General features: G+C 45.3%; 1 protein-coding gene across 1 annotated transcript; it reads left to right on the forward strand.

Annotated features, from left to right (window-relative positions):
• The first annotated feature begins 25,704 nt into the window (after positions 1-25,704).
• Positions 25,705-51,639, forward strand: OPRL1 (opioid related nociceptin receptor 1). The gene is made up of 4 exons (XM_081196579.1): positions 25,705-26,013; positions 26,577-26,829; positions 41,611-41,966; positions 48,613-51,639. Exons 2-4 carry the CDS (start codon positions 26,609-26,611, stop codon positions 49,134-49,136), a joined length of 1,101 nt encoding a protein of 366 aa, XP_081052705.1. The 5' UTR covers positions 25,705-26,013; positions 26,577-26,608; the 3' UTR covers positions 49,137-51,639.
• The last annotated feature ends 20,450 nt before the right edge of the window (positions 51,640-72,089 follow it).

Raw genomic sequence — 72,089 nt, forward strand, 5'->3', positions numbered from 1 at the left:
AAAATTTAAGATATTAACAGATGCAAAGGAAAGAGGGGGGTTTGCCCTGCCAGACTTAAGATTGTATTATGAAGCTGCATCTCTCTGCTGGATGAAAGACTGGTTTCTGTTGGAAAACACTGATGTCCTAGATCTAGAAGGGCACAGTAATGTGTATGGGTGGCATGCATATCTGTGGTACGACAAGGCAAAGTCTCATAAATTGTTTAAAAACCATATTGTCAGGAAAGCTTTACTTATTGTCTGGACTAAATACAAGGACTTACTTGAAAGCAAGACCCCGAGGTGGTTATCACCGACGGAGGCCAAGGCCATAAAACTACGTAATATGGGGAGTGGCTGGTTGAGATATTGTGATATAATTGAGAGAGATGGTGATACTTGGAGGTTGCAGAGTTTTGAAAAATTGAAAGGAAAGGTGCGAGACTGGTTTCATTATGCCCAAATTTTAGAGATTTTCAAAAAGGACAAAAAAATTGGTTTCCAGGTGGAGAAATCAAAATTAGAGACAGAACTACTTGAACCTAAGACGAAAGTGCTTTCAAGAATGTATAACTTGTTGCTTAAATGGAATACCCAAGACGAGATAGTTAAATCAGCAATGATAAAATGGGCACAAGACATTGGGTATAACATTATGTCTGAAGACTGGGAAAGGTTGTGGACCACCGGTATGAAATTTACGGCATGTAGTGCCTTAAAGGAAAACATTATGAAAATGGTATACAGGTGGTACATGACCCCAGTCAAACTTGCAAAGATATATCATTTGTCTGATAATAAATGTTGGAAATGCAAGGAGGCTGAAGGAACTTTTTTCACCTCTGGTGGACATGCCCGAGGGTGAAGGCTTTTTGGGAAATGATTTATAATGAGTTGAAAAAGGTGTTTAAATACACCTTTTGCAAGAAACCAGAGGCCTTCCTCCTGGGCATTGTGGGCCAGAGAGTGTTAAAAAAAGATAGAACTTTCTTCTTATATGCAACCACAGCAGCAAGGATTCTTATAGCTAAATACTGGAAGGCACAGGAACTACCTACGCTGGAAGAATGGCATTCGCAGCTGATTGACTATATGGAATTAGCCGAAATGACAGGCAGAATCCGAGATCTGGGAGAAGATGCAGTGGAAGAGGACTGGAAAAAATTTAAGGACTATTTACAAAAACATTATAAGCTATATGAATGTTGAGAGTTTGCTAAGTGCTTTGGAAAAACACGCCTCAGTATTGAAATTGGTAAATGATAGAAACTAAGTTTTAAGATTTTGAAACGTATAAATTATGGATTATATAACTAAATGAAAACACAAAAACAACTGAAATAAGGTATTAATTTGCTGTTTATTTTTTATTGTAAAGAAAGCAGGGGATGGAGGACGTGGGGAAGTCTGCTTGATTATGAAAATTGATCTGAAAAAGTGAATTTCTTTTTTCTCTCTATAACTTCTTTTCTTTTCTGTAAAACCGCTTTTGTTGTGTTACTGATGTTGTATTTTTACCCTGGAAAAAAGCAAATAAAAAAACTATTATAAAAAAAAGGAAGTTCTTCCTAATGTTTAGGTGGAATCTTCTTTCTTGTAGTTTGGATCCATTGCTCCGTGTCGGCTTCTCTGGAGCAGCAGAAAACAACCTTTCTCCCTCCTCTATGTGACATCCTTTTATATATTTGAACATGGCTATCATATCACCCCTTAACCTCCTCTTCTCCAGGCTAAACATGCCCAGCTCCCTTGTGTTTATTACATGTGTTTACTCATGTAATAAACGTATGCCCTTATTCCCTTATGGGGGACACAATCCCTAATAGAGTCCTTTGCAGGTTCTCCATCAGTTGGAGAAAAGAACAGAGGCCCACCAGAGAATATTGAGAAGCAAAGCAGCTCGTAAGCCTGATCTTTATTGAACTGTTGAAACAGGGTGCTCCCCTCACACGCAGGAGAAGGAGGAGGACCCAGAACCAAGGTGTGCCTGCCCTTATATAGACATTTTAAATTGCCTGCCCTGGAGTCCAAGGCCACCCCCAGACACATCATACCTACAACACAGAAAGGGCGGTCTACAACAGAAATCTGAGTGCGTTGTTTATCTCCTGTCTGGCAGGTTACCTGTTAATGTTTACTGACTGGATACCCTGGGGAGCCTGGCCAGTCTTTTGTAATGACAAATACTTAGTTCCTGAGCCAGGTCACAGGCTCACCCTATTCATACACAGACATACCCTTAATACAGGATTTATGAATGAAAAGACAATGGGAAGCTCCCGCACCTCCTCCCTCCTTGCAGATAAAACATTTGATCAGTTTGGAAGTGAAAATGGTTTCAGGGCGGTCTTCCTGTCCTGCTCCAGACATGTGGTCCACACATCTATGTATGCGCTTGGTTGGTACATTTATGAACATTTATTTTATATATATATATAAAAGACCTTTATTTTTATTTTTTTCACTCAGAAGCAGGTATGTATGTTTTGCGGATGTAGTTAATGCAAAAGTACCCATGGTGCCTTTCCCTCAACCATATGCTAACCACAATTCTGTTGCCCTTCAGAATTTCCACGTTTCTGAAACTTGCAGTTCCCTAGCTGAAATATTTGTACAGAAATGCATGTATTAGTCAAAGATAACAGATGAAAAATTGCATTAGTTTGGGGGGAAATTGCAAAGAAGGTAGAACATAGCCACTGCGGCTAGCAGTCGTGGATAGCTTTGTTCTCCTTGAATTTTTCTAATCCTCTTTCAAAGCCATCCGTGTTTGGTAGCCAACACTGCCTCCTTTGCCATGACATCATCAGTAAATAAACTGAAAGCTAAGAAGAGTCTTGCTGGATCAAGGGCCATCATGCTCTTACAGTGGTTAACCAGATGTCCACAAAGCCTCCTGTGATAGCTCAATTGGTAGAGCATGAGATCCTTAAGATCAGGGTTGTGGGTTCGAACCCCACCTTGCGCAAAAGATTCCTGCATCACCTGGTGTTTCTGTGGACTAGGTGGGCCTAGTAGCACCCGCCCTGTGGAACTCCCTCCCACCAGATGTCAAAGAGAAAAACAACTACCAGACTTTTAGAAGACATCTGAAGGCAGCCCTGTTTAGGGAAGCTTTTGATGTTTAACAGACTATTGTATTGTAATATTTTGTTGGAAGCCACCCAGAGTGGCTGGGGGAACCCAGCCAGATGGGCAGGGTATAAATAAATTATTATTATTATTATTATTATTATTATTATTATTATTATTATTATTATTATTATTCCTTTCCACTCTACATTTCTACGATTCTATTATTCTCAGCAGGACCCGAGCGTAACAGCACTCTCCCTGCTTTTGATTCTTCAAAATGTTATTCAGCAAATTGCTGCTCTGAAGGTGGAACATATTTGGTTATATCAGTTGGCAAAGGAAGCCAACTGGGAATAAGGGCAACTGAGACCATTTTAAAGGCATAATTCCACTTCTTCTGAAAACTCACTCACTAAGGGATATATTTTTCAGTGCTGCCAAAGAAAGATCCATAGCTTCCAGTCAGCCTCAGTATGACTCATAGCCATGACCTGATATGTAAAAATAGTTTTGTTTTTTTTAAAAAAGCAGCTGATTGGTGTTTTGCTATGTCCCCATTGTTTCAACTATTTGCTCAGCTATTGTTCCCCTCTCTCCGCCTTCAGTGCCTGCCAAGAGAGAGTTTTGCTTCTCCTAACAATCAAAGCCGATGGAGATTGTGAGTTTGGAGGGATCTGTAGGTAATTTTGCCAGCAGCAAAGGATTGCCAGGAAAATTTCCCTCTCTCTCAAGCAAACTCTGGAGTACCGGAACAATGAGGAAGGAACAAAGGGATGATTGGTAGATAATTGTTGTGGCCAGGATTAATGATATGCAAATGAAGCCAGCTATTCCTCCTCTGGTTATGATGTACCCAAGCTTCACACCTGTGGAAGAGCTACAAGGTGACATGGAATTTCACCAGCAGCAAGGCCAGTGTTATGTATGTGACCTGACCACAAAACTGTTACAGTGGTACCTCGGGTTAAGAACTTAATTCATTCTGGAGGTCCGTTCTTAACCTGAAACTGTTCTTAACCTGAGGTACCACTTTAGCTAATGGGGCCTCCCGCTGCCACTGTGCCACCGCTGCTCGATTTCTGTTCTCAACCTGAAGCAAAGTTCTTAACCTGAGGTACTATTTCTGGGTTAGCAGAGTCTGTAACCTGAAACATCTGTAACCCGAGGTACCACTGTATATGGAGCTGTTATGGGGGAACCAAACAGCTAAATGTTAAAGTGAAAAACAGCTCCATATAGGGTAGAAGTAGGGCTCCAACACACAAAGTAAAGCTAGGTTGGATGAGAGATGATGGGATGGCAGAAGGTGATTGGGTGAGATGATGTCTCTTTTAGGGTTACCAGACGTACCCGGTTCCCGGGGACAATTCCTGGATTTGCAAATCTGTCCCCGGACAAATTCCATCCCCGGAATGTCCCCAGATTTGCAAATCTGTCCCTGGAAAATGTGGCAGTGGCAGCCTTAGCAGCCCGGAACCAGCCTGGTAGCGCAGTTGGCTCTGGTTGGCTTCAGGGGTTGCTCGCTGCCATGGTACCTGCCATTTTTCCTTGCTGGAAGTCCCCATATGATGTGTCTTGTGCAATCTCCTGCTCCCTTCCCCCTTTGTTTTGACAGATCGGGAGAGGCTCGGGAGTCGGGTGGGCAGCCATTGCCCAGTTAAAAAAACCCCTGTGCATTTATGTTTCACAGGGCGCGAATGGACTTTGCACCTTTATACAATATGCATGTATGCTTGGGCTCGGGGTCATTTGCCTCACCATCCCTACTACTGACTCCCTGTTGCTACTCAGCTTTAAAAAAAAAAAAGTGTCCCCCGATTCATTGAAAAAAATCTGGTAACCATAGTATGTTTGCGTTGTAATGGAAATGCTCTTGCAGACTCTATCCTGTAATCATAGGACTGAAGAGCTGGAAAGGACCCAAGGCTCATCTATTCCAACCCCCAGCAATGAAGGAACCTCAGTTAAAGCATTGATGACAGATGACCATCCAACCTCTGCTTAAAAACCTCGGAGGAAGGAGAGTCCACAACCTCCCGAGGCAGACAACAAGCAACTCTCCACTCGTGTGAGTTCGAGTTGGGCACAATCGTGCATGCGTGCGCCATTTTCAGGGTGCTGCAGGAACAAAGAAATATCTAAGCAGTTTGCAACTTGCTTTGAATAACTGAGGTGGGATTACTGTCAGGCCCATTAGAATCATAGAATCATAGAATCATAGAGTTGGAAGAGACCACAAGGGCCATCGAGTCCAACCCCCTGCCAAGCAGGAAACACCATCAGAGCACTCCTGACATATGGTTGTCAAGCCTCTGCTTAAAGACCTCCAAAGTAGGAGACTCCACCACACTCCTTGGCAGCAAATTCCACTGTCGAACAGCTCTTACTGTCAGGAAGTTCTTCCTAATGTTTAGGTGGAATCTTCTTTCTTGTAGTTTGGCTCCATTGCTCCGTGTCCGCTTCTCTGGAGCAGCAGAAAACAACCTTTCTCCCTCCTCTATGTGACATCCTTTTATATATTTGAACATGGCTATCATATCACCCCTTAACCTCCTCTTCTCCAGGCTAAACATGCCCAGCTCCCTTAGCCATTCCTCATAAGGCATCGTTTCCAGGCCTTTGACCATTTTGGTTGCCCTCCTCTGGACACGTTCCAGTTTGTCAGTGTCCTTCTTGAATTGTGGTGCCCAGAACTGGACACAGTACTCCAGGTGAGGTCTGACCAGAGCAGAATACAGTGGCACTATTACTTCCCTTGATCTAGATGCTATACTCCTATTGATGAGGCCCAGAATTGCATTGGCTTTTTTAGCTGCCGCGTCACACTGTTGGCTCATGTCAAGTTTGTGGTCAACCAAGACTCCTAGATCCTTTTCACATGTACTGCTCTCAAGCCAGGTGTCACCCATCTTGTATTTGTGCCTCTCATTTTTTTTGCCCAAGTGCAATACTTTACATTTCTCCCTGTTAAAATTCATCTTGTTTGTTTTGGCCCAGTTTTCTAATCTGTCAAGGTCGTTTTGAAGTGTGATCCTGTCCTCTGGGGTGTTAGCCATCCCTCCCAGTTTGGTGTCATCTGCAAATTTGATCAGGATGCCCTTGAGTCCATCATCCAAGTCGTTGATAAAGATGTTGAATAAGACCGGGCCCAAGACAGAACCCTGTGGCACCCCACTAGTCACTCTTCTCCAGGATGAAGAGGAACCATTGATGAGACCCTTTGGGTTCGGTCAGTCAGCCAGTTACAAATCCACTGAGTGGTAGCATAGTCAAGACCGCATTTTACCAGCTTCTTTACAAGAATATCATGGGGCACCTTGTCAAATGCCTTACTGAAATCAAGGTAAGCTATATCCACTGAGTTCCCTTCATCTACCAGGCTTGTAATTCTGTCAAAAAACGAGATCAGGTTAGTCTGACATGACTTATTTTTCAGAAATCCATGCTGACTATTGGTGATCACAGCATTCCTTTCTAGGTGCGCACAGACTGTTTGCTTAATGATCTGCTCCAGAATATTCCCTGGTATTGATGTCAGACTGACTGCGCGCTAATTATTTGGGTCCTCTCTTTTCCCCTTTTTGAAAATAGGGACAACATTTGCCCTCCTCCAGGCTGCCGGGACTTCGCCTGTTCTCCAGGAATTCTCAAAGATGACTGCCAGTGGTTCTGAGATCACACCTGCCAGTTCTTTTAATACTCTTGGATGCAGTTCATCTGGCCCTGGAGACTTGAATACATCTAAACTAGCCAAGTATTCTTGTACTATCTCCTTAGTTATTCTGGGCTGTGTTTCCTTTGCTGAATCATTTGCTCCAAATTCTTCAGGTCGGGCATTGTTTTCTTTATCGGAGAAGACTGAGGCAAAGAAGGCATTGAGGAGTTCAGCCCTTTCTGTGTCCCCTGTTTGCATTTCACCATCTTCTCCTCTGAGTGACCCCACTGTTTCTTTGTTCTTCCTTTTGCTACGAACATACCCATAAAAGCCTTTTTTGTTGCTTTTAACCTCTCTAGCAAGCCTGAGTTCATTCTGTGCTTTAGCTTTTCTGACTTTGTGTTTACACGTGCTGGCTATTTGTTTGAATTCCTCTTTGGTGGTTTCCCCCCTTTTCCATTTTTTGTACACATCCTTTTTTAATCTTAACTCAGTTAAAAGTTCTTTAGATAGCCACCCTGGCTTCTTTAGGCACCTTCCATGTTTCCGTCTCATTGGTATTGCCTGATGTTGTGCTTTTACTATCTCCCTCTTAACAAACTCCCAGCCATCATGAACTCCCTTTCCTTTTAGTATTACTGTCCATGGGATCTCACCCAGCACTTCCCTAAGTTTTATGAAGTCGGCTTTCTTAAAGTCAAGAAATTGAGTCCTAGTATGCTTGGCTGCTCCTTTCCGCTGTATAGTAAACTTCAGAAGAGCATGATCACTCGCGCCTAATGATCCTTCCACTTCTACCCCACTAACCAGCTCATCAACATTGGTTAGGACCAGATCTAAAATGGCTGTTCCTCTTGTTGCTTCTCCTACTTTCTGGACAATGAAGTTGTCTGCAAGGCCAGTGAGGAATCTGTTTGACCTTATGCTCTTGGCTGAGTTTGACATCCAACAAATATCCGGGTAATTGAAGTCCCCCATTACTACTATCTCCCTTCCTTTTGCATGCTTGGCCATCTGTTCCAGGAAGGCATCATCTATGTCCTCCGTTTGGCTTGGGGATCTATAGTAAACTCCCACAATGAGGTCTCTGTTATTCTTCTCTCCCTTAATTTTGACCCAAATGCTCTCACTTTGGCTTTGAGGTTCTAAATCTTGGATCTCTTCACAGGTATACACATCCCTGACATATAACGCCACTCCTCCTCCTTTCTTGTCTGGTCTGTTTCTCCGAAATAGATTGTATCCCCCCATTATTACATTCCAATCGTGGGACTTATCCCACCAGGTTTCAGTGATGCCTATTATGTCATATTTAGTTTGCTGTACCAAGAGCTCAAGCTCATCTTGTTTATTTCCCATGCTTTGCGCATTAGTGTACAGACATTGAAGTCCATTAATCATTCCCCCATGTCTCTTATTTAAGGATTTTTTCCTCCCACCACTAGGTCTGCATGCTGTTTGCTCCATTTGGTCTATGACATTTGGATGATCATCTTCATCAATTGATAGACTCCTACCTTCAGGAGCACTGTCTCCCTCCCCCACATTAGTCAGTTTAAAGCCCTCCTGATGAGGTTTCTGAGATTTTTGGCAAAAACATTTCTCCCAACCGTTGTGAGGTGCAGCCCATCGCTTGCCAGAAGTCCATCTTCAAGAAACTGCAGTCCGTGATCTAAGAATCCAAACCGTTCCTGTTTACACCATTTGCGAAGCCAGCTGTTCACTTCCACTATTTTTCCCTCTCTCCCTGGGCCACGTCGTTCAACTGGGAGGACAGACGAGATGACAATTTGTGCATTTAATTGCTTCAATTTCCTGCCCAGAGCCTCGTAGTCTCTTTTGATCTTCTGGAGGCTATTGCGTGCAGTGTCATTGGTTCCCACATGAACCAAGAGGAAGGGGTATTTGTCAGTGGGTTTTATGATTCCTTGCAGTTGTTCAGTTACATCTTGGATCTTAGCCCTGGGGAGACAGCACACTTCCCGAGACATCTTGTCAGGCCCACAGATCACTGCTTCTGTTCCCCTCAGTAGGGAATCCCCTATCACCACTACATGCCTCCTCTTAGGTTTGGTCGGGGTCGGGGTTATTATTGTGGCCTGTGTCATGTATGCAAGAATGTGACTTTACCGCAAGGCTGGTAAGTACCCGTTAAAGAGGAGATCAATGGTTGACTCCATGTAAGGTACAAGGAGGGTTCTGACACACACAGTAAATGTGAAGAGAATCAGAACTTACAGGGTTAACAGTTCTGAGTGACGTCTCACATTCTGAGGCGTGGTTATGTTCACATACGGGAACACTCTCTGTGTGTGATCTCTCTTTCGGTTTTGACCGAGAGGCGAAAGATGTGCGCTATGTCGCCGGGATGTTTTAGGCTGAATTGATGATGTTTTTCTACACGATTAAAGACTGTTGGAGATAAGCAAGAAAGCCTGTGTGCAGTCTGATTTATTACACACACATTGCAACAGTTTTCTACCGCTGCAAAGACTCTGCTACATGAAGCTGACGGTGAGCTACCCACGGGAGTCCAGAGTGGCGCAGGGAAGCATGCCGGACTCCATCAACAAGCCACAGTAAAAAGGGTTTTAACTGGACCATAAAGTAGGCTGATCGCTGAAGAATTGATGCATTTGAATTATGGTGCTGGGGGGGGGGACTCTTGAGAGTCCCATGGACTGCAAGAAGATCAAACCTCTCCATTCTGAAGGAAATCAACCTTGAGTGCTCACTGGAAGGACAGATCCTGAAGCTGAGGCTCCAAGGCTTTGGCCTCCTCATGAGAAGAGAAGACTCCCTGGAAAAGACCCTGATGTTGGGAAAGATTGAGGGCACAAGGAGAAGGGGACAAAAGAGGACGAGATGGTTGGACAGTGTTCTCGAAGCTACCAGCATGAGTTTGACCAAACTGCGGGAGGCAGTGGAAGACAGGAGTGCCTGGCGTGCTCTGGTCCATGGGGTCACGAAGAGTCGGACATGACTAAACGACTAAACAACAACAACAAAAGGGTTTTAAAGGACTGTGGTTGGGTGAGAGGTGATGAAGCACTGATTGCGGCAGCAGGCGGGTGGGTAGAGGATGAACAGCTAAGATGATGTGTATTTGCCTATGTAGTACTGTGTCCTAATGGAAATGAACTTCACAGGAAACGGTGTTCTCTCTGCCACAATGAGGTCTCGAACCTTGTTCTTTGGATCTTACAAAGGGAACCTCTTTCCAGGCCTGCACCACTCTCGCATGAAGAAGAAACAAAGTCATTACGTATTTTAAGCTTAGCATACAGAGACAGGCTAGGCCAGATCACCTTTTGATAGTATTCAGTCACCCCAATTTTACCACCTCACCTGATGTTTCTGTGTACCTGGCCTGCCTTTGGAGCAGAGGGAACGGCCTTATACAGTCAGACCAGAGGTCCATGTAACTCAGCGATGTCTACACCGGGATTTCAGATGCGGGGACAATCCCAGCTCTACCTGGAGAGGCCAGGCATTGAACCTGGAGACTTCTGCATGCAAAACAAATGTTCCTCAGCTGAGCTACCAGCGTTCTCATTATGGGACAGGGATCCACAGGCTCTCAGATCCCTCCCTGTACCTTTGCAGCCCAGCAAAGGCCCTAAAGTGCTAGCGAAACCAGTTCTGCATAGTATCACATCCCCTTTCTTTTCTGGCGCTCATCACACCCAAAAGCAGACATCCCACTCAGGCTTGTAATTGATTTCAGTTTATAGGGCTGTTAAATGGAATGCTGCGCCTGCAGAAAACCATCTCTTTCTGGCCCAGGGAGACAGAGAGAGAAAGAAAGAAGTCAAATGATTTGATGAATGAGAGAGCTTGAATAATGCATTTAGAAAAGCAAGAAAGTGTCAAATCATACCACCAAGTGGCCAGGGAGCCTGGTTACAGAACCACAGAATTGTCGAGTTGGAAGGGACCCCATGGGTCATCTAGTCCAACCCTCTGCAATGCAGAAATCACAGCTAAAGAATCCCTGTCAGAAATGCTATGAAGACAAGGAGTGGAATGCAAAGGCACACTAATATGATCACTCTCTCACTGCAAGGAATGGGGTTTTGTACCTTTCCACACCCCACACTCTGTTCTGGGGGTTCTCTTGTCCCTCTTCCCACCCCAAGCTGATTGGCTCTCCTTAAAGAAGCTTGCCCGGTGCCTTCATTGAAGCAGGGTCGAGGCAATGATTCTTCAACATCAACTTTGTTGGACTGGCCATGTTGTGCAGATGCCTGATTGTCGTCTTCCAAAGCAACTGCTCCATTCCGAAATTAAAAATGGAAAGCGTAATGCTGGTGGTCAACAAAAGAGGTTTAAAGACTCTCTCAAGGCAAATCTTTAAAAATGTAGTAAAAACAGCAGCAATTGGGAAACACTTGCCTGTGAGCGCTCCAGTTGGATAACAGCCTTTACCACAGGTGTCATGAGCTTTGAAGACACTCGAACTCAGGACGCAAGGGAGAAACGTGCTAAGAGGAAGGCACGCTTGGCAAATCCACACCGTGATCAGTTCCCACCCGGAAACCAATGTCCCCACTGTGGAAGGATGTGTGGATCCAGAACTGGCCTCCACAGTCACTTACGGACTCACTGTTAAAACCGTGTTTATGGAAGACAATCTTACTCGGCTACGAGGGATCGCCAAAGAGAAGAGCTCTCAGGTGCCAGATGAAAACTTTTCTCTTCAGCCAGGCATTGGGCTGATTGGCATTCTATGTTTAACTGCAAAAAGGAAACACAGAACCTGCTGATTTATTTACGGCATTCATTTCCATTGCATCTTTCCATTTTGGCACAGAGATGGGGAAGCCACAGTCCTGCAGTTGTTCTCAGACTACAACACCCATCAACTCAACATCAGCCATGCTGGCGGGGGCTAAGGGGAGTTGGAGCCAACAATGTCTGGATGGCCAGCTGGGTTTCCTACCCCTGTTTTAGGATTTCAGGGCAGCACAGAGCCAGGAACATCAAAAACACAAAAACAAAAACAGGAGCAGAAACCTCGGATAAAAAACCTCCAACTCACAGCCATTTAGAATTCCTGGGTAAGTTAGAATGAATTACGGTGCTGGAGGAGGCTCTTGAGAGTCCCAAGGACTGCAAGAAGACCAAACTGATCCATTCTTAAGGAAATCAGCCCTGAGTGCTCACTGGAAGGACAGATCGTGAAGCTGAGACTCCAATACTGTGGTACCTCGGGTTACATACGCTTCAGGTTACAGACTCCGCTAACCCAGAAATATTACCTCGAGTTAAGAAATCTACTTCAGGATGAGAACAGAAATCGTGCAGCGGCGGCGCAGTGGCAGCAGGAGGCCCCATTAGCTAAAGTGGTGCTTCAGGTTAAGAACAGTTTCAGGTTAAGAATAGACCTCCAGAACGAATTAAGTTCTTAACCCAAGGTACCATTGTACTTTGGGCACCTCATGAGAAGAGAAGACTCCCTGGAAAAGACCCTGATGTTGGGAAAGATGGAGGGCACAAGGAGAAGGGGACGACAGAGGACGAGATGGTGGGACAGTGTTCTCGAAGCTACCAGCATGAGTCTGACCAAACTGTGGGAGGCAGTGGAAGACAAGAGTGCCTGGCGTGCTCTGGTCCATGGAGTCACAAAGAGTTGGACACGGCTAAATGACTAAACAACAACAAGGCCTGCCACCAGATTTATTGCAATGTTGGCACCAGGCAGGTCTCTTTGGGGAGGGTGCTTCACAACCGCTGCCACAAAAGCTCTTCCCTGCGTTGTTAAGTACTCTGTGGAAGCTCATTTACTAGGAGAAATTGCTCACTGCCCTGCCAAGGAGAACTGCAAGTGAAAAAATCTCATGCCCAGAACTAGTGGCTAACATTTTATTATGGATTGCAACTTTATTGCATTTTGGGGATTGGGGTGGTATACTGCCTCATTACCATTTATGAAAGGTGGTATGGAAATATTTTAATCAATAAAACAGAGCTTGACTATTTTGGAGACTTAAAAAAAAAATGGGAGGGACAGATGATGAAATGCTAGTACAGTTGTACCTTGGTTTTCGAACAGCTTAGTTCATGAACAACTCAGAGCTTGAATGTTGCAAACCCGGAAGTAGGTGTTCCGGTTTGTGAACTTTGCCTCAGAAGCTGTGAACGTTTCGGAATTCGCACAGACTTCAGAACGCATTCTATTTGAAAACCAAGGTACAACTGTATTTTGAATTCTTGATGGGCGGGCAAATGGTTGAATTCTGCCATTTATACATTGTAAGAAATGACAAACAAACCCTGGAGTGGAATTGGCAAGTTTTACTGACGGACTGAAAAACATTTCACTCTTCCTTCGATTCCAGGTGAAAAATCGCCAGTTTACAAAATTCGAAATGACAACTAGTCCTATTTAAAAAAAGATGAAAGAGAAAATGCGATTGATATTTTGTTTCCTTGCAGTTATTGGGAGCTTGATTTATAGATGAAAACTAATAGCACCAATGAACAGAGGCATGTTGGTCATTAAAACTGATCAAGATGCCAGCATTTAAATATAATTGGCTCTGGTGTCATAAGCAGCAGACACATTTTATCCATTACCCAATCCTCTCTGGATATTGTTAAGGGCCCAGACATCATAATTAATGTATATTACAAGCTTCCTAAGAAATAAAATCCAAATGATTTCTTACTGAATTATTTTGTTCCCATTTAGGAGGTACGACAAGCAAGGATTTCTGTCTAGCTTCCGTAGTTCAGATCATTTCAATTAAAACTGAAAACAAACAATCCATAAACAGAATGCTTTCCTTTCCCATAGCAACGTGAGCATACAGTCTGAGGGGCCAAATTTCCGCAGTCAAGAAAAACCCAGATGTGAAGCTACCATTTCCATCAGCTGCAGTCAGCATGGCCAACCATCAAGGTGTTGTAGCAACATAGGAAGCTACCTTCTACTGAGCTGCACCTGGGATCTTCTGCATGGAAAGTGGATGTTCTGCCACAGAGCTACAGCCCTTTCCCATAGTTATAATAATATAATAATAATAATTTATTATTTATACCCCGCCCATCTGGCTGAGTTTCCCCAGCCACTCTGGGCGGCTTCCAATTGAGTGTTAAAAACAATACAGCATTAAATATTAAAAACTTCCCTAAACAGGGCTGCCTTCAGATGTCTTTTAAAGAGAAGATAGCTGCTTATTTCTGTCACATCTGAAGGGAGGGCGTTCCACAGGGCAGGCACCACTACTGAGAAGGCCCTCTGTCTGGTTCCCTGTAACCTCACTTCTCACAATGAGGGAACAGGCAAAAGGCCCTCGGCGCTGGATCTCAGTCTCCAGGCTGAACAATAGGGGTGGAGATGCTCCTTCAGGTATCAGGTGAAAAATCCTCCTGAATAAAATAAATAAAAGTAAAGTCTGGTTTAGACAAAGGTGGGGTGATTTGCATGGGGCCATGATTTAGGGGACAATCCTACCTCCTACCCCCTGCACTGTGACTTGCCGTTGTTTTATTGATTACAGTTTCGAAATTATTTATTGTAATTGTTAAGAATGGGTTTCTGTTTAATTTTTATATGCCGATATTATTATTCCATACTATACTAATGATTGTTGAATGTTATTTTATTTGATGTAGATTGCTTATTTTAAAGCTCTTTTATTATCACATTTTTGTATTGCATGAGATTGTTATAAGGTGTACATTCTTTGTTTCTTCAGCTTGTAAACCACCTTGAGTATTGTAAGATAGAAAGGCGGTATACAAATTAAAAGTGATGATGATGATGGTGATGCCAATGGGGCTTTGCAGAGCACTGCAGCCATTGGTGAGACGAGCTCGGGTTCAAGCAGATCCCAGGCCAGCTGAGCCTCGCTCCCTCTCTGCTCTCTGAACACCCCATTTTGGGTCTTGTGTAGGGGGAGGTTCGGATTGCCTATATTTTATTTACTTATTGCCTTAACAGCTCACCTGTCTTCCAAGCGGCTTTGAGGTGGCATGTGGGGTTCTCCCTTCTCTTTTATCCCCACACTAACCCTGTGAGGTAGGTCAGGCTGAGAGCAAGTGGCTGACCCAAGGTCACCCCATGAGCTTCACAGCTAAGCAGGAATTTGAACCTGGTCTCCCAGGTCCAAATCCAACTCTAACCATTGCACCACACTGCCTTAGCCTTGGTTCAGTGTGCACTTTGCAAAGCCAACACCCAGGTTCCCTAGTTATAGGATTTCAGGCAGTAGGATGGTCTCAGCTGGGCTGCCATTGACAGCGGTTGAACCCAAAATACCCCCAAACTATGCACCAGATCATTTAGCAGGAGTAAGTATTGGAAGTTCTCATTGAATTCCTTGCATCTCTCGCTCTGCTGGTCTAGACATGTTTTCTTCTAGCCTGCATCTGCAGATTTATTTATTTTTTTCCTCAAAGGAGAAGGGAAAAAAAAGTAAAGCCAAAATTGCAGGCAAGACATGTGCAAATGGCCAGGTTGATTTACTGCCCTGCAAAGGGGGCAGAACCAAGAATCAATTGAGGTTGAGCGCTGCTGTCAAGTCCTGCCTTGCTACCAGCTGGGGCTCTGTAATAAATTGTTTGATTGTCTAATAACCGTGGCTGCTTCTGCAAACCCACAAGATGTTTGCACGAGAGGAGCAAGGAAGCAGGGCACCCATCTGGCAGGGACATCTGAACATCCATCCGATTATTACGTTCTCAACCTCAGGAGAGCAGGTGTGAGAAAAAGCTTATGAAGGTGTCGGAAAGGCAGTGGGTTGGAGGGGGAGTGTGGATAATTAATTTAGCCGCTCTCTTTTCCCCCAGGCTCCTTTTCTTATACTTTCCCCTGTTCCTTCTGGGGAGGTGGCAAGAGCCCCACTTCCCATTTCCAGCCCCGTAAGGCTCCCTTTGCCCATAGATTCATTCCCATTCAAGAGAATAATAATAATAATAATAAAATTATTTATACCCCGCCCTCCCCAGCCAAGACCGGGCTCAGGGCGGCTAACACCAAATATAAAAACAATTGGTTGAAATACAGCTTAAAAAACAAGATTAAAATACAACATTAAAACATTAAAATGCAGCCTCATTTCAGTAGAAACTCAAATAAAAAAACTTTTTGGGGGTGAAAATGTCAAATCTTCACCAAGGCCAACTACCCAGACTGGTCCTACGTGGGCCAGAAAAAAGCCAGGGAAGTCCCCAAATAGGAGTTCCATCACAGAAGGAGAAAGGAAAAAAGAAAGAGGGGAAGGGAATCAAGTTGATTCCAAGCCAACACCCAGGTGGAACAACTCTGTCTTACAGGCCCTGCAGAAAGAAATCAGATCCTGCAGGGCCCTGGTCTCATGAGACAGAGCGTTCCATCTCTATGGGGTTATTTCAGTCAGGGTAGGACTAATGAAATTAGTGGACCTAGCGTCATGGCCATTAATGGGTCTACAGAAGTAATGTTTTGGGGGGGGACAAAGAGGGCAGGTGTTGGGGACCCCCAGGTCCCGAATGGGGTAACTGTGCCCCTGAAGGACCAGGTGTGCAGCCTGGGAGTCATTTTAGACTCACACCTGTCCGTGGAGGCGCAGGTCAATTCTGTGTCCAGGGCAGCTGTCTACCAGCTCCACCTGGTACGCGGGATGAGCCTGCTGTCTCGCCAGAGTAAAAAAAAGAGCTCACATTGCTACTGGAGGAAATGGAGTGTGTTCCTGCAAATATTTCTCACCTGCAAAAGCTCTGAATAGGTGATAATATTAATGATGATTAATAACACCCTTTATCAAGAGGCTATTACAGGAGTGCAGGATTCTTTAATTGCATGCCTCAAAAAGGATTGCATCTGGCTGTCATCGTACCGGCGCTGCCTTTACGTCCTGACCTTTTCCTTGAAATGACTCCGGTGGCTGAGGAGCTGATTGGATTGCTCTTCTGCAAGACCAGCTGGGGGAAAAAATGACCTATTGGAGATTAATTCTCCCCTCATGATTCCCTTGATTAAACATCTCAGCCAAGGATGCTTAATATGACGAGGAAGGCTGTGCTGTGGTGACATCTTTGCCTCTGTGGAAGAAAAACCAGACGCGAGCCTGTAAAAAATGCTCGTCAGCTCAACACTCAAATGCGCAATGTGCCCAATTATTAGCCGCGTTCGTCCCACAGGGCAAGAAATGCCTTTCATTTGGAATGAAATATTTATTGCTTATAGGGCGCAAGCAATATCCAGCTGCTAATATGGCTTATTACTTATACCGTGCCATCAAAAGAGAAGAAACCCCACCAGCAAAAATCCAGCCCTGAAGCTTGATGGCGGAGAACAGAGAGGGATGCAATGGGGGGGCGGGCGGGCGTGAGGATAAAAAGAGATAAATGTCAATATGAAGCCACATTGCGTTAGGCTGTCCATTTTTATTCTCCTTATTTGTTTCTCATCATTTGTAGACCGCTTTCCACGCCAGCTGTCTCTAACGCGATCGACGAAATATGTAGCTCAGCAGTAGAGCATATGCTTTCATAGAATTATAGAATCGTAGAGTTGGAAGGGACCACCAAAGGTCATCTACTCCAACCCAACAGATTGAGGTTGAATCCTGACAAGACAGAAGTACTGTTTTGGGGGGTCAGGAGGCGGGCCAGTGTGGAGGACTCCCTGGTCCTGAATGGGATAACTGTGCCCCTGAAGGACCAGGTGCGCAGCCTGGGAGGCATTCTGGACTCACAGCTGTCCATGGAGGCACAGGTCAATTCTATGTCCAGGGCAGCTGTTTATCAGCTCCATCAGGTACACAGGCTGAGACCCTACCTGTGTCTTGCCAGAGTGGTGCATGCTCTAGTTATCTCTTGCTTGAACTACTAGAATGCGCTCTATGTGGGGCTACCTTTGAAGGTGACCCAGAAACTACAACTAATCCAGAATGTGGCAGCCAGACTGGTGAGTGGGGGCGGCTGCCGAGACCACATAACACCAGTCTTGAAAGACCTACACTGGCTCCCAGTACATTTCTGAGCACAATTCAAAGTGTTGGTGCTGACCTTTAAAGCCCTAAATGGCCTCGGTCCAGTATATCTGAAGGAGCGTTTCCACTCCCACCGTTGTGCCCGGAAACTGAGGTCCAGTGCCGAGGGCCTTCTGGCGGTTCCCTCGCTGCATGAAGCCAAGTTACAGGGAACCAGGCAGAGGGCCTTCCCGGTCATGGCACCCGCCCTCCCACCAGATGTCAAAGAGATGCCTTCAGATGTCTTCTAAAAGTCTGGTAGTTGTTCACTACCAGACTTTTAGAAGACATCTGAAGGCAGGCCTGTTCAGGGAAGCTTTTAAAGTTTAATAGACTATTGTATTTTAATATTCTGATGAAAGCCGCCCAGTGTGGCTGGAGAAACCCAGCCAGATGGGCGGGGTATAAATAATAAATTATTATTATTATTATTATTATTATTATTATTATTATTATTATTATTATTATATCAGTCTCCAGTATCTGCAGGCAGGCCAGGAAGGATTTCTCCCCAGGCCCCTGGAGCTCTGCTGCCAGTCAGTGTAGGCTTTGCTGGGGTTTGGGCCCTCAGCAGATCTCAGTGGTGCTGAGCCTTGACACTTGCTTTGGGACCCCTACTTGATCATGGGCCTTGGCAGGTCACCACTGACTCTGGACCTGCTCTGAATTAACCTTGAGCTTGAGCTGCAGCAATTCTAGTTAAAAGTACATTTTACGTTGGCTTTCTCGGCATGAGAAAGAAAAATCACCTACTGCAATCTCAGCTGGTTGGACTCCGCAGCAGGCAACGAATCCGCTTCTGCAATCATTGTCCTTGCAGGCAGCTGTTCCTTATGCCTTCATTCTTTCCCAAAACACCTTGGAAATAGGCAGATCATTAGAAGTGCACTGTTGCGAACAATCCTGTTCTGTAACACAAGTGCTCTCTTTCAGGCTTTTGGTTGTTGGTTGCGGGCCGTGCTATTCATCTAGATTAAAAGAGGAGCCCGAACTCACCACGAATGCCTCCCTCGGTCTCTTAGAATGGCAAAGGCGCCAACCTGAGAGGAGCTAGAACTGACTGCCGGCAGGTGCCCGCTGGAAAAAAAGCCCTGATTGCGGGGATGGCAGGAATTTGGGACTTTCTGCTGTTCTGAGCACCTGGAGTGTGAAACAAAGGTCCCAGAAATGCTCTTCGCAGTAGCTCAAAGCTGGCCTTTTAGTGTGGCTGCCTCTGTTCTGTGGAATAGCCATTGAGTTGAGATATGACAGGTGCCCAGGAACAATTGAAGACATTTAAAAGTGAAAAAACAATGCACGGTTTCATTCAATATTGTCAGAATTAATTCACGTCCAACTAGCAATATTGTACAGTGGTACCTCGGGTTTAGAACTTAATTTGTTCTGGAGGTCCATTCTTAACCTGAAACTGTTCTTAACGTGAAGCACCACTTTAGCTAATGGGGCCACCATGCCGCCACTGCATGATTTCTGTTCTCATCCTGAAGCAAGGTTCTTAACCCGAGGTACTATTTGTGGGTTAACAGAGTCTGTAACCTGAAGTGTCTGTAACCTGAAGCATCTGTAACCCGATGTACCACTGTATAATGCATTCATCCATCCATCCATATATTTAATAACTACAAAGCATAATGCAATTTGCTCCTGCTGACCCAAGAGCTTTATTGCAGGAATGAAAAATATATCTAAACAATTCATATTGTTAGCTGCTTTGATTTATTTCCTACCTTTTCTGCATCCAGTAAATCAGTCTGACAGATTGACAGCACAATTCAAATCCAAGATGTGCTGAGAAAAGGGAGCTCACATACTCTGATTTTCCCAGGACATTCCTGGAATTGCAGAAGCCATCCCGATTCTGATTTGATCCTGGAATGTCCCGTTTCCTCGCTCCAGTGCTGCAAAGCTCAGGAAGGAAAATGAGCTGGCTCTTGCAGTGCTGCCATGCTCTCTTGTAAGTCAGCTAACTCAAGCAACAACAAGGCACTAAAATACACATGTCCAGATTTTCATCAGAGGAATGTTGAAGGGTATGAGTGTGGAACAGGTGGATCTTTAGCTGTTCCAAGTGGAATTTAAGCTGGCAGAATTTATGCTGTCCTAATCCCACCCCCCGGGATGCGGGTGGAGCTGTGGGTTAAACCACAGAGCCTAGGACTTGCCAACCAGAAGGTTGGCGGTTTGAATCCCCGCGACGGGGTGAGCTCCCCTTGCTTGGTCCCTGCTCCTGCCAACCTAGCAGTTCGAAAGTGCAAGTAGATAAATAGGTACCACTCCGGCAGGAAGGTAAACGGCGTTTCCGTGCACTGCTCTGGTTCGCCAGAAGCGGCTTAGTCATGCTGGCCACATGACCCAGAAGCTGTACACCGGCTCCCTCGGCCAATAAAGCAAGATGAGTGCTGCAACCCCAGAGGCGATCACAACTGGACCTAATGGTCAGGGGTCCCCTTTACCCTTTAATCCCCCCCCCCAAAAATGGTTGTTTCAGGGGCGGGCCAGGGCAGGATGGGACAAGGAGTGCTGTACACCTGTTCCAAACCAATTTCTGCTCAGTCATGTGACCTGGCGACCTGGCAGAATTTACGCTGACCAAAAGGGCTGTGCTTTAAAGGTTTTGTTTGCTTCAAGTTTGTGTCTTCCTTTGGGAAAGGTGCATTAGGTAGTTTTGCATTAAAATGAAGCATTTTTTCATCCGTCGTCCCTCTCCTTTGGGTCAGGAAGCTCTTTGAATCTGGGGGAACCACTTGCAGATCCTAACTAGTTGCACCTTGCACCCAGCCCCTTCTTTTCCACGACCCATTTGCAACCTCGTGTATCAGCGCAAGTCAGAACAGACAAGTGCCACAAAACAAATAGCCTCTGCAGCAGTGACTCTGCGGCATAAATTTGCATGCAATGAATATCCAAAAAGCTGGTGGTGTATGTCAGATCAGGAAGTGGCCAAGAAGTACAGAAATAACTATCAGTTAGCATTTTTCATCTTCTCCACTCAGCCTGTCACCATTATTGGTTCCCCCACCCTGCAATGCTCCTTTCTCTGCCCTGCCAATTCCTGTCCTCATCCTTCTTGGAGATGCAGCCTGCCGATAAAGAAAGTCTTAGCCGACCTGCTTGTTACTTGACACATCGGCTTACGCAGAGCTTTGTGACACAACTCCAAGCTGAGTGCATTCAAAATAGGGCAGGTGGTGTGTGCTTTAGCATCATGAAACATTTCTTGGCTTTGCATGGTTATTATTTGGTAGCGGGGGCAATTTCAAGACCGCTTGCTGCAAACTGCAGGTTGGCACTTGGGTGTGGGTGTGTGGACATACTAAAAGAGTTCCCTCTGCTGATCTTAACACCTGACAGAGGGCTCATCCAGACTTAATTTTGTGCTGTGTTTCTAGGCACTTTAAAGCTCCATTTCCAAGAACTGTTTCCCTCGCCCCAGTGCTTTCCCCATTAAAACCTGCTCTTTAGTGCCAAATCGGAGCAGACAGCAATCCACAGAAAACCCGAAGTGCCATTTGTTCCGATTCAGCATGAAAGAGCAAGTTTTCCAAGCGGGAAAATGGAGCAAAAGGTAAGTGTGGATGAGCCCAGAATCTCTCTCTCTCTGTGTGTATCCTTCAAGTGTTTGCTCCTTTCTTGCAGGGAGCTTCTCCTGAAGTATGATGTCATTCATGCATCATGGGTGATGGGGGCAATTCACCCCCGAAGCACATTCTTCAATTATCTCCCAAAACCGAGGGATGCCAACCAGATAAGAAAGGAAAAGGAACTTGAGATAGTAGCAGTCTCTCCCCACCCTAAATATAGGGTGTCTACCCCTTATGGGTGCATCTAAGGTCTAGGGAAAAAGCAGAGACATAACCTTGCCAACAAAGGTCCATATAGTTAAAGCCATGGTTTTCCCAGTAGTGATGTATGGAAGTGAGAGCTGGACCATAAAGAAGGCTGATCGCTGAAGAATGGATGCTTTTGAATTCTGGTGCTGGAGGAGACTCTGGAGAGTCCCATGGACTGCAAGAAGATCAAACCTATCCATTCTGAAGGAAATCAGCCCTGAGTGCTCACTGGAAGGACAGATCCTGAAGTGGAGGCTCCAAGACTTTGGCCACCTCATGAGAAGAGAAGACTCCCTGGAAAAGACCCTGATGTTGGGAAAGATTGAGGGCACAAGGAGAAGGGGACAACAGAGGATGAGATGGTTGGACAGTGTTCTCAAAGCTACGAACATGAGTTTGGCCAAATTGTGGGAGGCAATGGAAGACAGGAGTGCCTGGTGTGCTCTGGTCCATGGGTTCACGAAGAGTCGGACACGACTAAACGACTGAACAACAAGAAGGTCTAGGGTCAAAGTGTGTGATGTCGCCCCATACTTTGGACATCAAAGACAGTGCTTCGTTTGTCTTGAAGGCCACAGAAGTTGCTCTACAGGTGCGGAGCACCTGCATGAGCTGAGAATCATGGGAAGCTGGTTTCGCTTAACTCGATCCCACTACTCCTGATTATTTCCATAGCAGATTTCTGTTATGTGTGTAGGAAGCACACCTGGTCATCCCTGGTCGAAATAACATACACTTAGCCTAGTTAATGAGTTGTAGGGATGCCAGCCAACTAGAAAAACCTATTTCACCTGCTCTTGTCCTTTAATGCCAGTTGATGCACAGCCAAAATCAGGTAGGCATTATCTGCTAATGTCTTTGTCTGAAGGCACTGGAGCAGGGACCAGTAAAAGGGAGAGGAGAGCTCTGGCATTATAAAAAGTGAGTCCATTGCCACTGGATATCAGGGGCAGGCCAGGGCATTCTGATGTTCCAGCTGGGGAAGGGGAAGAGTGGAGTGGAAACACGCAGTCCACCAGCAAACGTATCAGGTGGGATACAGAATAATAATAATGTATAATACTAATTTATTATTTATACCCCACCCATCTGGCTGGGTTTCCCCAGCCACTCTGGGCGGCTCCCAACAGAATATTAAAAACACGATAAAACATCAAACATTAAAAACTTCCCTAAGCAGGGCTGCCTTCAGATGTCTCCTAAAAGTCAGGTCGTTGTTTATTTCCTTGACATCTGGTGGGAGGGCGTTCCACAGGGCGGGTGCCACTACTGAGAAGGCCCTTTGCCTGGTTTGCTGTAACCTCGCTTCTTTCAGTGAGGGAAGCACCAGAAGACCCTCGGAGCTGGACCTCAGTGTCTGGGCTGAACGGTGGGGGTGGAGACCCTCCTTCAAGCATACTGAAGAGGCATGGAATCAAGAAGGCACTTTTAGAAGCGGCTGGTGGGATGAGTTAAAGATGGAGTGCTAGCCCCTCAACAGGTGGTAATGGTAAAGGTACATACTCCTGACCATTAAGTCTAGTCGTGGATGATTCTGGGGTTGCATGCTCATCTCGCTCTATCAGCTGAGGGAGCCGGCTTTTGTCTGCAGACAGCTTCCAGGTCATATGGCCACCATGACTAAGCCACTTCTGGCAAACCAGAGCAGCACACGGAAATGCCGTTTACCTTCCTGCTGGAGCGGTACCTATTTATCTACTTGCACTTTGACGTGCCTTTGAACTGCTAGGTGGGCATGAGCTGGGACCGAACAACGGGAGCTCACCCCATCGCAGGGATTCGAACCACCGACCTTCTGATCGGCAAGCCCTAGGCTCTGTGGTTTAGACCACAGCACCACCAGGGAGGGGAGGAGCAAGATGGCAGGGAAGTTGGTACAGTACAAACACATGGGTAGAGCCAGGGTAGGATTATCCAATAGGCAGACCACGGGTGCCAACTTGAATGAAATATGCTGGCGGCCCAGGTAAGCCCTGCCCCTATAAATCAATCACATGGCACAGTGCATGAAAACCATTTGAATGGCAATGCCCGTCAACTTTGAGGGGACATGGCCCCCTCAAATATTTTATTGCAGGGGCTGGAGCTTCCATGGCCCCAAGGTAACTGTTAGGTGGATTTGTAGCTGTTTGACTAACCAAGCCTAAAGAGTGCTCACTAATGGTTTCTCATCATCCTGGAGAAATGTAGGGGTGCTGCAGAGTTCTGTCCTGGTTGCTCAATGCCTTTATAAACAACTTGGATGAAGGTACTGAGGGGATGCTCATCATAATGTGCAGATGGCACCAAGTTAGGAGAGGCAGCCAAGGCCACGTAAGACAGAATCGGGATTCGGGTTGATCTTAACAGATTGGAGAACTGGGCCCAAACTAGCAGGGTGAATTTCAATGGGGACCAATGTAAGGTTCTTCACCCCTGGGGTCCCTTCTGTAAAATCCTATGGTTCTATAGAAAGAGCTTACTGAGCCAAGCAGGTAATGTCACTGAAGACAGTGGAGGTTGCCCTCTTGCATCATGGGTTTGGGCCCTGGGAAAAGCCATAGCTCACTGACAGATCATCTCCAGGTATGGCTGGGAAAGATACCCCAGAGAGCCTAGCAGTGTACAGGCCACACTGAGCTTGACAGATCCATGGCACGACTCAGTAGGAGGCAGCTACCTATGCGCATAGACATCTCTCCTTCGTATGTGCATTTCCACCTGGTGGACTGAGGCATGCGCATACACACAGAAGACACCCACACGTAATGATCAGTGTGCAGCTGGTGCATAGCCTCCCGTATGCAGAGTTTCGTTCTGCTTAGAGTGACCTTTGCGATAGGGGGGAGGAGAGAGCTCAGTGGGAAGGTGCATGAAGAACATTCCCAGGTTCTCCAGGTAGACCTGAGAAAGATGGACAGCACCCCCCAAAAAAAAAATCTGCTTCCAGTCATTCTGTGCTAAATTGGGCAGTGCGGCACCAGGCAGCTGCCTCTTTTATTGCCGGACTGCACTCAGAAGGCTCAAATTCTGCTGTAGTTCTTCCAAAGTGGTGACTTTACTCCGTCTGGTCCAGACAACTGTAGCTTGGAGATCTGTGCCTTCCTGGGACACTCAGCTGAATACTGGATTACACAATGGACAGACATGCTTAAGGCTCCAGAAAAGCAGGGGCACCGCCAAAAGAGAGAGGGGTTTGGGGTTTTTTTTTGGGGGGGGGGGGAAGAATTTGACATTTGATATTTCAGGTAAAGCATCAAAGTAGTAATCATGGGGGAAATCAGGACTTCGTTAGGCTTCTTACACCCCAGTACATACTCTTCCCTGATTCCCCAGGTAATGCGGAGCAGTGGTTAGAGTGTTGGACTACAACCTGGGAGACCAGGGTTCAATCCTCACTCAGCCATGAAGCTGGCTGGGAGACCTTGGACCAGTCACTGCCTCTCAACCGAACCTACCTCACAGGGGGAGAACAATGCGACCAACCTGAGCTCCTGGGATAGAAATGTAATAAAACGGCATATTTCTGTTCTCTTTTTATTACTTAACCCCACCTAAACCAGGGGCTCATCCTGCTGACGCAGATCAAAATAACGCAAGGGAATCAGAGCTTGACATGCGTTGCAATCTATCTATTATATATTTCTTATTTTAAAAAACAGTTTGTGGTTTAGTATTGTTCTTTTTTTAAAAAAAAATCACATCTTTTTTGGGTGTATGTGTGTGTGCTTAGGGCCTCTAAAGGTCTCCATTATCCAGCCCTGCCCTGAGGCACTGACAAGCAGGTGTGCAGAAGGTTACCTGCACGACTTGGCAAAAAGGAGATCACGTCCTCTGCCTCCACCATCGCTGCTCCCCCAACTTTGCTGGGCGAGACTGGTCCAGAGATACGACGGGTGATGCCACAGCAGCCGGGAGAGAAGAGGGGAAGGAGAAAGCAGCAGACAAATGCCCCCCCCCGCGCCCCTTCCCACCCACCCCCCACAGGTGTTCCACGCTTTGATCGAAGCCTCTCTCCTCCGATTCTCCTCTCCCCAACAGCAAGCCAGACAGGTCTGCGTTGGAACGAGTATCTCACCCGCCCCAGTGGCTGGACCAGCCTTCCGTCCTGATGACTAGCAAAAGCAAGTCTGCTCTCTCTCCCCCGCCAGCTCCCTTCCTCCACTCCCACTTAGGTTAGAAACCTCGGAGTGTGTGTGTGTGTGTGTGTGTGTGTGTGTGTGTGTGTGTGTTGCGCTTCTTGGCATAACCCGCTCCCCTTCCCCACCCCCTCTCCAAGTTGGATTTTTCTTCCGCATCACATCCAGATCGCTGCTGAAGCCTCAGCTCCTCAGAGCCGTGGGGGGGAAGCAAGCAGCCTGCGAGAAAGAGAGGGAGGAGAGAGAGAGAGGGAGTTCTCTCTTTTAGGTCGGCTTTGTCTCGCTCAACTCCTTTCCAGGGGACGTCATGCCTGGGCCACGGCGCTGCTGAAAAGCAAAGACCACCCATCCCCAAAGACCTGCGTTCCAGGAAAGAAGACGTGTTCCCCAAGGTAAGCGGGAAGGTGTCCTTTGCAGTTAACCTGGTGTTGGGTTCTTTTTTCTTGGGGTTCGGGGGACCGGACTTGATGCAGCTTTCGCAACAAAACAGTGCATGATGCTTTCTTCCAGATAATTGCTTTTAAGAAAAGCCGCCCCCTTTTCGGCCCTACAGCCTTGCATTCTGCGATCATTCACCTGCCAGCGTTGCGAGGTGCACTTTGAAGGGAAGGTTTCTCTGCAGCAGAAAGCAAGTGCAGGCGATGGATTATTCCCTGCATGCACGGGAAAGGGGGGGGGTGTCTTGCCCGTCTGCAGCCTCTTTCTTTGTGCAAAGGGGCGTGCGGCGGCGGCGGCTGTCTTAAATCCAGCTGCAAGTCCCTTTCAAAGTCTCCCTGGCAGACCTCCTTCTTCAAGCGGGTTAGAAAGGCGTGATGTGATTAGCACGCATGCAGCGCCTTTGCAGGGCTGCTGCATTCCCTCCTCACGCCAAAATAATATTGTCCCCTGTGCCAGAAATCTGGGTTATCGCGATTAACCCTGTGTCGTCTCCTCCCTACCCTCTCTGCACCTCCAGAGCTTCGCTGCTCCCACCTTGCTGCATCCAGCATGGACCCCCTCCTCCACATCCAAGCGGAGGATGTCTACTATATGAGGAAGCTGGTCAACGACTCGTCCCTCTGGAACCTCAGCTTGGGCGAGTGGTTCCACAATGGGACAGCAGATGGCTTCCTGCCCATGGGCATCAAGGTCACAATTGTCATCGTCTACTCCATCGTCTGCATCGTGGGGCTGGTGGGGAACTGCTCCGTCATGTATGTGATCATCAGGTAAGCCAAGCATGCAGGTGGGTTAACCCAGGAATGCACAGCCTTCTGTGCAGAGAAAGGCTCTCTTTGACGGAGAGCTCATCGCCGCTTACCTTTGAGGATCTCTTCTCTGGCCTTCGAGAAACGGCAATAAAGGCAAGGGTTTCTCTGAGCATGTGCTAGATTCCTTTCTCTCGCTGTCTCCTAGCAGAGAATGGAGGTTTTTCTAGGCCATCAGCTTGAAGCAGTCGCTTTTATGAGGTGTGTGCAGACTGTCCAGAACCCACCCAGTAGCATCGCCTTGTTCTAATCCTTGCAGCAACCCTGCAAAGTAGGCCAGCGTTATTAAATCCATATTGCAAACGGAGACTGACTGCATGAGAGAAGGGTGGCTTGCTGAAGCAAAGCCTCATAAACAAATGGGTTCTTCATTTATTAGGATGCTTGCCGTGGATTTGAACTGAGGACTAAGTCACAAGTGGCTTAGATCTGCAAAACAGGGCAGAAGGTTGAGGCAGGTTGGAGTGACTTTCTGGAAGGCCAATTTGTCTGCATCGGAATGGCTTGGAATGATCCAATGTGGGGTCCCCAATGGTGTGATCATTGTGGGGAGATGGGGTGCTTTGTCTGAACATGGGAAACTCGGGTACCAATCCCTGCTTAGGCATGTGCGTCATAGGTTGGCCCTGGATGAGATAGTGTTATCTCAGGACTCAACCACCAGAGCTTGCTCCTGAACCTGCCCCCCAGGAAAACTCCCCGTTTACTGCTGGATCAGAGCAAACATCCACCAGGTTTTCTCTGGATTGATGCTTGCTCTCACTTAATACTAAATAGTGGGATTTCTAGGGGGTGGGTGGGGGACAGTGGGGCAAAGGCAAAACCGCTCAGACTCATGCCTACAAAACCCAAGACAAGTGGAAAACTGCTTGGACCCATGTTTTCACATTGCCATCACTGCTACAATCATATATAAGAGAATGAACTTGGATTTGCTTTCTTATTCCACGCACACGGCTGCATTTTCAAATACTCTTGTTGCTGTTTTCAATTATGTATGTTTAAGTACTATCAACATATGGTCACCCTCATGTAACAGGTTAGTTTTTCCCCCTTAGTAATGATATGTTGCCACAATAGTGCACAGCCCATTACAAAAACCTTTAAGAAGAAAATTCTTAACTGGAGTTTGCTGCAGGTGTCCATTCCATCATTTCAATTGCATCAAATTTTCATTACTGATGCATTCTTAAAACACTGCAAAAAAGAAAGAAAAGGGACTCTTGATGCAACTATACACACCGTTGCCTCAAAATTCTTGCTGTGGGGTGTTTGATATATATACAATGATGTCCAATGATGGGTAAAACACAGAGCACAAAATGGAACATGATGCAAAGATATATACACAGTCACTTCAAGACTGGGTTTTCTGTGGGGTGTTGGTGGTCGACAGTGGTTTTTTTCCCATGTTGGGAACGGGGGAAGCATAAATGTACCGAAGGAACTGAAAATGCATTCTTCATTTGAGTTTTTTAATCACTATTTATATGCCACCTGATTAAAAAATGGTCTCTGGGCAGCTTGCAAACAATAAAACAATTCTAGACAACCCCAGTACAATAAAATAGTACTCAAATCCAGGGGAAACATTAAATGTAAACATTTTACAGCAAGGTGTAAGACGGTATAGAGAAATGCACAGTATCTTCAAAAGCAGGCACCAGATCTAAATGTCTGTGGATTTAAAGGTTCACAATCTAAAAAGATGCTGAAAAGGCCACAAATAAGGTGCCAGGAGGGACTCTTTGGGGAGGGCATTCCTATAACCGAGGGGCCACCACTTAGGAGCCCTTTCTCCTGTAGACACCTGTTGTACCTCACTTGGTGGGGAGCCTGGAAAAGGGCCTTTGAAGTTAATTTCAGGATCCAGGCAGCTATGTGTGGGAGGAGATGATCCTTCAGGTCACCTGGTCCCAAGTCATTTAGGGCTTTCCTTTGAATTAGGCCCAGAAGTGTGCTGGACATCAGTGTGTATGTAAGTCATAGAATCAAAGAACTGAAGAGTTGGAAGGGACCATGAGGGTCTTCGAGTTTGACCCCCTGCAATGCAGGGATCTTTCGCCCAACGTGGGGCTCAACCCCACGACCCCACGACCCTGAGATTAAGAGTCTCATGGTCTGCTGACTGAGCTTTCTCAACAGAGTTGGGTTAGAGATCTGAGCTGGTTGCTGGTTTGCGACTAAGACAAGTTCAAAGTGTTACTATTAGCAAAGGAAGTGCATAACCGCTTCAGACCAGCTTGTTTGAAGGATCTCCTTAGCTAAAGGTTGTTTTCTGCTGCTCCAGAGAAGCGGACACGGAGCAATGGATCCAAACTACAAGAAAGAAGATTCCACCTAAACATTAGGAAGAACTTCCTGACAGTAAGAGCTGTTCGACAGTGGAATTTGCTGCCAAGGAGTGTGGTGGAGTCTCCTACTTTGGAGGTCTTTAAGCAGAGGCTTGACAACCATATGTCAGGAGTGCTCTGATGGTGTTTCCTGCTTGGCAGGGGGGTTGGACTCGATGGCCCTTGTGGTCTCTTCCAACTCTATGATTCTATGATTCTATGATTCTATACTCAACCACTTTTATCTGTGGAAGTGGCACAGTTTCAGGTGTTACTTTAGAACTCCCTGCTTATTGAATCAGGTGCGTGTGCTCATTATTCACTTTTCGGCACCTGCTGACAAAGATTTTTGTTTAGGTAAGCCCATGGGTAGGCAAACTAAGACCCAGGGGCCGGATCCGGCCCAATCACCTTCTAAATCTGGCCTGCAGATGGTTTGGGAATCAGTGTGTTTTTACATGAGTAGAATGTGTGCTTTTATTTAAAACGCATCTCTGGGTTATTTGTGGGGCATAGGAATTTGTTCTCCCCACCCCCAAGAGTCTGCCCCCCCCAAAGGTCTGAGGGTCAGTGGACCGGCCCCCTGCTGAAAAAGTTTGCTGACCCCTAAGCCTATACAGTCATGTAGAAGTTGAGATTAAAACACTTTTAAAAATAATAATCCTGTTGTTGACTTCAATTATCTTTTGGATGATTAATAAAAAATTCCTTCCAGTAGCACCTTAAAAAGGTAAAGGGACCCCTGACCATTAGGTCCAGTCGTGACCGACTCTGGGGTTGCGGCGCTCATCTTGCTTTATTGGCTGAGGGAGCCGGCGTACAGCTTCCAGGTCATGTGGCCAGCATGACTAAGCCGCTTCTGGCAAACCAGAGCAGCGCACAGAAGCGCCGTTTACCTTCCCGCCGGAGCGGTACCTATTTATCTACTTGCACTTTGACATGCTTTTGAACTGCTAGGTTGAGACCAACTAAGTTTGTTATTGGTATGAGCTTTTGTGCACACTGGAAGGAAATTTTTTATTTTGTTTCGACTACGGCTGACCAACATGACTACTTACCTGTATTTAAAATACCTGTTTTTAAACTGTGTTTTATTGATCATTTCATTTTTTTTATTTTGGTAAACTGCTTAGGAGTTTCATTACAATCAAGTAGTACATAAATTATGTTAAATAATAATACAATCATGTCATCCATACCTTATTTACATCTTCCCCCATTCTATTTTAGGCTAACTGGATTTTCCACTTCAGTATTCAGTTTTTCTACACCTTGTGGAATTAGACTTTCATGAGTAGGAAAGGAAACCTCATCTGCCCCACTGCTGCCCATCTGACAGAGAAGAAGTAGGAAACAGAAGCACAGGCTCTGAGTGGTAGGGCTGCCATATGTCTAGATTTTTTTGGCGTTTTGAGGTATTCCTGCAAAAAAAAAGCTCATCAACAATTTTTTGAAATATATATGGCAACTCTACTGAGAGGTCCTAGGTCACCTGCAAATGGACTCAACCCTAACTTAAATTCAGTCCACTAGGGCCACAACCATTGGGCAGTGAAGTTAGATGATTAAAATCATAGATTCATAGAATCATAGAATTGTAGAGTTGGAAGGGAACTCAAATGTCATCTGGTCTAACCTTCTGCAATGCGAGAATCGCAGCTGAAGAATCCTTAACAGAAGGCCAGCCAACCTTCAATGAAGGAGAGTCCACCAAGGGAGTCTATTCCATTGGTTCTTACCAGAAAAAACATTATTCCTAATGTTTAGTTGGAATCTCCCTTTGAAAGCACACCAGTGCAAGTAGATAAATAGGTAACGCTGTGGCGGGAAGGTAAACGGTGTTTCTGTGCGCTCTGGCACTCATCACGGTCCTCCGTGCACCAGTAGTAGTTTAGTCCTGTTGGTCACATGACCTGGAAAAGTGTCTGTGGACAAACGCCGGCTCCTTTGGCCTGAACGTGAGATGAGTGCCGCAACCCTAGAGTCACCTTTGACTGGACTTAACCATCCAGGGTTCTTTTACCTTTACCTTTATCTCTCTCAGTTTCTCCTTTTTCCAATTAAATTCGGTTCTCCACATTTCTGCATCAGTTTGTGATCATTATTTTTCAAACGCTTTTCTTGCAAAGCGGCTGATTAGGTTATTGATAATTTATCATGTATTTACAGTGGTACCTCGGGTTAAGTACTTAATTTGTTCTGGAGGGCCGTTCTTAACCTGAAACTGTTCTTAACCTGAAGCACCACTTTAGCTAATGGGGCCTCCTGCTGCTGCCGCGCCGCTGCTGCATGATTTCTGTTCTCATCCTGAAGCAAAGTTCTTAACCCAAGGTATCATTTCTGGGTTAACCTGAAGCGTATGTAACTCGAGGTACCACTGTATTTACTTGTTGAAATTCTCATTGCTGTTTTATGACGGCCAACGAATGGCAGAGTTGTCCCCTGAAGACCCTTTGCTGGAGAGTGCTGCTGGGGAGAAAGCTGTTGTGTTCAGGTCTTTCTTGTGCATTTCCCACAGATAGCTGGTTGGCCACTGTGAGAACAGGGTGCTGGGCCTGACGTAGCTGGAATTGTCTTCTAAGGTGGGGGGGGGGCTGGTTCTATAGGCATTGGAGAGGACAGTTGAGAAGCGGTTTATAGAAAGAGGATTAGCACTTAAGACAGTGTTCCACTGTCAAACGTCTCTTACCGTCAGAAAGTTCCTCCAGATGTTTAGTCGGAAACACCTTTCTTGTAACTTGAAACCATCGGTTTGGGTTCTAACCTTTGGAGCAGGAGAAACGAGCTTGCGCCATGTGACAGCCTTCTACATATTGGAAGATGGCTGTCATATCTCTTCTCCATCTCGTCTTTTCGAATGCTATTTTTTAAAAATTAAAGCTTTAAAAAATGTAACAAAAAGTGATATACAAGAGTTAACATAAAAACTGAAAGAAAGAAAAGAAAGAAAAGAAAAAGAAAATACCATATTTTTTGCACCATAACACTCACTTTTTTCCTCCTAGAAAGTAAGGGGAAATGTCTGTGCGTGTTATGGAGGGAATGCCTACGGGTGGCATGCCTGCGGATTTTCCTCCTCTAAAAACTACGTGCGTGTTATGGTCGGGTGCGTGTTATAGAGCGAAAAATACGGTACTTCCAATTGTCTGTCTATCAGCTTTCTGGACTTATGCAAGCTCCTTGCTCCTTTTTTCAGTCTTCAAACCCAGATATCACAAGCTCATTATGCTTTTTTTGCACAAAAAGTCCATAAGCGGTTTCCAATCATTAATAAAAGTCAACAATGATTTTTCTCTAATTAAACACATCAATTTTGCTATCTCAGCCAAATCCATTAATTTCAAGAACCATTCTTCCACAGTAGTTATCAGATCTCCTCTCAGTCTCCTCTTTTCCAGCCTAAACATACCCAGCTCCTTCAACCATTCCTCATAAGGCATCGTTTCCAGACCTTTGATCATCTTGGTTGCCCTCCTCCACACACGTTCCAGCTTTTCAACATCCTTCTTAAATTGTGGTCCCCAGAACTGGACACCAGTATTCCAGGTGTGGTCTGACCAAGACAGAATAGAGTGGTACTGTTACTTCCCTTGATCTTGAATACTATACTGCTGTTGGTGCAGCCTAGAATAGCATTACAGTGGTACCTCGGGTTATATACGCTTCAGGTTACATACGCTTCAGGTTACAGACTCCGCCAACCCAGAAACAGTGCTTCAGGTTAAGAACTTTGCTTCAGGATGAGAACAGAAATCGTGCTCCGGCGGCGCGGCAGCAGGAGGCCCCATTAGCTAAAGTGGTGCTTCAGGTTAAGAACAGTTCCAGGTTAAGTATGGACCTCCAGAATGAATTAAGTACTTAACCCGAGGTACCACTGTAGCTTCTTTTTGCTCCTGCATCACATTGTTGACTCATCTTGAGCTTGTGGTCCACCAAGACCCCATGATCCTTTTCACATGTACTGCTAGTAAGCCTGGTGTCTTATATTTGTGCAGAACCTCGCACTTGTCCTTACTGAAATTAATTTTGTTAGTTTGGGCCCAGTTCTCCAATCTGTTAAACTCGTCTTAAATCCCAATTCTATCTTCTGTGGCATTAGCTACCACTCCCAGTTTGGTGTCCTGAGGCAGGCTAAATTTCTCTGGGACCACCCAGGGACCCCCTGACCCACCCCAGATTCAGCCCCAAAGGAATTTGGGAGGGGGGTATTTTAGAGTTTTTTAAAAATAAAATAAAATAAAATAAATAAAATAAAATAAAATAAAATAAAATAAAATAAAATAAAATAAAATAAAATAAAATAAAATAAAATAAAATAAAATAAAATAAAATAAAATCCATGCGGAACTCTAATCCTGCAGAAAGCCACCTAATTAGATTTTAATTTGATCCTGATTTGTTTTTAGGAGGTAATTTAATTATTGTTTCATTTTATACCAATGTTCTATATTTGATGTTAGCCGCCCTGAGCCCGGTTTCAGCTGGGGAGGGCAGGATACAAATAAAAGTTTATTGTTGTTGGTGGTGGTGATGTTATTATTATTATTATTATTATTAATTATTATTATTAAAATAAAATAAACATACAATCAGGACAAGTGAAGGAGACATTGCAAAACGAATCTGAAGGCAAATTGGCTGCAAGAGAAAAGTGCATTCAAATGCCGGCATATTTTTGAGAGGATTTCCCCCCTTTCCAATCTCTAACTGATGCGGAGATGTAGGGAACTGAATATAAGATGGAGAAAATGCGAAATTGAAACTGACAGTTTTGCCCATTCCTTCATATTACTTCTTCTTCTTCTTCTTCTTTGGCTAAGAAGATGTCTATTTTTAATAGCCCAGTCAATCATCCGCACAATTCATACTTCTGAGAAGTAATTAAATGGAAGCACTCAGGATTCCTGTTCTACCTGTTAATCTTCCTTTGGTAGCAGGTAGCAGGCGGTTCTCCCAGTCTTCTGTCTTTCCTTCTTCTCATCATTTAGCCTCCTGGGGGGGTTCTTTAAAATAAAAAAAATATCCTGAGACTTGTCTGTAGTTATGCACTGTGGGGGATTACATGCTCCAAGAACCTTACATGCTTTCTTAAACCGAGAGGGTAAATTTCAGATGTGTGTATGTGTGTGCATTTTATCTCCAAATCAACCCGTCCATCCATTCGCCTGCATTTCCAAATCTGTTGGCTTCGTTCTCCTCTCCCTGCCTTCCATTTAATATCCTTATTTGAGAGCAGCAATAAAAGCAGCTCACCGGCTGATGAATGCTCCTGCTGAGAAGCATTGCTCAAAATTATTCTGCAATGACGTGCTGGGTAGCTGTGTGATTGTTTGCGTCTCTCTCGCCACTCGCCTTTCTCAGCCCTGCGTGCATTTAGAATCAAACGGAACACATTCGCGAAAGGTTTTCTCGCTTCACCCTCCGTGGAGATACTTAGGCTCATGTATGCCTGGTCCGACTCAAAGCACACCAGACTGAAAAACAATAGGGTAGCTTTAAATATCCAGCGAGGGTCTCTCTGAGGTTTCTTCAGAGAACGGCAGTACAACCAAGGCTTGTTGGACCTCTGTGCTAATCCTCCTCACTAATTTCCCTGAATTTGCCAGGGCAAAGAAGAAGGGCTGCAGCAGGGAGGACTGAAAAAGGGAGCAGTGAGCCCCATCTTTAGAGTCTGGGTGCAATGGGAAGTGTGAGAAATGGAGTTTCCCATGCCTCCCAACCATAGCTGTCAATTTTGCCCTTTTTTTAAGGGAAACTCCCTTATTCCAAATAGGATTCCTCGCAAGAAAAGGGAAAAGTTGACAGCTATGCTCCCAACAGAGGCGGATTTAGGGCAGCACGTCTGGATCCGTTGCACTGGGCATCAATTCTTTGGGGGCGCTGCAGGGTGTCGTAACTATGACATAGTGAATTGAATTGAATAGAAGGCGAGAGCCGGGGTGACAGTGATCAGATTCTGGCCAGGGTGCCACGGAAATTTGAAAGGCCAAAGTCCTCCCCTGTTCCCAACCCTTTCATTGCAAAGTTCATTTATTTATTTTTTGCCTGCCCTTCACCCTAAGGTCCCAAGGTGGATTACAACATTAGAGCACAATACAGTGGTACCTCGGTTCTCAAATGCTCAAACAACTTGGAACCCAAACACTGCTTTTGAAGTAAGTGTTCCGGTTTGCGAACTTTTTTCAGAAGCGGAACATGCTCCGTTTTGAGTGTTACGCTTCTGATTTGAGTGCCCCACTTCTGTTTTGAGTGTTATGCTGAGGTCTATCTGTTTTTGCTATTTATTTTGGGTTTTGGTGGCTTTTTTGTTTTGTTTTTGTGACACTGTAGAACCCAGTTTAGCTACTGATGGATTGATTGTGTGACTGCAGTACGTTGTTTATTGCTTTCATTTTATGGATCGATGTTCTTGTTAGATAGTAAAATTCATGTTAAATTGCTGGAATGGATTAATCCCCTTTGCATTACTTTCTGTGCGAAAGCACGCCTTGGTTTTGGAATGCTTTGGTTTTGGAATGGACTTCTGGAACAGATTAAGTTTGAGAACCAAGGTACCACTGTATTAAAACAGTTAAAAACAACCTAACAATCACAAAAGCAGGGTGGGTCCTATAAATATATATCTACCCCACTGGGGTATCTCACTAAAATCTCACCAGAACCACTGTCTCCACTGCTTCATGGGCTCTACCACATGACACAGGCAAGGGAAGCATCCATTGGGATGAGGGTAAAGGTAAAGGTAAAGGTAAAGGGACCCCTGACCATTAGGTGCAGTCATGGCCGACTCTGGGGTTGCGGCGCTCATCTCGCTTTATTGGCCGAGGGAGCCAGCGTACAGCTTCTGGGTCATGTGGCCAGCATGACTAAGCCGCTTCTGGCAAACCAGAGCAGCACACGGAAATGCCGTTTACCTTCCCACCAGAGTGGTACCTATTTATCTACTTGCACTTTGATGTGCTTTCGAACTGCTAGGTTGGCAGGAGCAGGGACCGAGCAACGGGAGCTCATCCCATCGCAGGGATTCGAACCGCCGACCTTCTGATCGGCAAGTCCTAGGCTCTGTGGTTGAACCCACCTTTCTATTTCGTCTCAGGTGGCAAACTGGGACCTGCTGCCCCTGGTGTGGGGTTTCTGGTCTACAAAGTATTTAGTGTAATCATGATTGTGTTCATGCCCCACCAAGGTGGCAGAGAACACTGGGCCATGGCCTCATTCCTCTTTAGGAAGAATGGTTTTCTTGCCTCCATATTAACTGACCTCCAAGGAAAACAGGCAGCGGAGGAGGGAAGTGGGCAGCAGGAAAACAGACAAATGAAGTTAATATTCTTCCAATAATCTGATCTCTAATGATGACCAAAAAGAAATTCGCTGCACATAGGAGGGATAAAATTAAATTAAATTTGAGTGCAAGGCAAGGCAAATACATTATCAGAAGCCCATCAAAGCGCTCCCATGCCTTTCATTTTTCTTTGCATCTCAGTCCTTATGCACAGACACATAGTTGCAACAGGCAACTGGAGCAAGTCAAATGCAAATGTAATTAGCACTGAGTCGATGTCTTCGTGCAGAGTAATCAAAAGCCGTGCTATATATAGGAGTATCGACAGGGCAGTGAAGCACACATCCACAAGTCAGGGAAGAGGCAAACTCCTTCTGCAAAAGACATCCAACGGTGGATTCAGGTGGGAACGCCAGATTTAGGGTGGTACGGGCAGTTCCCCCCCACAAGGTGCAGAGCCAAGGGGGTGCAAAATTGAGCAGATCAATTCTCAAACACACAACGTGTGTTGGCACATTCTTAATGCAGCCTAAGTAGATTCTTCTAACCACTGCTCCCCCCTAGGGGTACTCTCATTTTGACTCAAGAAAACCACCATTTTATAGTTCAAATCGGGGAAAATAAATACAGTAAATGGACAAAAGTACAAAGATTCTCAAAATGTTTGAGGGTATGTGTACCCCTGTATCCCCCCCAGAAAAAAGCACTGCTTCTAAGAATATCCTTTTCATTTCTATTCAGTTTTTACATCTCTTCACATCTCTAGCTATCAAAGCATATACTATAATTTCTACTACATGAGCCACTTTTTGTTGTTGGTGGTAGTGTTATGTATTTTTTTGTTTCTGTACTGTAAACCACCCTGTGGTCTTCAGATGAAGGGCTGTACATACATTTAATGAAAAAGGATAAAACTACTCACCAGTTGTCCTAAAACCTCACAATCTCCTTCACCACCGGGAAAAAAAAATCCCTTCCATTCTGCTTTGCAATTAAGAGAGAGCTGCCTTATGACACCCAAACCGATGTTGAGACATGGTCAAACCATTTAGCTCTGTGAGCCATTAAAGGGCAGCCTATTCAGCTTTCAAATACGTGTTGACGGCTGGTGATAAAGCGAGAGAAACCTAGATTAGCTTGCCCATATCTGGACGGACTGGTGCAAAAAGCCTCGCTTGTTTATTTAGATCAAGCACAGACAACATGTTCTGCAATGAATGGCGCATCTAAAGAATATCAGAAGCAAGCAAGCTGATGCTAATTGGTATATTTTAGTTGCATGTAATCAACACAATTTGTATATCAGTTACATGGATAGGATGACAGGTGCTGGATAAAGTTGGACTTCTCAGTTCTTGGCCTCTGGGATTTTGCTGCAACAAGATTCAGTGCTGGTGCAGTGATTCTCATTTTTTATTTTATTTTGCTGTCTGGTCACAGGGCTTACATGCAAAAGAAGATGCAGAAGATGACATTTCACCAGGTGCAGGTTGTCATGAAAGCAACACCTGCTGAAATCCTTTTCTTCCACACAATGCTGTCTTTTTCACACCTACTCTGGCTTCGTGTCACACTTACACAGAGGCTATGCAAATGTCAGGATAATCAAGGATAATTATGCATCCTCATCGTTAAGAGAGCAGTGGTGGGGAGTTCAGGGGCATGGCCTGGATCCCCAGTGAGCCATGCCATCAATCGGCCACCCCACTGAGCCACGTTCTTCTGCGGACAGTCAGTTAGCGTGCCTGCTCACCTGGCAGTGGTGATGTGGTAGTTTGGCAATAACACTAATTCCAGCGCCAGACAGTGTGCCTGACCTTACTGGTCCAACTGCTTCAAATATGCTGGACCTGATGTACATAGGGCTGGCGTAATTAAGAACCTGGGGATCCATTAGGAACATGGGGTGCACCTAGCTCAGTTGTCAAGGAGCTGTCAGGCAGGCACAGGCCATCCACAGGGCAGGAAAGAAGGCACAAAATTCAATTAGTTTCTATTCACAGAAAGTAACGACAGCAGAGTTCCTCTGGCTCATCTTATTCAACTGGAGACATTGCTGAGACTGACCACTGGGCCTGTCTTCCCCTTCTAGGCTCTCACTCTGGATCCGTCCCAAACAGAAAATGCTGCCTCAAAGGGGGGGTCTCCTCCTCTGGGCCTGTCTGGCCCATTGCTTAGCAACGTGCAGGACTCTCCTTGAGCAAAGTGTCAAAGGGCGAGGAAAACCAGCAGGACTGGGACTCTGAGAGCCAGCGTGGTGTAGTGATTAAGAGCGGTAGTCTCGTAATCTGGTGAACTGGGTTCGCATCTCCGCTCCTCCACATGCAGCTGCTGGGTGACCTTGGGCTAGTCACACATCTTTGAAGTCTCTCAGCCTCACAGAGTGTTTGTTGTGGGGAAGGAAGGGAAAGGAGAATGTTAGCTGCTTTGAGACTCCTTTGGGTAGTGATAAAGCGGGATATCAAATCCAAACTCCTCCTCCTCCTCCTCTTCTTCTTGCAATGGCAACCTCTGACTCCTTTCTGTCTGAGTCAGCACTCACACTGTGACTCTTTGCCTCTACACCTGTCCTGGAAGGGCCTCCTTCATCTGACCCACCTTGATCACTCTACCCCCCAGCTTCTAGCACCTCCCAGCTCATCCTTTCCCCAGATTGCTCCCCAGTGTCCCACTGTCAGGAATGAGCCAGTTGCAAGCGAAGGTTTGAAGCCAACTGCAGAAAGCAGCTAGGAACAAAGACACTTAGATGTTAGTCAGGCAAGGGAGAGCCGGCAGCTGCAGACTTCGGCTCTTCCTAACCTTGACGGGCAGGCTGATAAGGCAGGAGCTGAGAGCAGGCTAGAACACAGAAGAAGCTCACAGGAAGCACAAAAAGGCATAAATAGACTCAGCCTCTCAGAACAGGAAGAGGTTGGAGCTGACCCACTAAGTCCGAAGAGTTGGTGAATGGGAGGACTGCTAGATAGAAAGCAAAACAAGAGATGTAAAAGTCGTAAGTTCAATATCTTCGATGGACACCGGAAGAAGTCTTCAGAAGGGTCATCTTGAGTAATGATGCTGGAGGCTTTGTCAGAGCCATTTGGAGCTATCTGTTTGTTTTGGCAATAATTTGCAATTGCCTATGCTTACTGTGTTATGAAGCTGGGAACCTTGGACCCCTGACACCCACCACCACGACTCGGGGTCTAAGCCATTGTCTTCTGTGTCATCCATGGGGGGCTCTTGGGCAGGCCTTACCCAGTACTCTTCCTCATCCAGCCAGTCCCTAACATCAGTATTGCCTACCCTGATTGGCAGAAGCTCTCCAGGGTTTCTGGCAGAGCTTGTTCCTCACTTGACCTGGGGGTGCTGGGGATTGAACCCGGAACCTGCTGCATGCAAAGCAGATTCTGCACCACTGAGCTATGGCTTTCCTCTGAATTAAAATGGCAAAGCCAGCTAGTTTAGGCATGGAGTCCACAGCTCCAGTCCCTGCTGGCTGTTGCTTTAGCAGCAGCAATGGGACCCAATGCTGGAGGATTTGGTTCTGGCAGCAGGGGGGCACTTCCCGCAGTCTCCGTACGTCATGCGGTGGTGGCAGACCTGCCATGGTGACTCAGCCCAGTTGGCTCAACCCTGCCACACAAAATCTTCTTAATTGGAGTTGCTGGGGATTGGATTTGGAACCTTCTACGTGCAAAACATGTCCTCTGTCACTGAACTATATACATGCTCTTTTCTCTGGACCAACACATCTACCGAGTGAGTTTTTTTGCCTGATGACTCATGCAGTCCTCTGTGCTTAAATATATGGATGCAGTGATCAGTCCTTATTCTGGAATCAATGAGCCCTTTCCCTACACACACACACACACACACACACACACACACACACACACACACACCTGGAAATATTTTTAGCTGTTTCCCCCAACAAGGATAAAGATTAACTTAATAGTAAATAACTGGCTGTGTGCTTGTATTATTTTAGCAACATGCACACCTAGATTCATCTGGTAGCTGCACGCATAAACCGCCATCAGGAAGCTGAAGAGGAATGAGAGCATTTGCGATCGTAGACAGGACAGTGTAATCCTGAAATCCCTGCATCTTAAAACAAACAAATAAATCTTTAAATACTTAAGCTTGAAAGACATTTTTCAGGTATCGTCGAACAATGGCAAATTAGCACAGGTGTGGAGAATACCTAAAAGGAAAGTATAATACTTTAAAATCAGGACGTGGACATGGTTAAGTATAATTATTTAATTGTACATTGAAATGGAAAATGGCTCTGCATGTGTGAAAGGAACATGGAAATTTCCACTGGAGCTAAGTAAGATCTCTCTGGGTGTCTAATAGGTTGATAATGAACCGAGAATGTGTCTCTGCTGCTCTCCCAACCCATCCTAGTTGGAATCTGTTTGCAACAATCTGAAACAGATTTTGCTTCCAACATTCCTAATTGTGGAGGCTGTTGGATTTTAAAAGGCGGCGGGAGCTTAGCAAATTACTCTCCAGGTGGTGCAGTGGGTCAGTGTATCTGGCTGTTAGCCAGAAGGTCAGTGCTTCAAAGTCTAGGGCCAGGATTCCTGCATTGCAGGGGATTGGACTAGATGAATCTTGGGGTCCCTTCCAACTCTACAATTCCATGATTCTATGTATCAGTTACATGGAGAGACCTGGTCTGAACAAAGACATTGGATTCTTATCTCATTATACATGACTAAGCCATTTTTCACCTTCTCACCCCTTGTCTTTTCCTGTAAGACCTATTGCAGTCGTTAAGAGTCGTCAACAGGCTCATCTCAGCTATCTGCCAATCTCCCATTCCCACCACCCTTCTGAGTAATACCCCTCCCCACCTTCTCACTATATAGAAGGATCTGGCAACTTCTGTTTCAGTGTATCTGAAGAAGTGTGCATGCACACGAAAGCTTATACCAAGAACTAACTTAGTTGGTCTTTAAGGTGCTACTGGAAGGAATTTTTTTATTATGATTCTATGTATTGAACTTGGCCAATACATAATGCAATGGTTTTGCAATTCCTTGAAACAAGATTTTTTTTTTTAAAGTAGAGTTTTAAAATGTCACACTGAAAATCAGACTCGTTCACCTGTTCATTTTTGCATCTTCCTTGCACTAGGTTCACCAAGATGAAGACAGCGACCAACATCTACATCTTTAACCTGGCCCTGGCCGATACCTTGTGCCTGATAACTTTACCTTTCCAAGGCACCGATACCTTCCTAGGTTCCTGGCCGTTTGGAAACGCTCTCTGCAAGATTGCCATCTCCATCGACTACTACAACATGTTCACCAGTACCTTCACGCTGACGATGATGAGCGTGGACCGATATATTGCCATCTGCCACCCCATCAAGGCCCTGGATATCCGCACACCCCACAAGGCGAAAGTCGTCAACGTCTGCATTTGGGCTCTGGCCTCTGTCTTTGGTATTCCTGTGATGGTGATGGGATCGACCGAGAATGAAAACGACGGTGAGTGAAATGAAATATGTTAAGAATGCAAGATGGGCTGTCTGTTTTAAAAGGTAATTGTTAAAATCTATGGGGTGGCGGGTGGCACTGTGGTCTAAACCACTGAGCCTCTTGGGCTTGCCGATTGGAAGGTTGGTGGTTCAAATCCCTTTGATGGGGTGAGCTCCCATTGTTCGGTCCCAGCTCCTGCCAACGAAAGCACGTCAAAGTGCAAGTAGATAAGTAGGTACCGCTCTGGCGGGAAGGTAAACGGCATTTCCATGCGCTGCTCTGGTTTTGGTGTTTCGTTGCACCAGAAGCGGCTTAGTCATGCTGGCCACATGACCCGGAAACTTGTCTGTGGACAAATGCCGGCTCCCTTGGCCTGTAAAGCGAGAATCGTCTGCGACTGGACTTAACTGCCAGGGGTCCTTTACCTTTACCTTTTTATTAAAATCTATAAACTTTCTTCTTCATTTAGGCTGCAACCTAAACACCACTTTCCCCAGGAGTAAGCCTCATTGGATTCAAGGGGACTTACGCATGAGTAGACATGGCTAGGATTGCACTGGTAGAAAAACAAGTTGGATTCAATCCAACTTTGGTTCATCAGTTTCAACAGCTCTACTCTGAGTAAAATGCAGTTGAATGCTCCCCAATGTTTTCCTAAAATGCATAACTGCCACATGGACCTTTAACCTATGCCAGCCTTTGCCAACCTGCTAAAAATATAGACCCAGCATGCAGCAGATTTGACAAAGGTACGTTTTCATGCTGGGGCCATTCGGAAATGCAAGGTGGTACAAACCACTCAATATTGGGCTGGGGAAAAAGACTAGAACATCATTTCCAGATGATCTGGACTACAATACCCATCATCCTTGACCATTGGCCATGTTGACTAGGCTGATGGAATTAAAATCCAGAACATCCTGAAGGCACCAAATCACCAAAAACTGTTGGCAGCAAAGCCTTCAGCTGTGGTTCAAAGACTAATTCTCATTACCTGGATATTCCTTAATTTATTGCTGTTTGAGCTAAATGAAGGAATGAGAAATCTACCAGACATAATAAAAGATGATGCACTCGTAGCTATATAGGTACTTTCTGGAGTGCTTTGAAGATAAGAAAGTCACAAGAAAGGGCATTCCTTTCTTTCATTGTTTCCTCAACCTTCTGTGATTTTCAGCTTTGCTTTTCAGACTATACAAACAATTCAAATTCATCTATCTGTAGATAAATATTACTTTGTTGTAAAATTGTTCTGATGGGGTTGGCTGGTAAACTTAGGTGCAGCAATATATTTTTGTAGTGATTCACTATGTAGAATCAGCTGCTGGCAATATATATACCACTCACTACACACACACACACACACACACACACACACACACACACACGGCAAAATGCCTCCATCCAATTTTGCAATGCATATCACTCAGAAGGTGTGTGTATGTGTGCATTTGGATCAAAATGCCCTCTCCCCCATTTGGCAATCTTCAAAGGTGTGTGTGATGGTAGTGGGGTGTTTGGGCAATTTTTTGAGGGCCAACTCCTGCCACCCCACTGCCATACATAAATATCATGGCCTCGATCTAAGGGGCATTTGGGGAAAATAAAAATCTCAGCTGCCAGCTGCCAGCCTTTGGCAAGAGTCCTGGCACAACTGCAAACCACATTGGACTTACAGAGATCGACTTAGTTGGGACTGAACCCTTGAATACCACAAACCAAATCCAAAACATTTATGTAAACTTTTCCCTCTACTAGACTGCCCTCACTGATTCACAAGCTGAAATTCAGATTGTCAAGCAGAGGAGTTTTTCCAGCCTGGGTATTTTGCAATTCTATTGTTGCACCCTTATGTAAGATGAGGACTGGTGCTTCAGAGGGGCCCACAAAACCAAAGCCTGGAACCCCAATGGAAGTAATGACATTGCAAAAAAACTTGACAGGTGGGGAGGAAAACAGACATGCCTGAGTTGAATTCGCAGGATCATACCCAGCATCAAAATAACCAGGTGAGCCAAAAGGAACAGCCGATTCCTCTAGACAATCATCTTCAGGAATCTGGGCACTCTGTAAATCCTTTGGAAGAGGATTTTCTCAGCTCCTTTATGAATCTCCCTCAGGAAGACCACCAAACAGTCATAAAGAGGCTTGATCGTATGAGCCAGACATTGAAAGAGATTAAAGAATCGGAGGCAGAGACTGACAATGCCACAACAGAATGATAACTATAGATCTGCAAATCAGGGAATGAAAGCAGCGTCGGGCAAACTTGGGGGAAGCCCTGCCAGCCTCCAATTTTTCAAGCTGAAATGTCTTAGCAGAGAACTTCCCCAGTCTTCCAATGTTATCATGCAGTGTTAGGGTTTTTGTTTGCGTCAACTGAATTTTGGATCAATTCCGTCGCTGTATAATTAATTTTGTGTTTTGTTTTAAATGGCGATGCTTAAAAGCAATGCCTAACAGGCTGGAAGGGAAAGGTCGGGAAAGACTATGAATGTCTAGGGATGAGCAACAACCACCTGTTCATCTAGGATGATGGATGAATCTGCCAATTTCATTTTCTCTCACTTTATCATTTTCCCAGTCTTAAACAATTCCATTTCAGCTTGCGTCTAGGGTGAGTTATCATGAAAATTCATGTGAATTTCTGTGGATATACACCTTTTGTTTGCAAACACGTTTCCCTAGAAAGCATTTTTCTTCGTATTTTCCATAAATATAGGCACATTTCAGTTCGTGTTATTCAGCTGGAGAACTGAATCCCATTGTTTCGAAAAGGGCTAATTTTGAAAGATAAATGTGTTTCAGCTCATGTGTTTGTTTCGGGAACTGCAAAATAGGGGGCTTGGCATTCAAATGCAAAGCAAACTGAATTTCTCCCCCACCTGGTACATTCATCCCAGGTACATTTCCATATATCAGCCTCCTCTAACCTGGTCCCTTCCAGATGTTTTGGACTACAACTCCCATCATCTCTATCCAGTGCAGCTGACTGGGACTGCTGGGACCTGTAATCCTGAAATTCTGGAGGGCATCAAGTTGGGGGCGGCTGCCCCACACCTTGGCATTGTCTGGGGGGGCATTTTGCTTGGAGATGGTAAAAATCCATTTCAGCTTTGCTTCAGATGCATGGAGCTGGAATCGCTCTTTAAATGCAGCAGTGGAAATCTCTATGCAAAGCACGGCATCCTCAGAAGAACCCCGAAGCAGAGCGCCGTGAAGTTATTAGTCCACCTGTCAGCAAATTTAGCAAAGAGACGTCGTAACTCCAGCCCAGCCAGCCAGCACCCCCTCCCAATTCTGGGCATGACAACAAGTTACAAAACCAAAAGAATCTTGCGGGCTCACTAGTAAGACTCGAGGGGCCCATGTTTCCGTTCCTGACTGCTTGCCAAGTGTGAAATAACTCTGAGTAATCTTGAGCTTACATGGGCTTGGCTGGGGTTTTAATGCCACCCATGACATATCGCCTGAGCTCCCAGAACAATTTGGGGAATTAAGGTGGAAGGGAAGACTTGTTCAAGCACTTGTGAAGCCCAAAACATCAGATGTTCCACTTGCCTGTGGATTAGTCCTCTTACTGCTCATTGGCTAAATTTCATCCCTGGGTGTGCCTGTGTGCCTACCTAGCTCCCTAAAAATTATTGATAACATTCATATCCTTCCACAGACATCTGAAGGATGATTTTAATGTGTGGCATTCAATTGTGTTGTTGTTGTTGTTGTTGTTGTTGTTGTTGTTGTTGTTGTTGTTGTTGTTGTTGTTGTTGTTGTGTTTTTGTATACTGTACTATGTTAGAAGTGACGTGGGTGGCGCTGTGGGTAAAACCTCAGTGCCTAGGACTTGCCGATCGTATGGTCGGCGGTTCAAATCCCCGCAGCGGGGTGAGCTCCCGTCTTTCGGTCCCAGCTCCTGCCCACCTAGCAGTTCGAAAGCACCCTTAAGTGCAGGTGGATAAATAGGTACCGCTTTATAGCGGGAAGGTAAACGGTGTTTCCGTGTGCTGCTCTGGTGCTGGCTCACCAGAGCAGCTTCGTCACGCTGGCCACGTGACCCGGAAGTGTCTGCGGACAGCGCTGGCCCCCGGCCTCTTAAGTGAGATGAGCGCACAACCCTAGAGTCTGTCAAGACTGGCCCGTATGGGCAGGGGTACCTTTACCTTTACCTTTTACTATATTGGAAGCTGCCCAGAGTAACTGGGGCAACCCAGTCGGATGGGTGGGGTATTATTGTTATTGTTATTATTGCTATTGTTATTGTTATATCCCAGCACTCCTCCATGGAGCTCAGCGTGGAATACAGTGGTGCCTCGCAAGACGAAAAGAATCCGTTCTGTGATTCTCTTCGTCTAGCGGTTTTTTCGTCTTGCGAAGCAAGCCCATTGACGGATTAGCGGATTAGTGCTATTAGCGCTATTAGCGGCTTGTAGCGGCTTTTAGTGGCTTTTAGCGGCTTTTAGCGGCTTTTAGCGGTTTATCTGCTGATCGGATCAGCTGATAAGCGGCTTAGCGGCTTAGAAAAAGGGGGGGAGGGGAAAAACCAGCAGGAACTCGCAAGACATTGTCGTCTTGCGAAGCAAGCCCATAGGAAATTCGTTTTGCGAAGCACCTCCAAAATGGAAAACTCTTTCGTCTAGCGAGTTTTCCATCTTGCGAGGCATTCGTCTTGCGGGGCACCACTGTATGTAGCTTTCTTCCCCTCTCCCCTTTTGTTCTCTCAACAACCCTGCGAAGTAAGTTAAAGTGAGAGAAAGTGACTGGCCAAGAACCACTACAACACAGTGATTATCCAGTGTCTTTTACGGCAAATGTTCCAGATTTGGTGGATGTCAGTCATATTATGGAACTGCTGAGAGTCGCTTGGGGTTGGGGGGAAGACAATAGTTCAAAGGAAGAGGTTCTGCTTTGCATGCAGAAGGTCCCAGTTCCAATCCCTGGCATCTTCAGGTAGGACTGGAAGAAACTCCTGCCTGAAACCCTGGAGAACTGTGACCAGTCGGTGTGAGGAATACTGAGCTAGATGGGCCAATGACTTAACTTGGTACAGTGGTGCCTCGCAAGACGAAAAGAATCCGTTCTGTGATTCTCTTCGTCTAGCGGTTTTTTCGTCTTGCGAAGCAAGCCCATTGACGGATTAGCGGATTAGCGCTATTAGCGCTATTAGCGCTATTAGCGGCTTTTAGCGGCTTATCGGCTTAGCGGATAAGCGGATAAGCAGCTTAGCGGCTTAGAAAAAGGGGGGGGAGGAAAAAAAACCTGCAGGAACTCACAATACATTTTCGTCTTGCAAAGAAAGCCCATAGGAGATTTGTTTTGCGAAGCACCTCCAAAACGGAAAACTCTTTCGTCTAGCGAGTTTTCCGTCTTGCGAGGCATTCGTCTTGCGGGGCAGCACTGTACAAGGCAACTTCAAGGGAGAGTTGGGGATTTTCAACACTGGTTTCCTAGGTACTGGTCCAGCACTCTAACCACTGGCTGTCAGGCATTAGAATAATAGAATTGTAGAGTTGGAAGGGATGCCAAGGGTCATCTAATCCAACGCCCTGCAATGCAGGAATAATAATAATAGTAATTTATTTATACCCTGCCCATCTGGCTGGGTTTCTCCAGCCACTCGGGGCAGCTTCCAACAGACTATTAAAATACAATAACCTATTAAAAATTAAAAGCTTCCCTAAACAGGGCTGCATTCAGATGTCTTCTAAAAGTCTGGTAGTTGTTTTTCTCTTTGACATCTGGTGGGAGGGCGTTCCACAGGGCGGGTGCCACCACCGAGAAGGCCCTCTGCCTGGTTCCCTGTAACTTGGCTTCTCGCAGCAAGGGAACCACCAGAAGGCCCTCGGTGCTGGACCTCAGTGTCTGGGCAGAACAATGGGGTAGTGACACTCCTTCAGGTTTACAGGACCGAGGCTGTTTAGGGCTTTAAAGGTCAGCACCAACACTTTGAATTGTGCTCAGAAACATACTGGAAATATCAGCTAAAGCATCTGTGGTAGATGCCCGTCCAACCTCTGCTTAAAAACCTCCAAGGAAGAAGAGTCCATTACCTTCTGAGGGAGTCCGTTTCACTGTTGAATAGCTCTTCCTGTCAGAAAGTTCTTCCTGATGTTTAGTCAGAATCTCCTTTCTCACTAAATCTATTGATTTGGGTGAATTCTCCAGAGCAGGAGGAAACAAGCTTGCTCCATCTTCCATGTAACAGCCCTTGAGGTATTTGAAGATGGCTATCATATCTCCTCTCAGTCTCCTCTTTTCCAGGCCAAACATACCCAAGTCCTTCGACCGTTCCTCATAAGGCTTGATCACCTTGGTCACCCTTCTCTGCACACATTCTAGCTTGTCAATATCCTTCTTAAATTGTAGTGTCCAAAAAATGGCCACAGGACTCCATGTATGGTCTGACCAAGGCAGAAGAGAGGTGTAATATTACTTCCCTTTATCTGGACAGACATCCTCACACTGAAAGCTGAGACCCCAAAGAACTCCTAGTAGATTCAGTTCTTTACACTCGGATGGTAACATTGCAGGTTGTAATACTCTTCCACCCCAAGATTATAAATGCCCCTATTGTGACAGTGTGTTTTGAATCTCTCTCCCTATAACAAACTTTCTTTTCATGCCCAAACCCTTTTTTTGCTTTTTTTTGCCTCTGCAGAGATCGACTGCCTGATCAGACTCCCCGAGCCTGTGAATTATTGGGATCCAATATTTGGGATCTGCATATTCCTCTTCTCCTTTATGATCCCCGTCATGGTGATCACCATTTGCTACAGCCTCATGATCAGGCGTCTGAAGAACGTTCGCGTTCTCTCCGGATCAAAGGAGAAGGATAGGAACCTCCGCCGCATCGCTCGTCTGGTCCTGGTGGTGGTGGCCGTTTTCATCATCTGCTGGACCCCCGTCCACATCTTCGTCCTGGTCCGGTGCCTTGGGGCCAAGGCTGACAACGAGTTCAAGCTGGCCATCTTGTACTTTTGCACCGCCCTGGGCTACACCAACAGCTGCCTCAACCCAGTGCTCTACGCTTTCTTGGACGAGAACTTTAAGACCTGCTTCAAGAAGTTCTGCTTCCCGTCTGCCTTCAGGAAGGAGTTGCAGATGTCCAACCGCATGTGCAGTATTGCCAAGGATGTGGCTTATGCCTGCAAAAACTCAGATGGGACTAACAACCCCGCATGACTAGGCGTGGAAATCCCCATGGTACCTGTCAGCCAGCAAAGCCCGACGACCCCCACGTCGGAGTTGACTCAGATAACAGCTCTTTGAAGTACAAGTGTTTTGGCCCACAGGCAGCCAGGAGGAAGAACGTATGAGAGCACCAATTTCACCATGATATAGAAAAGTGACCTCAGATTGACACTCTTCTTTCTCTCTAAAGGCTGCATTTGGTTATGCCTCTTGGATTCTGTAAGGCTACAGGTCCTGTAGACTTCGCTTGCACGCACACAGAGAGAGAGACAATTTGCTTTGAAACGAAGGAGGCAATGCCGAAACGTGGGCAAGGAACATTTCAACACTATGTACAGCTTGAATGACTTCAACAGATCATCAGGCAGGGAATCAATTGAGAAAGCGTTGCCTGGGGATTTCCTATGTGCTCTAAAAATCAAGCTTCGTTGGAGCTACAGGCCAGAATGGCGTTGAGAGGGAACAATTTCCCCAAAATGTTCATGAGAACACGATGGTGCACCTTGCACCGTTCATTTCTGCCTCGAGCAAGGGAGATCCAGAAGGATCTCTTCATGCAGCCTTCAGTGGATGGGTGCATGGATACAGGATAAAGACCTACTTGGTGTTGGAGAATGCAATCTCTTTTGCGTTTGTTTGTTTTTAATATATATATAAAGTGCACCCTCACTTCATCTGCAAAATCTCTCTAGTGAGCAACCTGAGAGGCTGCGATGATAAATATTAATCACTTTGATTAATGTACCCAGGGAGGTTTTTTCGCAATGCAGCAGCAGCAGAAGCCACGGACGGGCATGGCTAGAATGAAATCAAGGGACATCATTGAGATGCAAAGCATCAGTTTGATCAGTGACGACTGAAGGGGTGAAAAATGAAGAGATGAGTTCACTCCCCTCCCCACAACCGCTCCATGTACTCCCTGTACAATAAACTGCAGCAGCTGCTGTACTTATGCCTAGCGAGTACCTAAGGACAAGCATACAGCCGAGGGCTGCTTAAATCCAATTATCCTTTCATATTGCAATGTGGATTCCAGGCAGGTTTCCTGATGGAAACCCGAGATGAAGCATTTAGTCAATTAAACCAATTCAAGTGTCTTAATGTGGAAAGAACAAATGTTTCAGGTTCATTATGGGCGTGAAAACAGGGAATCCAAAGTGCTGCGTTGTCGACTCTTAGGAACTCGTGGCGACCGCTGTCTTGGTGGATCACAGCCAAGGAACTGTTGGATGGCTTGGAAAGCCGGATCAATGCTATCAATGGCTACTAGCTATGATGGCTGTATTGCCAGTGGCAGAGACAGCATGCCTCTAACTAACAGTTGCTGGGAGAGTGTCATTGCACCTGTTTGTGGACTTCCCATAGGCATCTAGTTGGCCACTGTGGGAAAAGAATACTGGATCTGATCCATAATGCTGCTTTCATTTCCCCCCAAGTAGATGGCTGGTGGTGGACTTGCCCAGTAATTTATTCCTAGTATTTGGTAGTCAGAGACATAATGGGTGGTTGATCAACCAGCTTTTACGCCGAGTAGATCTATTGAAATTAATGGACCTAATTTAGTCATGTTTGTTCATTTCAACTGGATTTACTCAGGGTAATTGCTGAGGTTGAATACCACCCTAGAGGTTCCCCCCCCATGCAAATATCTCAACGGCTTCCTGCTAGAAAAAGGACCCATTCTGCAAAAGGAACAGTGAGGGGAGGGGTTTGCTTTCCCCCTGAAATGCTCAGGGAACAATCTGACCGACAAAGAGCCACAAACGCTCTGCAGATATATATCGATTTAGCATTTGCAGAGGCTCCAAAGAACCTCAAGATCATCATTTAGAACTAGAAAACAAAAGAGTTTCATATGACCCTCTTTATTCCCTCGACTTTTGCTACATGCAAAATCTCATGTGGAGTTTTGTTGGGTTTTTTTGCCTGGAGAAAAGCAGGTTTGGAAGCTTTGAGCAGAGACGTGAGGAGGTGGGGTTGCACTTTGTGGAGGCCGGAATGAGGGAGAGCTGTCAGAAAGCGATAAACAGCTGCTGAGCAGGAAGAGCGAGGAGGAGAGCCCACCACCCTCCCCAGGTGATGGCTTGCACAGGTGTGCTACACCTGTGCAGATGTAGGCTGGTGCTGATGACGTCCTCCAAGAACTCACCTTTACCTGCTAGTGTGAGATGGCAGGCCCTGGGTAATGTGAGAGTTGGGGAGGATGTGAGAATTGGGGAGAGGGATAGGTATGGGTGTAGCTTTCGGGAACAAATGGGTGTGATTTCAGGAACAAATTTTGCATGTTTTTGCTTGAAATTCGTCTTTCCTAGTAGCCCTATCGCACCAGCCTCCTCTGAGCCAACCCATGCCCTGGCTGCCCCCAGCAGATCCCCATGCATTCCTGCTCAGCAGCACAAGGCCATCTGAAGCCCATCTGGCACCGTGGTGCAAAGATCCCCTCCGGTGTGGCCTCCCGTTTCCCAGAATTGCCCACCTTTTTTAGGGAGGACGGCGCTGCTTTGCGGGGCTGGAGGAGACGGGCAGCGGCTGGAGGGCAGCTCCTCCGGCGGGGAAGAGGCAGAGGCTGGCCGTGGTGGCTCCCGGCTCAGCTGGCCACTTTGTGCCACGGTGGCCACGGCAGGCAGAGGCTCTGGGTGCGGCGCTGCTTCGGCGCGGCATGGCGGAGGCAGGTGAGGATGGTGAGCTGATGCTGGGAGGCGCCGCGTCCAGCCTCCGCCTCTTCCCTGGCGCTCTCCAGAACTTCGCGCCCTGGCGCCCTGCACCACTAGTCTCTATGGGTAAGACGTCCCTGCTCAGCAGCCTCATACATTTACAGCCTTCTATCCAATCTCCGGACGCAGGTGGCGCTGTGGGTTAAACCACAGAGCCTAGGACTTGCCGATCAGAAGGTCGGTGGTTCGAATCCCCGTGACGGGGTGAGCTCCCGTTGTTCGGTCCCTGCTCCTGCCAACCTAGCAGTTTGAAAGCACGTCAAAGTGCAAGTAGATAAATAGGTACCACTCCGGTGGGAAGGTAAACGGCATTTCTGTGCGCTGCTCTGGTTCGCCAGAAGTGGCTTGGTCATGCTGGCCACATGACCCGGAAGTTGTATGCCGGCTCCCATGGCCAATAAAGCGAGATGAGCGCCGCAACCCCAGAGTCGGTCACGACTGGACCTAATGGTCAGGGGTCCCTTTACCTATCCAATCTCCACTGTGCTTGATCCTTCCCCCACCACCTGTTGTTCCACCCCAAAACACCCCCCACCTGTTAATACCCCAGGGTACTTCACATTTCTTTTGCAATGTGAAATACACGTAGAACTCTGTGGGGAGGGGAAATCAGCTCAGGGGGAGACTGAGGAGGAAAGCGGAAGGTAGGGAAAGGGTGAAGCTCTCCCCTCTTGCTTCTCTGCTCAGAGTTGTCCCCTCTCCTTGCTGCTTTGCTTTACCAAAACTGCCCATCAAGGCACCATTAACGCATGTAATGTGTTGGGAAAGAAATGGAATCTTTCCTTGCTGTGCCTGAGAAAAACGATTTCTATTTTTATTCTTGCAAAAGCATAAAAAGGAGACATTGGACAAGCACTAACCCCACCAGAACACTGCAGAAGTTGATCAGAACAGAAGGAAATGTGTGACGCTTTCCCTCTTACCATTGACTGTACAGACTCCTTGTGGAAATACTTCTTTGTTTGATGAGATGATGTTATTTTTCCCACGTGTTGGTCCGCTGGATGTTGGAACGCTTCCTATGTATGCTCTATATGCTGCTGTGCTTCTATGTGTTGTAGATTCTGGCTGCCGTTCTAACCCCACTTACCCGGGAGTAAGCCCTGCTGGAATCCACAGAGCTTACTTCCGAGTAGACCCGGCTTAGGATTGCACTGTTTGTCTCTCACAGTGGGGTTTCAGAAACCCGGTGAGTAACTACTTGACATTCCTGCGAAATATGACTGGAGAAGCAGGAGGGCGAAGAGATTCCAGGAACTCATTTTTTTTGGGAATGGCTGGAAACAACCGTTTGGCAAACAGCCAGTAAGCTGCTCATATTTCTTGTCAATGTTTTAAAGCAAAAAGCGGGTGTAGCAAGCATGTTGCAATGAAGAGCGATTCCGGTTCTGAATCTCCACCGGAGGGCAGACGCCGCAAATGATAACCGTGCATGCCGTAACCCCCCAACCCCACCCCGACTAAGTTAGTTGATATTTTGGTCCTATTGAAACCAATTGGTCACCATTTATTTATTTATTTATTTATTATGTTTCGTAATGTTTTCACACCGCTTGCTTCTGTCAAACAGAAACAACAAAAACCCGAAACCCTGTAAGAAGTATTACAAAGAGAAGAAAGCAATGAAATGATCAGTAAAGACAGTTAAGAACAAGTATTTGAAGCATTATTATTATTATTTTTTAAAAAAAGGAAAAAGGGGGAAAAAATCAGCACTAAACTGAAAACAGATTGAGAACACATACGTCAATATTCCGCATGCCTTGGTTGGCTTCTCTAAACAGAAACATTCTTAGCGGACACCAAAAAGTGGTACAGTGATGGTGTCTGCCTGAGGTCAACAGGCAGGGAGTTCCAATGGGACTGAAGCTCAGCTACCTTAGTCTGGAATTTGAATCCAGCCTGATATCTGTATTTTTTTTTTAAAAAAATATTATGTTTGTGTATCACTGTTGCACCAAGGACCTAAAGGATCAACATTATTAATTTCTTCTTCTTCTTCTTCTTCTTCTTCTTCTTCTTCTTCTTCTTCTTCTTCTTCTTCTTCTTCTTCTTCTTCTTTGCCTAAAACAACTAAGCATTCTACAAAGATTTAAAAAACAAAACTGGCTTTGCAGTCCTATCAGCATTTAGCATAGCTTGGGCTTTCTGGTAGCTTTGGCTGAGAGATGGTGGCTAGCTCCCAGGCATTTATTTAGCTTTGTGGTTGAGCCTTCATTTGAGCTCATCTCCCCAGGCCTATGCTTCTGGGCTATACCACATTGACTTATTATTATTAACTTTATCTCATTCATCTTCCTGAAAACCATGTGAACCAGGTCATTGATTCAGGTAATTCACAAGTATACTGCTTCAAGTCTAACACCCTCTTTAAGCATACTTAAAATTGCTGGTGCAAGTAAAAAAAATGGGTATATTACAAGGAGAACTCCTGGATGCCAAGATCCAAGTTTGGGGCAAGTACTCTTTGGTGAGAGAGCCCCATCAGAGATTTAAAATCACAGCAATGTAAAGCATGGAAATATAGGCCCCTGTGAGTTCCCAAACTCCTCTCGTCCCTTGCCTTAGAAAAAAGACCATGTTTTGTAAGTTTAAAATGGTTTACTTACAAACTCTCCAAAGGTCAGATTCATGTGCCTTTCCATGCAGCATTCAGAAAAAGTTGCACAGGCAGTAAAATGTGGCTCCGTTACAGTGGTGAAATTCTCCAAATTATTGGTATAGAAACTCAAGAGTGGCTTTTAAGAGCCATGTAGTCTGAGCTGCAGCAACCAGCTCAGCCCTCCTCACAAGTTGAGCTCCTCTAGTAGACTAGGAAAGAACAATTACCTAGTTCCTTCCAAGACTTCCTTCCTGGTAGGGTTCACATGCTGGAATGAAAAGAACAAAAGCTTGATAACCCTTCTTCCTCAGGTGAGGAGGAGTGACCCAGATAAGCCTGGCAGGACAGCTTTCTCTATGGTCTAATCCCTTCATGCGTTAATTAGACTTAAGCATGTTGGTTATATGAGGTTGGTTATCCCATAAAAACATTGAAAATAAATAGGCAAACCCTCTCCAGCTCACTGGGAACTCCTCACTTGCTTTAAAGTTTTCTGGACTGGTACACTGAAGTTTGCATTAAGTGTTTTGATCTGTCAGAGGAAGACATAATGAATGCTTGCAGAATCACCTACTAGCCAAGGTTAGAGATATTTTCCTAAGAACCTGACAGTTTTCTGCTGGGCTGGTGGGCGGAAAGATGGGCATCTAATCTTGCTCCATTACGAACACCATTTCACAGCAATGGCAACAAATTCTAACTGTCTTTCAAGCAAACAGAGCAAAGACCCATCAAAATTATCCACCCACGAGCACACTTGGTAGATTATTAAAAAAATTACTATTATTATATCAATCAGGTTGTTACCCACCAGCCTAGCACTGTCTTGAGGAATTTTAAGTGTAAGTAGGATCTGCAACAGAATTTTACAGTCTACCAATTTGGTGTTCCAGCCATGGTCTCTAGGATACTTAAACCCATTCCCCTTCTCCCCTCCATTTTCTAATATACCCAGCAATCCATCAGTATTCTATGGGCACTCTCTGTTCCCACTGGGATAGCCCCCCCCCCCCTTTTAGAGTTTTGTTCCCACCGGATGTTTTGCACCTTGGGGAGTCTGATAAATCTGTTTCTACCTCCCTTGTGAATGTGGGTACTGGCTGTTTTGGCTACATAAGCATTCACATGCGCACACATGCAAATATATATCCTCATTATTTATTGCCAAAACATCTATAGCCCCATAGTGATAAGCAGAAATAAATCACTGATTATAACAGAAGAAAGCAATATAAAAAATGTAAATTCCTGCGTACAGATCTAGGATGCTTCCAGAATGTTGCTAATTTGCGGGTGGGATTCAGTCCCCTACCAGCCAATTAAATAGGCTCTGGTGGGTTTGCGCAACAAGTCCGCATTTTGCAGGAAGGAAAGTGATGGGGAGAGGCAAAGGAAAGTGTGGTAGAATAATTGCTTGGTGCAAACGGATCAGAACAAGTGCTCAATATAAACAGTAGTTGTTGGGGAACTGCAAATAAATTAAGATGAAAGCTCAGTAAAAGGGTCATCTGGAATCAACCCTGAGCATTCTCATTTTCAATATGATTCCTGTGCACTGTTCTAATTAGCATTCTCATTTTCAGTATGAAGGTCAAAGGAATCGAGATCGGAGGCTCAGAGATAAGGTCATGTCTGAGAGAACAAGGCTGCTTAGGAGCAGGGATTTTCAACCTGTCTCTAGCAGCAAAGCAAACCTGTAATGTATGAACACAATGAAAGGGGCTAGCTAGGTGCTGGCAGGGAGAACGTTTATTGTTAACTCTGGAGGTGCAACATAATCGAAATGGTGGCTGCTGTAGGTCCCAGCCAGCCCTTACAAGATATCCTCAAGAACTGCTTGCCCAAACAGAAATAACCAATGGAAAACTTGGGGAATGTGCATTCACGATCCCTTCAGTCTCAGTATTCCTGGTAGACTGCACTGAAGTCTTTTGTGCCACAGAATTACCAGCCCAAGGATTAAATAAATCCCTCCTCCTAATAGCAAACTCAGGGGTGAGTGTTGATGGGAATGGAGCCACAATGTGTCCACTTGGGGAAGAGTTGTGGCTCAGAGGTAAGCATCTGCCTTGCATACAGGAAGTCGCAGGTTCAGTCCCTAATGGAACCTCCAGGTAGGGCTGGGAGAGAAGTCTACCTGAAACCACAGAGAGCTGCTGCCGGTCAGTGTAGGCAAGGCTGAACTAGATGGCTCTACTGTCTGACTTGATAGAAGGTGGTTTCCTACCAGCATGCTCAGAGGGAGTTTGAGGGTTCCAGAAGTACAAATAAAAGTTTATATAAAAAAAAGAATCAAGGTGACAAAAGATAAATAAACCCCCAAAGAACTCAAGAGGTTTTTTCATTATCTCCCTATCTCTGGAACAGAGTACAGTCATACCTCGGGTTAGATGTGCTTTAGATTGAGCATTTTCAAGTTACGCTCCATGGCGACCTGGAAGTAACGGAGCACGTTATTTCTGGGTTTCGCCGCTCGCACATGCGCAGACGCTCAAAATGACGTCACACACATGTGCGGAAGTGGCAAAACGTGACCCATGCACGCGCAGACATGCAGTCGCGTCTTACGTTTTACTCAGGATGCGAACGGGGCTCCAGAACGGATCCCGTTCGCATCCAGAGGTACCACTGTATCCAGGAAATGGCACAACTGCTGGCTAGATCTGTAAACAGGAGAATTTTTCCTAGAATGCAAAGATACACAATAGATCATTCTATTGCAGGTCCTGCACGTAATGAATTAATCAATTTGATTGCCCTTTTTCTATGCCCAATGCTTTATGGACACAGCCCCCCCCCCCAATTAGGCACTCAAGTCCTTCAATTTGTGTAGGAGAAAAGTAAAAGTCGTATTATCCACCACCACAAAAAAACCCAAAACCCAATGTGCCTGGTTTTTTCATTTCCATAAAGCACCTCTGATTGTTCCTCTGCTTTTGGCTACCCTTGTTTTTGGCTACCCTGTTTTTGGCTACCCTTGTTTTTGGCTACCCTGTTTTTCATGCCAAAGGGCAGCTTTTAATGGCTCCGGGGATCTGTGCAGTCCTTTAGCCTCAGGAGCAAAGAGAGAGCCAGGGTTGGTCTAGCGGTCAGAGCGTTGGACTAGGACCTGGGAGACCAGGGTCAGCCATGAAGCTCACTGGCCGACATAAGGGGCCATTCACTGCCTCTCAGCCTAGCCTACCTCACAGGGATATTGTGAGGACAAAATGGGTAGGAGAAGTATGAAAGCCACCTCCAGTTCTTTGGAGGAAAATGTGGGATGGAAATGCAATAGATGGATGGATGGATAAAGGCACGGTATCTCTGAGCCTTGTGAGCAAAGGGGGCATGGAATGCTCAGAAAACTTCCCCCATCTGATGGAGCTAAGGCAGACATATTTCTGCATGGTCCCTGTAAGCTGTGCCCCTTGCCAATATGATCGGTCCATATAACCCCAGACCATGAAATTAACAAAACTAGCAACCCCCTAGTGATTGGATTGATGTGAGAATAGAGTAGGGCTGTTTCGAGCTTAGATTTTAAAATCCGGCTGATCCATTCAATCATGCAAGCATTCATGTGTGTGTTCTCCTGAGGACTTGAAAGTACTTAAGTCTGACTGATCGTGGTCAACATTTCTCACAAGTTAAAATTTTTGGAGCAAGTTTGAGAATTATGCCTGCCTGTTTCAAAATCTGCTGAATTTGAATTTTATATATTTTTTTATTTCCCCCACCATCCATCAAATTCTAGGTAGGGAAATTTTATTGTACTCCCCTCTGCTCCATATTTTCCAGGTCTAGAAAGACATCTATGCTTGAAACAAGCTTTTCTGTTCTGTTTCAAGCATTTAGATAGCTGTTTCAAGCTTTCAGGGGGTTGGGCCGGATAGAAGGTTAGGTTTTTTTGGACAATGAAGATCCAGGTTGTCCGATTCTTTTTCCAGCCTGTGAAATTCACTTCTTGAGCTTGGCGTGGTCCCCATCTCTCAGCCTCACCTACTTTGCAGGGGTGTTGTGAAAGTAAACTCGCATGCTCTTCCCTGAGCCCTCTGAGAAGAACAGGTTGCAAATCTGGTACAAATGAAAAATAATAATAATTAATGTTTATTTGCTTAGTACACTTATCATGGAACTCAAGGTGGCATACATTGTGATTCCAGACCAGACCCAGACCTGCTTAGCTTTAGCGAGGTGGCGGCAATATGTATCCCTGGACCACATTTAGGAAAGCTGAAATTCAAAACTAAACAAAGGCAGAGGGCATTGGGGGGGGGGGGTTGACTACGATGCTCCAACATTTAAGCATTCCATTTTAATCTCAGTCTGTAAACCTCTGCCAAGCTGGTGTCCTTCCAGATGTTCTGACCTACAACTCCCATCATCTCCAGTAAACCTCTGTAGCACTTGTTATTCACAGAGAAGATGCCCAGAGTTATGACTCCTGAAGAAGATCCTCTTTTAATTTAAAGAAGAATTAAGAATATAGCTTTATTGCTCTGTGCCTATGGAATTATATGGACCGTGATTGGCTGACTGGCTGGTTGAAATGCAGTCTTCTTAATTATCTGCAGAACTATCTTAATTGTCTGCTGTTGATATGAGTGAGCTTTGTAACTATTGCTGTGCAAATGACCATTTTTCTAGGCAGCTACGTGTGCTTGAAGAGAAACTAATAAAACAACCCAGCACTTGGAAATCTGTGGCAGTGATTATCATCATCATCATCATCATCATCACCCGGCTATCAAAGCCATGATGGAGAGGTTCCCATGCCATTATGCCTCTGAATACCTGTTGCTAGAAACCCCAAGTGGGGAGGGTTTTTGGTTGGCCACTGGGAGAAAAGTAGAAGACCAGTCAAAGTGGGGTCCCAAATCTCATTGTGGGAAAGGGGCATGCACAACCTTAATTGAGATTCATTTCTGCAAACAACATTTTATAGGTAAGCCATTCAACACATACATACATGCAGTGCTGGACTGACGTATAAGCTAAACAAGCTATAGCTTAGGGCCCCACTCTCTTGGGCGCCCCCCAAAAAAAATTTAAAGGAAAAGAAAACCTGGATGTACATTTCCAAAATATAAGATAAAAAACAAATAAAACAAAACCTACATACAGCAACAGTGTTTGTGTTGTGTAGGCTCCTGTGATGTAAGTAATGGGCCCCGCCTGCTAGCCTGCTCCCTAAAAGATCACTGGTTTGCTCATTTCTCTATCAATTACTTTGATGAAGTACATATTTTGTTATGGCTTTAGATACCTATTAGCTCCATAAATTACCGTAATTTTTGCTCTACAAGACTCACTTTTTCCCTCCTAAAAAGTAAGGGGAAATGTGTGTGTGTCTTATGGAGCGAATGCAGGCTGTGCAGCTATCCCAGAAGCCAGAACAGCAAGAGGGATTTTTGCTTTCACTGCGCAGCGATCCCTCTTGCTGTTCTGGCTTCTGAGATTCAGAATATTTTTTTTCTTGTTTTCCTCCTCCAAAAACTGGGTGCGTCTTGCGGTCTAGTGCATCTTATAGAGCGAAAAATACGGTACCATATAGCATATATTCAACATAAAAAACAGTGACAATCTGTTGTTGTCAAAGGACAGCTGGACATATAAAGTGCCCCATTCCCTTCAGTAGCTTAGGGCCTCATCAAACCTAAATCCGGTCCTGCATACATGATACAATTGGCCAAAGCAAGCTACTGCTGCTGCTGCTGCTTCTTTAAATTTTCAGCTCCACCAAACAAAGCACAAAGCCTGGGTGGCAACATGATTCCTGTACTTCCATGTGTATTATCAAACGGCAAGCTTTATATGAAAGCCAGCACCTCCCAGGGTTTTAGTAGAGCCTATTTGTCTCTCTTTTTGAATAGCCTATAATCTTGCCTTTTCAAGCATATTTTCTTTGGCAAAATGCATAGCGGATTGAGAGAGATAATCACCTTCCCTTGGGGATTAAGAGGAAAAGAAGGTGAACGACCTGACCCCGAGGGTTTGGCCATTCCGCCGCATATCCGTGTTGGAGAAAAAACACAGATGCTCAGCTTTATTCATGATACTTAGGGCCTGTACATACCACAGCTTCATGAGGATTGTGAACCCCTTGTGCCTCCTTCAACGGTGGCTTTGCTCTGCAATGTTTCCACTGTCATGGGGGCTGCCTCCATTAAGGGAGCTGGGACCGGAAGCCAAAACGTAATTAACTAACTGTATTATTTGCACAAGTACAAAAGAGCCGAACTGCATAGCCCCGTGTAACCTCTCTCATTACACAGAGAGTTGGCCTTATTAATTAGCAACCAGCGTTTTCCGTAGTTAATTACAAAATGCACACCCACCGGTGTGCATGATTAAATCCTTCTCTGTCTGTATTTTAGGTATCCTTGCCCAAGTTGTTGGAAACTGTTACGGAAAAATCTAGGTGTGAGGCTGCTCAGTCACCCAGCTCGTCGGGCAGAGCCCGCGGGTCCCTGCGGAATAAAGGAAGGAGTCCAGCTACCAACCGGAGCAAATAGCTGTAGACCAAAGTTTATTGCGCAACAGGTTCAAAGAGGAATTTTGAACCCTGAGGATGGGGTGATAAGGACTTTTAAAGCTTTCCCACCATATCCCAGAATACAGTTCATACAGCATCATTGCTACATCACTTACATGTCACAAAAGGGGAGGGTTACACATGAATCACATAGACAGATGTGTCAGGGCAATACACAAGTATAAGATTAGAATAGACAAATATGTCTTAAGTACCCACCACCCAAAAGTAAAATAGAACTTCCTTTGCATGTCTGGAGCCTGAGACAAGTCAGGTGATGAGATTTGGCTTCCCTTGGCTAACAATGAGCCCAGCAATTGTCACCCCTGGGAACTTCCTGGAGTCCTTTTTCAAGGGGAAAATAGCTTTGGAATGGAGGAAACTGGCAAAGGAGTTGATTTTATATTATTTTTAAAGCTAGGTAACTTCCCTGAGCTGTCAAGTTGAAAGGGTACATTCAGGCATAATATTTGTAACATTTAACAACTTTAAAGATGTGCCCCCACCCCCGTAATTTCCGTAACAGAAACTAACTTGAGATGTCATAAAACAGCAGTGAGTTGGGCTGGTCTTGCCTTTAGAAACATTCATCCTGCAGTGATTAACAGTCAGGACATTTCCCCCGCTAGAGTTTCCAGGGCCAATGTTAAAATATGAGACATACTCTAGCTTTTAAAGTCTCAGATTTACCTAAAGGGGAATCCTCAAGGAAGCACAGCATTTTTTGCTGCTAAGTTTCCATTATCAGGCAATTGCAGCTGGGAAACGCAGTTCTCCTTATTGATGTGCAAAGGAGATTCTCGGATAAGGAACATTGCACTAGAACAGGGGTCAGCAAACTTTTTCAGCATGGGGCAGGTCCACTGTCCCTCAGACCTTGTGGGGGGGGGGCTGGACTATATTTTTTTTTGGGGGGGGGATGCAAAAGCACCATGAGCCCCAGTGGCTGCTTATCTGTGTCTTGCGAGCGGCAGGGGCTGTCGGCGGCGGTGGCAGAGGAGGGATGATGGGTGGTGCGCAAAAGGTCTCCGGACAGGGGCTGCTGAAAATGGCGGCCGCTCGAGTGCTGCTGCTGCTGGCACCAACAAAGCCCAGACCCCTTCCTCCTCTAGGCAGGGCGGGGAGAAGCCAGGAGGAGGGAGGGAGGAGGTGTGGGAGGGAGAGGGAAGGAGAGGGAAAGAATGCACATGCTGACGATCCACGCGGCGATTCCTGGACCGTCCGTGGGCCGGATCCAGAAGGCAATTAGGCCTGATGCGGCCCGTGGACCTTAGTTTGCTGGCCCATGCACTAGAACAAGGATGTCCAACATGTCGATCACTGGCCCCCTTCCATCCCTGCCCCCTTTCCCTCCGCCAGCCTCTATTGTTACAAAAGGGAAGCCAGAGTTTAGAAACGGAGACTGCTATCTGTCCAGCGATTGTAAGGTTAGTGGCTGCTGCTGTTCCTCCCTCCCTCAGAAGAGCTGCAAAAAAGTCCCCAACCCGCCCCCCCTCCAAGAAAAGCTCAACAACTTTGAAATGGGATATCAGGTCCCATTTCCAGTGTCCTCTGTTAAGGGATTTCAGGTCTCAGGACTGGGAAAGACTCTAGTCTGAGATCATGGAGAACAACTTCCAATCTGAGTAGACATTTTAGCACTAGGTAAAGATGTTTTGCTTTGGCCTGGAAAATTCAGTATGTAATGTCAGTTGCAGGGGGTTGGACTAAATTGTCAGTACGCCTTTCAACCGATGTCAGCGACTGGGCTCAATAACTGGTTCTGCCCTGACTGGGCTAGGCGACTGGAGCACTTTCAGAGACCTTCCAATCCTGGAAAACAGGTCCCAGTGCACTGGACCCACAATTGTGCATTGTGAGCACCAGACTCATGCAGAGTATGAACAACGCGGAAGAAAGCTGTGAAGCATAACTCCTTTTATTTCTAATAGCTACTACAAACTAAAGAACTACTGGCTTGCATGAGTGTTGCAGCTCCCACTCTGCCATCTAGTCACTACATAGATAAGACTCTCTCCACACACAGAATCACAAAACAGAGAAACCAGTAGGAGAACACATCAATCTCCCAGGACATTCTATACAAGATCTCAAAGTAGCTGTTTTACTACAAAGGGATTTCAGAAATAGACTGGAAAGAGAAGCTGCTGAATTGCAACTCATTACCAAACTTAAAACCACGGAGAGACCTGGTCTGAACAAAGACATTGGATTCTTATCCCATTATACATTACTAAGCCATTTCTCACCTTCTCACCCCTTGCCTTTTCCTGTAAGACCTATTACAGTCGTTAAGAGTCGTCAACAGGCTCATCTCAGCTATCTGCCAATCTCCCATTCCCACCACCCTTCTGAGTAATACCGCTCCCCACCTTCTCACTATATAGAATGATCTGGCAACTTCTGTTTCAGTGTATCTGAAGAAGTGTGCATGCACACGAAAGCTCATACCAAGAACTAACTTAGTTGGTCTTTAAGGTGCTACTGGAAGGAATTTTTTTATTTTGACTATGGCAGACCAACACGGCTACCTATCTGTAACTGGATCCACACACAGAGTCAGGCAGTCAGTCAGTCAGGAGAAGAAGAGTAAAAAAGCAGTTTCCACCCCTTCCTTTCTCAAAACATCAGACCAGGAGATTCTCGCAATGGGGTGTGTGAGAGAGAAAATATCAACATAAATGACCCACAGGGTCCCTTCCAACTCTACAATTCTATTATTCTAGTTCAGCGTGTTCTGTTAAAATTTAAGTTTCTGTTTTCACTGCTGCTTGAAAGCAGGTTAATTTTGGGGATCAAAGAGCAGGGCAGCAAACAAATATCCTGTGGTACAGAACGGTGTTTGCTGCATTGCTCTTTGATTCCCCCTCCCCATATATATATATATATATATATATATATATATATATATGGGGTTTTAGAGTGGAATTTAAGTTGGAAGCATGTGGGAATTAAGTTGTTGTCTCGGCAGTTGCGTAGGAACAAGAGATCACATAAGATGGTGGCTCTTCGGATTTCTAGTTTCTCGTAGGTTCTTGTCAGCTGGAAGGTTTCCTCCCCGTAGAGGTGAGATATTTGCTTTCGTAGATTTTCACGGGTACAGGAATGTAGGTTTTGGTGTCTTCGGGTGTCTTCCCGTGTAAGAGTTGGGGTGTCTAGGCGACGTTTCGACGAGGTCTCACTCGTCATCTTCAGGCTGGTGCTTTCGGCTTCTTGTTACTGGAACAGAGCAGGATCTCAGTGTTTGAGTTCCTATAAATACTGTTGAGGGGGTGTGGTGTATAGCCTCCAACGTTCTGGGCAGAGAGGGAAGTTCCCAGGTTAGTGTGCCTTTTCTTCTTTTGTTCATTAATTACTTGAGGGATATCTTGAGTGATTTCTTGAGTGATATTCTGAGTACCACTTAGGAGGGTCATTAGGTGTGGATTAGTTGCTAAAGCTTTCGTGTCTTGACCTCTTGAGCTTGTGAAGAGTTTTTCTGAGAAGATGGCTGTACTGCAAATAGTTGTGCTCTGGCTTGGCTTCGTGTATAGGGGCGAGCTGTGGTTTTGTGCCCTGTGCCAGCCAGATCTGTGTAGGGATTGCAGGGGGGTGCAGCATCCGGAGGTGCCACTATGGTTTGGCTACTGGATGGTGTCTGTAATTTATCTGTGGAGAGGGTCTGGGTTTGGGTCTGGTGTGGTTGATTGGAGATGGCGTTCTGTGTGCCTCTGGTTCTGGTGTCGGTTTTTGTGGGGAGGGCTAATTTCCAGATGTCTGGCAGGCGGGACGTGTCATCACACTTGTTCATGTTGTGAGGGTGTTTCTCTATCTCGATGGCTTCCATGATTATTCTCTTGTGGTGATGTTCCATGTTAAAGAGCAATTTGGAATCTGCAAAATTAATTTCGTGTCCTGTTTCTTTCATGTGTTGGTAAAGAGAGGAAGTTTTTTCTTCTTTTTTGACGGCATTCTTGTGTTCTGCGATACGTGCATTTATTCGTCTGTTTGTTTGTCCAATGTACGTGGCTGGGCAGACTTTGCAGGGTATTTCATAGACCCCTTGGTTTTCTAACTGGATTTTATCTTTGGGGTTTCTGAGGATATTGGCTATTTTTTGGTTGGTGCAAAAGGCTGTTTTGATATTGTGTTTATGGAGGATTTTGCTAATTTTATCTGTAGTGCCCTTGATATAAGGAAGGAGGGCCATGCCATTGTTTTCTTCTGTGTCTTGGTTTTTGGGGGGTGTTTCTTTTTGGATTAGCTTCGTAACCCTGTTTTGCTGGTATCCGTTGGCGATTAACACATTTGAGAGATTCTGTAACTCAGTTGTCAAGTGGTCTTGACAACTGACAAACTTTGCCTGGCTGACAAAGACCACTTGACAACTGAGTTACAGAATCTCTCAAATGTGTTAATCGCCAACGGATACCAGCAAAACAGGGTTACGAAGCTAATCCAAAAAGAAACACCCCCCAAAAACCAAGACACTGAAGAAAACAATGGCATGGCCCTCCTTCCTTATATCAAGGGCACTACAGATAAAATTAGCAAAATCCTCCATAAACACAATATCAAAACAGCCTTTTGCACCAACCAAAAAATAGCCAATATCCTCAGAAACCCCAAAGATAAAATCCAGTTAGAAAACCAAGGGGTCTATGAAATACCCTGCAAAGTCTGCCCAGCCACGTACATTGGACAAACAAACAGACGAATAAATGCACGTATCGCAGAACACAAGAATGCCGTCAAAAAAGAAGAAAAAACTTCCTCTCTTTACCAACACATGAAAGAAACAGGACACGAAATTAATTTTGCAGATTCCAAATTGCTCTTTAACATGGAACATCACCACAAGAGAATAATCATGGAAGCCATCGAGATAGAGAAACACCCTCACAACATGAACAAGCGTGATGACACGTCCCGCCTGCCAGACATCTGGAAATTAGCCCTCCCCACAAAAACCGACACCAGAACCAGAGGCACACAGAACGCCATCTCCAATCAACCACACCAGACCCAAACCCAGACCCTCTCCACAGATAAATTACAGACACCATCCAGTAGCCAAACCATAGTGGCACCTCCGGATGCTGCACCCCCCTGCAATCCCTACACAGATCTGGCTGGCACAGGGCACAAAACCACAGCTCGCCCCTATACACGAAGCCAAGCCAGAGCACAACTATTTGCAGTACAGCCATCTTCTCAGAAAAACTCTTCACAAGCTCAAGAGGTCAAGACACGAAAGCTTTAGCAACTAATCCACACCTAATGACCCTCCTAAGTGGTACTCAGAATATCACTCAAGAAATCACTCAAGATATCCCTCAAGTAATTAATGAACAAAAGAAGAAAAGGCACACTAACCTGGGAACTTCCCTCTCTGCCCAGAACGTTGGAGGCTATACACCACACCCCCTCAACAGTATTTATAGGAACTCAAACACTGAGATCCTGCTCTGTTCCAGTAACAAGAAGCCGAAAGCACCAGCCTGAAGATGACGAGTGAGACCTCGTCGAAACGTCGCCTAGACACCCCAACTCTTACACGGGAAGACACCCGAAGACACCAAAACCTACATTCCTGTACCCGTGAAAATCTACGAAAGCATATATATATATATATATATATATATATATATATATATATATCAGCCTTTGGGGTATCAAAACAACGTCTTCACTGATTGCTTGCATTTAGAAGATGGGGACTGGTTGACTTTTGGCAATGGCTGCCAAATCAATTTCATTTTGGTATACATAACAGATTTATTTCTGCAGATTAATCTGCTTTCCCCAGGACAGAAGTAAATTGAATGCAGAAAGTGGGAGGGAGGAGAGAGAATATTTAAATTTATGCAGTACGACAGGCCTCTTGGTGAGCATTTTGAATTCCAAGAGGCTTCTGATTCCGGACAAAGTCTTTTCTTGCATAAAATGGCAACTGAATCATGCGATGTGGTTGGCTGATGGAGGGGAGATTATGGGAGATGCTTCCTGCATGCCTTTGAAATACAAAACTGCCCAGCAAGGGATGCCTTAGCAACAAAGACTTAAGCGATGAAGCATTCTTAGCAATGGTGTTGCCTTTCAAGTTCTGTGGTCTTAGTGCTGCTGTGTCAAGGCAAGAATCGGGCTCAGGTCAGCAATAACTCACAAGGTGCCAGTGAAGTTAACTCTTTATTCAAAGGAAAAAAACAGCTGAGGTCTAGTGGGCACAGCAAATCTTCCCAGTAGGTCTTGTCCCACAGCTCTCCAAGCTTCGTCTTCCCCAGAGGCCTCCCCAAGTAACCTGTCTATCTCGCCTTGTCTATCTTTGCTCTGCACTCCTTCATACCTCTTTAGAAGACCAGAAGGAAAGGGAGCTGGTCACAGCAGGAGGGGAAGACTCCCTGGCTTCTTCAGCAACCTGCCTCATCTCTGCCTCTTGACTCCTCTCCTCTCCAGCCTCTGCTTCTGCCCCTGAGTCTGGACTGCTTTCTGCCACAGCCTCTCCCTGCTCACTAAACCTTGGTCCCTCTTCAGCAATCAGGCATTTTCTAGTGTGCAATTTGTTCATGATCAGTTTCAGCTGCATTTATTTTGTATCACATCATCTTCTTTCCCCCCCAAACTTTTTTTATTGACTTTCCACATTTATCACAAAATGACATAACAAAAAACACAACAAAGAAAAACACACTACAATACAATAAAATTAAACACAGGAAAAAAATATTTCTTCAAATACCTAATTCTCATAACATTGATAACTGACTTCCTCGAATCCACTCTAACTGAATTTCATTATATCACCTTTATAACAGTTCTGTTCTCCAAGTTCATATTTCTAATAATATTAACTCCTTTCATCTACTAACCTCTTATCCTTTATTAATATTCTAATCCTTAATATTTACTACCACGTATCCTTATTCTACCCCTGAGCCTATTTGTTATTTCCAAGGATTTTCTATTTATCTTATATTACAATATTTAGCTAAATATTCTTTGAATTTCTTCCAATCCTCTTGTGTCTCCTCTTCTTTCTGGTTCCCGTTTTCTTCCAGTCAGGTCAGCCAGCTCCAAGAAGTCCAACACCTTCATCTGCCATTCTTCTATTGTTGGTATTTCTTGCGGTTTCCAATTTTTGGTGTATCACATCATCATCTTGCGCTTATGTCAGGTTTTCATTTTTTCTTCATTTTCCCCCCTACGCGGCCTCAAGACTGATGGTGACATAAAAATATCTTAATAAAGAAAAGACATAAATTGTAAGAAAGCTCTCTGTTGTGGCTGTTATAACCACAAGAACAGGTCCGGAATGGGGAAGATCTGTTTGATGGCAGCAAACCTCCATCCTCTGCATACATAACAACATTTTGCACATCCTGAAAAATTTACTAGGGAATTTCAGTGAGATAGAAATTCTACAAAACCGATTATCAGCATAGCCATTGTCACGTATGCAAGCAGTGGCGTAGCGTGGGGGGTGCAGGGGGGGCCGGCCGCACCAGGTGCAACATCTGGGGGTTAGGGTTAGGGGGCGCAAATCCACGGGTTAGGGGGCGCAAATTACTTGCCTTGCCCCCGGTGCTGACAACCCACGCTATGCCACTGTATGCAAGAGTGTGGCCTGACCACAAAACTGGTAAGAACCAGTTAAGAGAAAACCTAATACTGACTGTTGGAGTGAAAAACAACTCTGGGTAAGTCTATATATGAAAGCAAATATATATATATATATATATATATATATATATATATCCAGTAGCACCTTAGAGACGAACTAAGTTTGTTCTGGGTATAAGCTTTCATGTGCATATGAAGAAGTGTGCATGCACATGAAAGCTTATACCCAGAACAAACGTAGTTCATCTCTAAGGTGCTACTGGACAATATTATTATTATTATTATTATTATTATTATTATTATTATTATTATTATTATTATTATTATTATTATTTTGACAGCATCAGACCAACATGGCTACCCACCTGAATCTAGAACTCTGGGTTAGGTGCAAGGAGGGCTTCCCATCCCATAATGCATTACTGAATAAAGTCTGACTAATTGGGAATCTGGTTTGAGTCTCTTTATTGAACCCACCAAGGGAATTTTTTCCCACAACACAAAAGTTTTCCTCCCACCCCACAACTCTGAACTTTGAGGTAAGGTGGTAAAAGCTTTCTGGGAAATGATATATAATGAGCTGGAGGAAAAAAATGTTGAAAATAACCTTTTCTAAGAAACCAGAAGCTTTTCTTTTAGGAGTTCTAGGTGCAGAGATCCTGAAGGACCAGAAGAAATTGTTCATGTATGTGGCCACAGCTGCCCAAACTTTCTTAGCCCAGAGATGGAAAGAATACGGTATATCGTTCTGACCAAGGAAGAGAGGCAGGTAAAACTAATGAACTATGCTGAATTGGCAAAACTTACAGGAAGAATCAAGAGCCAGGAAGAACCAAATTTTAATAAAAAAATTGGGAAAATTTTGTATGCATTTGAAAAATTAAACAACTACATTCATTAGTAGGTTTCACCTGTAGTAAGAATTTAAATTATGGCTTGATTAAGGATTTACAATAATTGGAGTTACTGAGGAGATGCAGAATGAAAATTATAACATAAGGATCCACAAAGGGCGGGTGGGAGGCGGAGAGAGGAAAGACAATGGGGATAGGATGTTTGTATTTTGTTGTTGTTTGTAAAATTTAAAATGCAAAAATGTTTTTTAAAAAAGAAACAACAACAACCCTCTGAACTTTGAGCTGACACACTCTTGTGGTGATCCTATTATTATTATTAATAATAATAATAATAATAATAATAATAATAATAATAATAATGCCCCGCCCATCTGGCTGGGTTTCCCCAGCCACTCTGGGCAGCTCCCATCAAGTGGTTTATAATTTTACACATTTTCTAAATAGAATGAATGAATGAATCAATCAATCAATCAATCAATCAATCAATCAATCAATACTATCTGATTTGTTTTTATCTCCAAGTAGCAATCTTGCAAGGAAATTTCAAAGAGGCAAGAGCTCTTTCCAAAACCCTAGCAAGCTAATAAACACTAAATTCCAGAGTGCATTTGAGGGTTGTATTTCCCCCCAAGGCCTTTACATGCCCCAAATGCTGATATTTAAAAGACGTTCAAAGATGTTCACAGACATCTTTGATCTTTTCCTCGTCAGGGTTGCTCACAGTGGAGCAAACGCCGGAAAGATGCAGGCTGGATTTTCATTCAGCTAGAAATGTAGATTTACAATTAAAATTAACATTGCCCTTCAGGTTGGGAAAGATGGGGGGGGGGAGCAGTGAAATAGCTCTCGCCTTCTCATAAACATTCATTAATGCAAGTTCCAATAGAAACCTTGTTTCTCACCCAAAAGAAATAGGGCTTATCAGCTGGTCCAACTAACAATGTTGCACAGGGAGAAAGTGTTTGGTATAAGCAACCTTGCATCCCTCCGGCCAGTAGAGGGCAGGGAAAATACACTTTGTGGTTTCCTGTTATTGTTGTTTAGTCATTTAGACATGTCCGACTCTTCGTGACCCCATGGACCAGAGCACGCCAGGCACTCCTGTCTTCCACTGCCTTCCGCAGTTTGGTCAAACTCATGCTGGTAGCTTCAAGAAGAAGAAGAAGAGTTTGGTTTTGATATCCCGCTTTATCACTACCCTAAGGAGTCTCAAAGCAGCTAACATTCTCCTTTCCCTTCCTCCCTCCCAACAAACACTCTGTGAGGTGAGTGAGGCTGAGAGACTTCAGAGAAGTGTGACTAGCCCAAGGTCACCCAGCAGCTGCATGTGGAGGAGCGGGGAATCGAACCCGGTTCACCAGATTATGAGAATACTGTCCACCCATCTTGTCCTCTGTCGTCCCCTTCTCCTTGTGCCCTCCATCTTTCCCAGCAGGGTCTTTTCCAGGGAGTCTTCTCTTCTCATGAGGTGGCCAAAGTCTTGGAGCCTCAGCTTCAGGATCTGTCCTTCCAGTGAGCACTCAGGGCTGATTTCTTTCAGAATGGAGAGGTTTGATCTTCTTTCAGTCCATGGGACTCTTAAGAGTCTCCTCCAGCACCATAATTCAAAAGCATCAATTCTTCGGCGATCAGCCTTCTTTATGGCCCAGCTCTCACTTCCATATATCACTACTGGGAAAACCATAGCTTTAACTATACGGGCCTTTGTTGGCAAGGTGATGTCTCTGCTTTTTAAGATGCTGTCTAGGTTTGTCATTGTGTGGTTTCCTACTAAACTTCTAAGCCCCACACAGTAGGTCCCAAGTTCAATTCTTGGTGTCTCCAGGTAGACGCTCCTTGCTTGAAACCCTGGTGCGCTACTGCCAGTCAGTGTAGACAGTATTTAGCAAGATGAGCCAATGGTCTGGCTCAGCAGAAGGCTGCTTCCCAGGTTCCTATGTAATGAGTTAATGAAGGGAAACAGTCAATGCTGAGTTTGTTGCAATGCATACCCAAGCCCTCCTCTATTTCTCCTCCCAATTTTTAAAAAAGCAAAATGATTAATTAAAAAAACAGATTTTTTTGTAAAAAGTGAGTCACGCTGCTTGCTCGCTCTCTGGCTCTTTAGCAAGGTAACAAAACAAAGGACACACTGCACTAAACAAAATGAATAATAATATTCCCTTAGTGAGCTGGCTAATGAGAAGAATGAAAGGCAAAATGCAAGTACGTGGGAGGGGTGAGATTCTCCGAAAAGCTCAATGTTGAGTTTATCAACCCAGACCCCGCCTCCCCGATTCCTAGCTCACTCTTTAATCTCAATGAAAAGCGAGCCTCACCCCCACTCCCAATTTTAACAGGGAGAAATGTAAAGTATTGCACTTGGGCAAAAAAAATGAGAGGCACAAATACAAGATGGGGGACACCTGGCTTGAGAGCAGTACATGTGAAAAGGATCTAGGAGTCTTGGTTGACCACAAACTTGACATGAGCCAACAGTGTGACGCGGCAGCTAAAAAAGCCAATGCAATTCTGGGCTGCATCAATAGGAGTATAGCATCTAGATCAAGGGAAGTAATAGTGCCACTGTATTCTGCTCTGGTCAGACCTCACCTGGAGTACTGTGTCCAGCTCTGGGCTCCATAGTTCAAGAAGGACACTGACAAACTGGAACGT

The sequence above is a fragment of the Podarcis bocagei genome (genome assembly GCF_964188305.1).
Source record: "Podarcis bocagei genome assembly, chromosome: 5".
Classification (NCBI taxonomy): Eukaryota; Metazoa; Chordata; class Lepidosauria; order Squamata; family Lacertidae; genus Podarcis; species Podarcis bocagei.

What these genes read in the sequence shown, in the direction of transcription:
- OPRL1 (XM_081196579.1), top strand. Translation starts at nt 26,609, where the DNA reads ATGGACCCCCTCCTCCACATCCAAGCGGAGGATGTCTACTATATGAGG. An exon ending in GTCATGTATGTGATCATCAG is followed by an intron (nt 26,830 to 41,610) that starts GTAAGCCAAGCA and finishes TCCTTGCACTAG; the next exon opens with GTTCACCAAGATGAAGACAG. An exon ending in GACCGAGAATGAAAACGACG is followed by an intron (nt 41,967 to 48,612) that starts GTGAGTGAAATG and finishes TTGCCTCTGCAG; the next exon opens with AGATCGACTGCCTGATCAGA.